General features: G+C 41.0%; 1 protein-coding gene across 3 annotated transcripts; it reads left to right on the top strand.

Moving 5' to 3' along the window:
* Positions 1-36,266: 36,266 nt before the first annotated feature.
* Positions 36,267-71,883, top strand: LOC131221227 (protein THALLO). Of its 3 annotated transcripts, XM_058216422.1 has the most exons (18): positions 36,267-36,387; positions 36,539-36,767; positions 36,904-36,951; positions 37,126-37,178; positions 49,451-49,526; positions 50,341-50,489; positions 51,107-51,262; positions 51,342-51,481; positions 61,432-61,519; positions 66,281-66,460; positions 66,625-66,798; positions 66,875-66,958; positions 67,055-67,197; positions 67,343-67,484; positions 68,617-68,882; positions 69,048-69,111; positions 69,200-69,268; positions 71,290-71,883. In XM_058216422.1, exons 2-18 carry the CDS (start codon positions 36,650-36,652, stop codon positions 71,419-71,421), a joined length of 2,082 nt encoding a protein of 693 aa, XP_058072405.1. In that variant the 5' UTR covers positions 36,267-36,387; positions 36,539-36,649; the 3' UTR covers positions 71,422-71,883. The 3 variants fall into 3 exon arrangements, with proteins under 3 accessions (XP_058072405.1, XP_058072404.1, XP_058072403.1); XM_058216421.1 differs by lacking the exons at positions 36,267-36,387; positions 36,539-36,767; positions 36,904-36,951 and having other exon boundaries at positions 37,092-37,172; XM_058216420.1 differs by lacking the exons at positions 36,267-36,387; positions 36,539-36,767; positions 36,904-36,951 and having other exon boundaries at positions 37,092-37,178; positions 66,881-66,958.
* Positions 71,884-72,089: the final 206 nt, after the last annotated feature.

Here is a 72,089-nt window from a genome sequence, read left to right as displayed (position 1 = left end):
TCCTTAGCTTTATTTAATTGATTTTGTTTCTGCTATTCCAATCTAATTTGATAAGAGGACTTGTTATTCCCTTTCTTTGGAATCAAAATCAATTAAGGCAAGCCCTATTTGGTTTAATTTAAAATCTATTAGAATTAAAACCATTGTAATTGAGTACTGGACATTGAACTTGGACATTCAATCATCTACTCGACTTAGTTCACCGGGCTTCTACAACGAAGGAGATAATCGGGTATTTTACATTCAATTGTAAATTCCCTTCGTTTTGGTTTCTTTCAAGATTTGCCGAAAAATCTTGTTGTATTGGTTATCCGAGGAGAGCCAGGAAAACTCGGAGTGGGGTTTTTTAATTGTGTAAGCCCACAGACAAAGACACAATTGTAAAGGTTTTGGGTGAACCTGGAAAAACCTATTTTGTTAGTGAACGCTAATATCCCCTATGTGAGGATATTAGGAGTGGAGTAGCATTCTGTGTGGCTGTTGTTTAACAGTTGGTGAACACACAGGCGAACCACTATAATCCCTTATGTTGTGGTTGAATGATTTATATTTCTGATCCTTAATTATTCTTTTGTGGGATGTATGTATGGTGGTGAATGTTGTAATCATTTAATTCAAGCATTGTAAGAATTTTGTAATAGTTTAGAATTTATTTTCTGCTATTCCTTTATCAGCTTTATATTCAATTTCCTTTAAAAGTTGTTCCAGCAAGGTTGCCCTGCCATTTTTATGGTGTATGGCTGTCCCTAGAACAATACATTTGTGATTACAATTTATTTCAATTCAGTTTGTATTTATTTCTGTATTCCTCTTTAGTTTGAGATTTGATACAAAGATCTTTCTAGAAATAAAGTTGTCCTACCATAAACTCTGGTTTTTGGTGTAAGGTTATCCTTAGAACAATATTTGTATCAACCTCTCAAGATCTGAATTTTGAGGTTATTTTACTTTCTTACATTGTGATTTATTTTGGCTATCATATTCTTTTTAATTCCACTGTTATAAGTTTTATATTTGGCATTGTCCTATTCACCCCCCCTCTAAGACATATAGCTAGGCCTTTTCAAGTGGTATCAAAGCCTAATAGCTCTTTTTTATTCTTGGATTTAATTCCTGAGCTAACGATTTAAGCTATTTAAGATGTCAAATTTTGATAGCCTTTCAGTCACAAGGCCTCCACCCTTTGATGGCTTCAAGTATGCCTATTGGAAAGCCAGAATGAGGATCTTCCTCAAATCAATGGATGAAAATGTGTGACAAGCCACAGTGACTGAATGGAAACCTCCTATCATGGAAGTTACTGGGGTTGATGGTTCAAAATCTATGAAAGCCACACCATATTACCAATGGACCACTCTTCAGAAAAGTGAGAGTAGTGCAAATGCTAAAGAACTAAATGCAATTACTTGCGCACTATCACCGGATGAGTTCAAAAGAATCATTTCCTGTGATACTGCAAAGCAAGCTTGGGATATATCAGAAATGACACACGAGGGTACTACAATTGTCAAAAAATCTAAAGTCTAACTCCTCACAACCAGATTTGAAGAAATTCATATGGAGGAAAATGAAATGTTTATGGACTTTTACACTAGATTGAATGACATTGTAAACTCAATGTGGGGTCTTGGCGATAAAATCCCAGAAAGTAAAGTGTGTGCAAAAATATTACGCTCACTTCCTGAACGGTTCAATTCTAAAGTAACCGCGATCCAGGAACTTTGTGATACGGATAATATGAGGGTAGAAGAACTAGTTGGTTCACTACAAACCTACGAGTTAAACTTTAAAGCTCCTAAAGGTAAATCTATCGCACTAAAATCTTCTAAATGTAATTCAGAAGAAAATTCTGATTCAGAAGATGATATGGCTCTTTTAGCTAAGAAATTTTACAAGATTTTCAAAAGTAAGAAAAGGGTTGATTTTCAAAAATCAAATGATAAAAAGAAGTTTAGACCCAAATCTCAAAAATCTTTGAAAGATAGTCAATGTTACAACTATCAAGAATATGAACACTTAGCAAATAGATGTCCTAAAAGGGACAAACCCAAGAAGAAGGGTATGTTGGCTACATGGGATGAATCATCTGATTCTAAAGGTTCTTCTGAATCAGAAGATTCTGAAACTGAGTCGGGCAATGAGGTTAAAGCTTTTATGACTCTAGCCAATTTCATATTTTCAGATAATGACTCAACAAGTGAAGAAAATCTAAGTAGTGAATGTGAAAATGAAGATGATCTTCAAGACGCTTACAATGCCCTATATAAGGAAAGTTGTAAAATTGCTGTCAAATTTAAACTTCAAAAAGAAAAGTTTTCTAAACTCAAAAAATGTTTTGAATCACTTGTCTTAGAAAAATCACAAATTTCAGATTGTTTTGAAAAATCAAAATGCGATTTGGAATTTAAAAACTCCCTAATTATTGATTTAAAATTTGAAATTGAGAAACTTAAAACTGAAGTATCTTCTCTTCTGAGTCTAAAGGACACATGGAAATATGCCCAAGGTGATCCAAAGTTAGAGAAACTTTTATCCGGATCAAGAAAATGTGGCGATCTATCCGGGTTGGGCTATGATAAAAATCTACCTCCTAAACAAAAGTATACTCCTCCTATGTTTGTTAATGGAGAGTCCTTAAACTCAAAAGGGAAAAGTACTTATCAAGATTTTTCTAGAAATTTAAAAACTTTTCAAAAACCTAGAAGCAGCCATGTCAACTTTAATCAGAAACGAAATCCACTAGCTGAAAAGACAGTTGATTTACTCAAGGAGTTCTTAAAATCTAACTCTATAGGTCATTCCTACAAATATACACAAAAGAAGACCAACTATGTTCCTAAACCCAAAACAGTTATGTAATGGGTTCCTAAAGTTACCTGCTTGGTTGCTCACACTGCCTTCAAAGCAACAAGTCATTCAAAGTGGTACCTACACAGTGGATGCTCCAGGCATATGACAGGTGACAAAGCTTTATTCACGGATCTAAAAGATATGACTGATGGTTCAGTCACATTTGGTGATGGTAGCAACTGCAAGATTATAGGCCAAGGTACGGTTCAACTTTTTAATCTTCCTGTGTTTAAAAATGTTTTATATGTTGAAGGCTTAAAACATAACTTGCTTAGTATATCTCAAATATGTGATAATAACCATAATGTTCGATTTTCTAATCAAAGCTGTGAGATACTAAATAATAAGGGTTCTGTAATATTAACTGGACGTAGAACGTCTGAACATTGATATATTATTAGCGAATCCAGCTCATCTAATCAAACATGTTACATGGTCCATACAGAAGAGACTGATTTATGGCACAAACGTCTTGGACATGTACATTATCGAAATTTATATAGATTGAGCAAACGAGAACTTATAAGAGGTTTACCCAAACTTCAGAAATTAGATAAAATATGTGGTGAGTGCCAGATAGGCAAACAAACAAAGAACTCACACAAAAAGGTGAATTCAAATACCATATCAAGACCACTCGAACTTCTCCACATTGATCTGATAGGACCTACCAAAACAGAAAGTCGTGGTGGGAAAAAGTATATCCTGGTAATAGTTGATGACTTTACCAGATTCACTTGGGTAGTCTTCTTAAGGGATAAATCTAAAACCTTTGAAGAAGTAAGAAAAGTTTTCAAAAGGATTCAAACTGAAAAATCTTCTCAAATCAGTAAAATTCGTAGTGATCATGGATCTGAATTTGAGAATAGCAATTTTGAGAAGTTCTGTACCGACCAAGGAATATTACATGAATTCTCTGCTCCCAAAACTCCACAACAAAATGGAATTGTAGAAAGAAAGAATAGGGTGCTTCAAGAAATGGCTAATGTCATGTTGAATAGCATGAAGCTCTCTAAAAATATTTGGGCTGAAGCAGTCAACACAGCTTGCTATATTATTAACCGAGTCTACACTAGCAAAGATAATAATAAAACGGCTTACGAATTGTGGTTCAATAAAAAGCCTACCATTAAATACTTTCGATTTTTTGGCAGCAAGTGCTATATTTTACGTGATCGCGATAATTTGGGAAAATTGGATACGGAGAGTGATGAAGGTATTTTTCTAGGATATTCCTTAAACAGTCGAGCTTATAGGGTTCTGAACAAAAGGACTGGTGTGATTCAAGAATCCATTAATGTTGTCATTGATAATCACTTAAACACACCAATTTCTAATTCAGATAATGATGAAGTACTAATCATTGATAAACCCGATACTTCATCGAATCAGACTGATTCTGAGTTGAGGACTGTTAAAGATCATCCAACCACACAAATTCTTGAAAACCCTCTCACCGGTGTTCGCACCCGTAGACAACTTGAGGATATATGTAATTATGTATGTTTTACATCCCAAATAGAACCATCTAACGTAAAAGAAGCTCTTGCTGATGAGAACTGGATTGTTGCGATGCAAGAAGAACTCAACCAATTCGTAAGAAATGATGTTTGGTATCTCGTACCAAGACGTAAAGATAAACACATCATTGGAACAAAATGAATTTTTAAAAATAAGTCTGACAAGTGTGGAAATATAATTAGAAACAAGGCTAGACTAGTGGTACAAGGTTATACTCAAATTAAAGGGATTGATTTCGATGAAACTTTTGCACCAATAGCACGTCTTGAATCTATCAGACTATTTATATCCATTGCATGTTTTAGAAAGATAAAGATCTATCAGATGGATGTGAAAAGTGCTTTTCTAAATGGCGATTTACATGAAGAAGTCCATGTTGAACAGCCAATAGATTTTGAAGATTCTAAAAATACTGATTATGTATATCGGCTTAAAACGACACTTTATGGATTAAAACAAGCTCCTAGGGCATGGTATGAGAAACTAACGAAATTTCTTTTAAGTCATAATTTTCAAATGGGATCTGTTGATAAAACTCTGTTTGTTAAAAAATATAATGATCATATCTTAATGGTGCAAATTTATGTTGATGATATCATTTATGGATCAACTTGTACTGACTTGACTACTGAGTTTGCAGATTTGATGAAATCATAGTTCGAAATGAGCATGGTTGAGGAATTGACTTATTTCCTTGGATTGCAAGTAAAACAACAACCTGAAGGAATATTCATTTCTCAATCTAAGTATGCTTTGAATCTAATCAAGAGATTTGGATTTGAGAATGGCAAGAATTTCGATACTCCTATGAGTACTACCCTGAAACTCTCAAAAGACTCTAATGATAAAAATGTTGACTCAAAACTTTATCGGAGTATGATTGGAAGTTTGTTATATTTAACTGCTAGTAGACCTGATATTTCTCTAAGTGTTTGTATTTGCGCAAGATATCAATCTGATCCAAAAGAATCTTACTTGATTGCTGTCAAGCGAATTATTAGATATGTCGCAAGTACTGTAAATCTCAGTCTCTGGTATCCTCATGAGACCAATGTCCAATTAGCTGGGTACTTGGATGCTGACTGGGTTGGTAATCTAGATGATAGAAAATGAACCAGTGGTGGTTGTTTTTACAGTGAAAATTGTCTAGTTTCCTGGTTTAGTAAGAAACAAAATTCTATATCACTTTCAACAGCTGAAGCTGAGTATGTACACAGCTTGTTTGGATGCAACGAATGCTAAGTGATTATGGAATTAAACAGGATTCTATGTTATTACATTGTGATAATTCCAGTGCGATAAATATTTCAAAAAATCCTATTCAGCATTCTCGTACTAAGCACATTGACATTAGATTTCATTATATAAGGGAATTAGTAGAAGAAAAAGTTATATCTCTAGAATATATTCCTACTGAAGATCAACGAGCTGACATTTTCACAAAACCTCTTGATAAAAGCAGGTTCAAAAAGATGAAATTTGATCTTGGCATGTGCATTTTAAAATGATTATTTATGCCTACTTGTATTATAGTGTATATATTTGCTAGATTGAATTCCAATTTTTGTATAATTTGCAAGAAATATGAATTTTTGGGCATTCTTCGACCTGTCGTGAGTATACTCGACCTGTCGACTTACGACCGGTCGTAGATATCCACGACCAGTCGTAGAACTCGAGAATCACTTAAATTTGGGGATTTTTGCTTTCTTCCTCATTTTGCTTTTCTTCTCTAAAGAGTCGTGCTTCGACTTGTCGAACCCATCTTTCATGTTCTTCAAGGTTAGTGTTCCAAATCACTTTTTTCTTGCAGATTTGTGTCTAGATTGTTTTCTTTTCAAGCTTTAAGCTTTCTATTTTGGATTTCATTGAGATTTGGGGTTTGGATTTTGAAAAATCTATTTTGAGTAAACTCACTTCTCAATCCTTTGCAACTTCTTAATTCCTTGAGATCCTTGTTGCAAATGGCTTCTAGAGGTAGAAAAACTACTTCCCGTGGTCCTTCTTCATCCTCCAGATCGACCGTTATCTCTAAGCGTCATCTTCTTGTTCCCAATGATGATCCATCATATGTTAGGGACATTAGATTACGTAATGTTATTGTTGAACATCCTGTTGATGTTAATCATATTGCACCTTTTGACATCCTTCCTATGCTTGAAGCTGTAGGTTGGGTTAACTTATTACATTGGGGTGGGCCTGCATACCGGTCCATTGCCCAATCCATGTTTACATGTATTAGTGCTTTCTCACAGGATAATTTAACTTTTAAAACATCTTCTAGAGAAGGGTCTTTTGACGTTGATCGTCATTTAATTTCAGCCCTTATGGACATTCCTGTGAATGATGAGGGTATTCCTATCCATAACTAAACTTATAAACCCTCAATGTCTGAAAAATGCATGCTCACTAGAGATTTGTGCAACATGGATGTTCAATGGACTCAAAAAGGGAATGCGCTTCCCGCAAGGTATTTGTTACCCAAGTATAGAATTCTCCACAAAATCTTTGTGTCCAATCTGTATCATCGTTCGGGTAATAAATCTGACTTAACTTCGTTTATGGTTCATGTTATCCATGCTATTTCCACTGTTACTCAGATTTGTTTACCATCCTTAATCTGTCATTTCATTCTTCAGTTTAGACTCCATCCTGATCATAGTGACATTCCTTTTGCCTATTTAATGACTGTATTGGCTACACATATGTTAGTCGATATGCCGGTTGATGAGGCACCTATCCATCATCTGATTTTCAACAATACTAATATCAATAAGATGAAGCTGGATCTACTTCCTGAACAAGGTGGTGGTGGTGGTGGTGGTCATGAAGAAACTGGTGATGACATTAATATGGATGACATTTTTGAAGAACTGGATTCTGACTCAACAAATGATCCAGATTTTGAACCATCTGATATTGATGCTCATCTGAGTGCATTAGAGGATAAAGTTGAGAATATAAATGTAAATATGGAAAACATGTCTGTTGCTCATGATTTACAATTTAAGTACATGCGCAAATATCTTAGGCGATTGAACAAAGGCATGCACCAACTTGATCCCTCTATTCCTGCTCCGTCATCTGGTTCTGGTTCTGACTAGTTTATATGAGACTTCTGGTCTGTAATAACTTTATAACTTAGCACTTGGCTGACTGATTTTGAGTTGGATACTATCTATGTTTTAGCTGGATATTTATTCTATGTGAAGCTATGCTGAGTATCTCTATCACTGTTTTGCAATACTCTCATAACTCCTCATGTTTACTCTCATATATCCCTTTATTTAGTTCTCCTTTATTGTTGTTTCCTTTGTCATATTGTGACAAAAAGGGGGAGAATGGTTTGTTCTTAACGATGCGATTGTGAGAGGAGTAGCATTGGTTATGTTACTCAGGGGGAGTATGTTTGAACTAGTTGAATGAAACTGGTTGAATGTTGAATGTTGAATATTGAATATTGATTTGCAGTTGTTTTACTTTATGTTTAGTTCATAACTCTTTAACCAGTTGTTTTACTTTATGTTTATCTTGGTTATGTGTTTTGTCACTAATTTGACAAAGGGGGAGATTGTAAGTGTTATAGTTTATATCCCTATCTGTTGTCAAATTTGTGGTGCCAAAATCACAGTTATATATTACTTGCATAAGTGAAGCTCTCTCAAGGATCAACATTTATAAACAAGCTAAAGCTCCACAACAAGCAAAGCTCACAAGTACAAGGATCAATCTTGAATGCAAGAACTGCTCACAAGACAAGACTCAAGCTGCAAGACTTCAAAATGAATACAAGGAAGTTTGTAAAGAACTCAAGACTCTTTCAAGAATTAAGCTACATCAAGATTTCAACTACATCAAGTCTTCAAGGCTCATACTTCAAGGTCACTAGTTCTTAATGTTTCAATGTCCTTACTTCATGGTTGAGGTTTGACTGACCATAGGTTGACCTTAGAAGTAGGTCATTTTGGATACATAAATCGAATGTTTATTTTACATAAGTTTGGTTTGTTCTTCGACTAGTCCTAGGCCTTCTTCGACTAGTCCTAGAGTTGCTTCGACCAATCTAAGAAATTCCTCGATCAGTCGTGAGTTTGTTACAAATTTCGAATAAAATCTGTTAGGCTTCAACTAGTCCAGGAATCTGTTCGACCAGTCGAAGGAATCGTGTCGACTGCATCTTCGACCAGTCGAAAAACTTCGACTCAAAATTCAGCGAGGTTTTTCAGGTTCTTCGACCAGTCGAAGGAGACCTTCAACCAGTCGAAGGTGACCTACGACCAGTCGAAGGAGACCTTCGACCAATCGTAGAACGGTCAAAAATTATCACGCCTGATTTTTTAAATATCTGTTATTGCTTCGACTAGTCGAAGAGCTCCCTAGACCAGTCGAAGATGCGATCTGCTCACCTATAAATAGTGCACGAATCTCAGAAGAAATCAATCGAATTAATTAATCCATTCAAGCCAATCTTCGTCGAACTTCTGAGAGATAATTCTGTGCTCCATCTAAGCTAAGTGTGCTTATTTAATATTCTCTTTCCTTAGCTTTATTTAATTGATTTTGTTTCTGCTATTCCAATCTAATTTGATAAGAGGAATTGTTATTCCCTTTCTTTGGAATCAAAATCAATTAAGGCAAGCCCTATTTGGTTTAATTTAAAATCTATTAGAATTAAAACCATTGTAATTGAGTACTGGACATTGAACTTGGACATTCAATCATCTACTCTGATTTGGTTCTACCGAGCTGCTACAACGAAGGAGATAATCAGGTATTTTACATTCAATTGTAAATTCCCTTCTGTTTTGGTTTCTTTCAAGATTTGCCAGAAAAATCTTGTTGTATTGGTTATCTGAGGAGAGCCAGGAAAACTCAGAAGTGGGGTTTTTTAATTGTGTAAGCCCACAGACAAAGACACAATTGTAAAGGTTTTGGGTGAACCTGGAAAAACCTATTTTGTTAGTGAACGCTAATATCCCCTATGTGAGGATATTAGGAGTGGAGTAGCATTCTGTGTGGCTGTTGTTTAACAGTTGGTGAACACACAGGCGAACCACTATAATCCCTTATGTTGTGGTTGAATGATTTATATTTCTGATCCTTAATTATTCTTTTGTGGGATGTATGTATGGTGGTGAATGTTGTAATCATTTAATTCAAGCATTGTGAGAATTTTGTAATAGTTTAGAATTTATTTTCTGCTATTCCTTTATCAGCTTGATATTCAATTTCCTTTAAAAGTTGTTCCAGCAAGGTTGCCCTGCCATTTTTATGATGTATAGCTGTCCCTAGAACAATACATTTGTGATTACAATTTATTTCAATTCAGTTTGTATTTATTTCTGTATTCCTCTTGGGTTTGAGATTTGATATAAAGATCTTTCTAGAAATAAGGTTGTCCTACCATAAACTCTGGTTTTTGGTGTAAGGCTGTCCTTAGAATAACATTTGTATCAACCTCTCAAGATCTGAATTTTGAGGTTATTTTACTTTCTTGCATTGTGATTTATTTTGGCTATCATATTCTTTTTAATTCCACTGTTATAAGTTTTATATTTGGCTTTGTCCTATTCACCCCCCCTCTAGGACATATAGTTAGGCCTTTTCAGAGGGTGTCCCTGTCCTTTTTTAAGGTAGGACTAATACCTGCGGATGCACGCAATCACACAAACCACGTGCATCGGGTAATTCCGGAAAGGAGGATCGAACTCGTGTCTATGGGCAGCAAACCTACCAATGTGTGGGCATTTTCACACTAGGCTCGAGTGGGGTGGCATGTGGAATGTAGGGGCACACTCGGGGTGGGTGGCCCGCGGAACACAGATTTGGGGCCTATGTGAGGTGGAACCTATTGAGATTTATGTTGCGGAATCACACAGATTTAGATCTAGGATAGCAATCCAAGAGCACCAAGCAAACACAAGAGAACACAACGATTTTACGTAGAAAACCCTTGCGAGAAAAAACCATGGCATAAAGCAACAGAAATCCACTATGAAAATAGAAATTACAAAGAGAGGGGACTTACCAGATTCGAACAACCTCGAATCTCACCCTTGCTACAACCTTTGATAACCCTAAAACCCTTTTAGAAACCCTTGGAATACCTTTAAGAAGCCTTAGCATCCGTTAGAATGGCCCTAGGGACCCCTATTTATAGTTTAGGAAACTACACTTATGCACCGACTTTGGAAAAGTCTTGAAACCGCCTCAAATTTACGCAGTCCGTGCATAAACCGCACATTGTCTGTTCAACCCTCGACTAGTCGAGCCTGGGCTTTGACTGGTCAAGCCTGTCTCTTAACTAGTTGAGCATCTCAAAATTTCCAAATACACCGTTGCTGACTTCGAGTCGAGCCAGTCCCTCAACTGGTCGAGCAGCATGGTAAACAAGATTTAAGACAACTGTTTTACAGCAATCTCCACCATGTCTTCAATTTTTAACCGTGTATCTTCTTGATCTCTTCTCTTATCTCTACATCACATCATAGCTTTTCACGCACACTCCGTCCTCCTTTTACTCCATCACCAAGCCTAGAGAAGTTGTACAGAACTTGAACTTCTCTACAGGAACGATCTAGGTGAGCATGTCTGTCGGATCTGAATCCACATGCCCAACTACCTTTGCTTCTGTCTTCTCAAAAGAAAAGATGTAGTCTTTTATACCATCTCATTACCACCCATTATTGCTTGCCGGGGTATTTGCTCACAACACCTGTAAGACCCGTATCCTAGCCTGTACCGTTCCGTAGGCCTCCACGGTCCTCCCGGTCTAATTTTAGTGACCTGCGATCTGTTATCAGCGTTTGCATGTAATCTCGAGTCATGTCCCGTATATCAGAGTCGACTCAACTCGAAACTTGTACCCTTGTGACCGTGCCATTGCCACGATTCAGATGTTGTATGTCGGGCATCGAGGCGATACCCGGGCCAGAAGATGTGGGCCCGCGTTCATTCCCAAGAAACGTCGTTCGTTGCGAATTCTGAGAAAATCTTTACAATATGTCTCATCAATCAATCAATTAAGTACATACCCTATCTCAAGTACATCACCCATACCCCATGCCACCTCATCCCCCTCATAAGTCAACTCTCTCTCTCCCACCCATACCTCCTTTACATAAATTTCAACCCAACCCATGCCTTCCCATTCCCATCCCTTACAACAACCATTCCATCCATCCATTTTCTCCATCATTGCCTCTCTCTCTCTCATTTCAAACTCATTCTCCCAAGCAACCATGGGAGGTGGACATCCAAGCTCTCCATGAGAAAGAGCAAGGTGTTGCCCACCTTCCTACCATCCAATCCCACCCTCCATGATCAATCTCAACCGTTGAAATCCATCCATTAGAGCTCTAGCATGCATTGACGAAAAAGGGAAGAGGAGATCTAATGGTGGGTGATTTTATTTGTTGATTTTGATGATTTGAGGGCCCACATATGGTGGGACCCACCTTGATGTATGCATTGTATAGGGAGGGCCCATAGTGGTAGAGTCCCTCCCCTTCTCACCGGTCTCTCTCTCTCTCTCTCTCTCTCTCTCTCTCATGATGGGCGTGGCCCACTAGATCCACACCGGTCGTGGACCCACTGTGATGTATGTATTTTATCCATGTTATCCACCCACATGGACCCCACCTAGCGTATGTCCCTCATCCAGGTCGTTCGTCCATTCGACGGACATCCAGCGTCCCTGTATTGAGTGAAAATGCAAATATCAGCTTGATCGATATGTGGGGCCCACCTTAAAGATGTGCAGTACCTACCGTGTGGGACCCACTGCTATAAAAAGCAGATTGGTCGGTGTACCTGCTGTATTGATGCCTACAAATTACGTGGGCCCACCTTGATGTATTGACGCCACCACGTTATGTGGGCCACACCATGCTGTATTTGTTCCATCCACACTATCCAGATGATCTGGACGGTGGTGGAGTGATTGGACGATGCACTGCTGCCACCGTGATGGATGTGGATAATCCACACCATCCGTCCAGATTAGGAAGACCACTGGTCTGAACGCTGGACCAATATATAATATAGTGTGTGTGTGTGTATATATATATATATATTATACTATATATTGGGAGGTGGGCCCCATGTGGGACCCACCAGGTGTATTTGTTATATCTATATATGTATATATTATATATGTGGGCCACACCACGTGGCAGCCCACCCTGATGTTTTGTTCCCAGCCGTCCATCTGGACGGGCTGTGGGGACCCCATCATGCTTTAGGGGTGCCATCCACACCGTCCATCATGACCCTGATGGATGTGTTCCATCCAAACCGTCCATCCATTTGACATGCTCATCATGGTGGGCCACGCTCGTGGACCCCACCTTACATATATGCATTTTTAACCAGGCCGTCCGTCCATCTCTGGACGTTGGACGCTGGATACATTTCATGAAATATATATATATATATATATATATATATATATATATTATAAAATAATATAATATATATTATAATGTTATATTATGGTGGGCCCCACGTGGGACCCACCTGATGTAAAAACGGACTGGCTGGTCTACCGCACACCAACTATATAGTTGCTGTGTACAGCATGTGGGTTTAATCCACACGCCTATCTGTGCGGCCCACCTAAATGATGTATTGTATATCTTCATCGTCCAATCTCTGGACGATGGGGAGAGGATCGGTTGTTTTACCTCACTCCATTTATATAACTGTTGTATTAACTGGGCTCGCCTAAACTGTCCAGGCCCACCTTGATGTATGTATTTTAGTCATGCCATCCGGTTCATTGGATGTGCGACCCACAATGATGTATATGTTGTAATTCCATGCCGTCTAGCCACGTGGATGTGAGACCACCTTAATGAATGTGTTTTACTCCCCGTTGTCCACTCGATGGAGCCCATCTTCCATGCATTTGGGGCCCAGATATGAGGCTCATTGTGATATGTGTGTGTGTGTGTGTGTGTGTATATATATATATATATATATATATATATATATATATATATATATATATATATATATATATATATATATATATATATATATGGCCCATTAGTGAGGCCCCGATATGAAGTTTGTGTGGCCTGTATGTGCGGCCCATTGTAATGTATCTGAAACCCATGTAATGCGGCCCATTATGATATATTTCAGGCCCAAATATGGGGCCCATTGTGATGTGTACAAGGCCCATTGATGTGGCCCACTTGATGTGTATGAGGCCCATTAGTGCGGCCCATTGATGCAGCCCACTTGATGTGTATAAGGCCCATGTGCAGGGCCCATTATGACGTATATTGAGGCCCATGGGTTGTAGCCCATTGTGATGTGTACAAGGCCCATGTATTGCCGCCCATATGATGTATGTGTGGCCCAATGAGATGTATTTTTCGGCCCATATATTGCGGCCCATTTGACATATATATGGCTCATGTATCACGACCCATTGTGATGTACATGAGGTCCATGAGTGAGGCCCAATGCGATGAATGTGCGAACCGATGTAATGTGTGATTTCACTATAATGTATGTAATGATGTTTATATGGGCCACTGCTTGGGAGCAATGTTGGTTAAATGTCCACATTGATGGACAATGATGGTTAAATGTCCACATTGTGATCTTGCCTTAGGCCGCTTGTCGAGGTTGATTCCGATTGCCGAGGCCGATTCCAATTATCGAGGCCGATTCCGATTATTGAAGCTTATTATCTAGGCCGATTCTAATTATTGAGGTCGATTCTAATTGTCGAGGCCAATTCCAATTGTCGAGGCCAATTTCGATTGTCGAGGCCAATTTCGATTGTCGAGGTCGATTCTGATTGTCGAGGCCGATTCTGATTGTCGAGGTCGATTCCGATTGTCGAGATCGATTCCAATTGTTGAGGCTGATTCTGATTGTCGAGGCCAGTTGTCAAGGCCCATTTCGATTGTCGAGGACAATTCTGATTGTCGAGGTTGATCCCGATTGTCAAGGCCGATTGTTGAGACCGATTCCGATTGTCGAGGCCGATTCTGATTGTTGAGGCCGGTTGTCGAGGTTGATTCTGATTGTCGAGGCTGATCCCGATTGTCAAGGCCAATTGTCGAGGCCGATTCTGATTGTTGAAGCCGATTGTCGAGGCCGATTCCGATTGTTTAGGCTGGTCGTCGAGGCCAATTTCGATTGTCGAGACCGATTCCAATTGTTAAGGCCGATTGTTGAGGATGATTCCAATTGTCGGGGCCGATTGTCGAGACTCATATGATGTATATGCGGTCCGTAGTTGAGGCCCATTGTGATGTGTATTCGGCCTGTGTTTAAGGCCCAATGTGATGTATATGCGGTCCGTGTTTGAGGCCCATTGTGATGTGTATTCGGCCCATATTTAATGCCTAATATGATGAATATAAGGTCTATGTGATGAGGCCCATTGTGATGCATTTGAGGGCCAGGCGATGGAGCCCATTGTGATGTATATTAAGCATATGTGAGAGGCCCATCGTGATGTGTATTAAGCTCTTGAGTGAGGCCCATGGTGTTGTATATTAGGCCCTTGTGTGAGGTCATGGGTCCACTATATGTTAGCTCTATGTGGGCCACTCCTTGGGGGCAATGTTGGTTAAATGTCTACATTGTTGAGGTCAATTGTCGATGTCGATGTCGATTATCGAGGCCGATTATCGGTGCCGGTTATTGATACCGATTATGAGTATGTGACAGTATAGCATCATGATACATGCTCATACGCATCATCTGCATGTTTGTTATGAGATGTGATCAACCATTGCATATGTCATAGTATAGATGGTTTATGAGACTCTCTGATAGGTGGAGTTATTCCACATGAGCGCACGATATGCATAGGATTGATGCATGACTGGATTGTATAACTCATACATCTTGAATTATGTGTTGTGATTACTATATGCCCTAGCGACATCAGGGCCGTAGCCTCCACAGGCATGTCGTGGATGGCCAGATGGGACACCGAAAATCTATTATTAGCATCGGACCGCCATAGATGGCCCTGGGTGAAAATCCCTAAACCCTCTTGGTACCAGAGGACGTCCCAACGTCGAGACCGAGTGGAAATATATGAGCGCATGAAGGCTGTATACCAGTAGGCCACGTCTCCTACTGTGTCGTGGTCAGTTGGGAGGGGATGTGGCCTTACTCGCTTGAGGGAGTAGGCATAGCTAGGTTGAATCTGACCAGCTTGAGGAATGAGTCCGCTATCAACGAGCCGGGCCCGATATTGGCAAGTGGATAGTGAGGTCTCTTCCACTTACCCAGTTGTGCACTTAATGGGGCGGCAGCTAGCGTAGAGTGTACTAGACCTCGGTGATGATCCCAGAGGTGTACAGTACTGATTTGTGTAACAGAAGTTGCATATGCAACATTATATTCATTCATTCATTCATTCACTATCTACTCAGGCTGGTGGAATGCAACTAATTATTATGTGTACTTTCGCAATGGCCAGGATTTTGGTTGGGGCGTGCAACTAACCTGAGATCAGGAGCTTACCACATTGAGTCTATCTATCCAAATTTAGATATGGGACTGGTTTGGATAGAAGTCTTTTGTGATAGGCCCTATAGCCTGCGATACTACGTATTATCACCCGACTTCACACTGTAGCTTGGTCATTTCATTCGCATCACATATTGCATATTGCATAACATCCTCGGCATATGGCATTTTGGGTTGCTATGTTTCTACATTTATATGACCTTGATGAGGCTGTTGTAGCTCTTCCGAATTGCATATTATATTGCATCCTCGATATCTGATATCTGGTTCATTATGTTTTCGCATTAAATAGCCGATTTACATTACTTTCTCAGTATATGACATTGGCTTACTACGTCTTTTTATCGCATATCGTGGATGAGATTGATGATAATTTATGGACTTGTCAGTATTTTTGCTTACTCTGATATTGTATGGTTCGTGGACTTACCAGTATTCTGTTTGCTCTGATATTACATTCTGAGCACGCATATACTGCTTACACACTTTCACCACCCTCTAAGCTTTTTATAAGCTTATGCACGATAGATGCGTGCAAGTGACAATAGGTTGTAGCCGAGCTGGAACAGGAGCGTGCGACCGAGTTTTGTGAAAATTTTATTATATGCATGTATGTCCCTTTTAGCATTGTACTCAAATGATTATAGTAGTGGATATGTGATGATGATGTTGCCTTTGTGATTTGGGTAAACTTGTGGTTATGCTTATTACGAGTAAATGCACATTGAAAAATCCTCCTTCTAGGATCCCAAGATCGGAATCTGGCGTATGGATGCTGAGAGCCGAGAATGGGGTATTACGGAGGCTGTCGGCACTGGATTTGGCGATAATTTTGTGAGCTCGGTTTCCGAGTTTGGGGCGTGACAACACTGTTAGCATGTGAAATAACCAGTCTAACATAGACCATGACATGCACTGCCAACTGCATTCGAATAAGGCTCATGAGACATATCCTGCTTTTCCTCATCTATTTTAGGACATGTCCCGAGGAAAACTTGAGGAGAGGCGCATAGGAAATGCTCTCCGGCTTTGCCTGGTCCGTCACATCCTTGATCAATACCTACAAAAGGTATTCTGCTTGTGATTACCAAAACCTGCTCCTCTTCCAGTTTCAATGCCGAGAACTATCTTTGCAGCCCCTCCGATCCTTCATCCTAAATGTCCCACTTAACCGAGTTTTCAGTACATTAATTTCAGACATGTCATAATTGATGATCTATATGTCATCAGCATACAATTTCTAACTCACCATGAAGGAATTAAACTACTGCCTAGGCAACAGGTCATACCACGACCTCCTGCAAAAAATTTTCTTAGCCCCTTTAACTTCGAATCAATCTGGTTGCTTCATGTAGATCTCCTCTTCCAATTTCCCTTACAGAAGTGTAGACTCCATATCCATCCTTTCCAGCTCAGGATTGCATTAGCCAACCAGTGCCAATCACAAATCTAACAGACACCTGCTATACCATCGGTGCGAGTATCTCTAAGAAGCCGATCCATTCTCTTTGAGCATAACCATTCGCTACCAACCTCGCTCTGTATCTATGTTATATCCTATTGAAGATCCATGTGCATCCTACTGCTTCCCGGCCTACTGGAAGTTCCACTAGCTCTCATGTGTCGATCCGGTACAACGAGTCCATCACATCGGCTATAGTTACCTTCCACTTCTCAACACTAGGCTTACTTAGAGCCATCTGAATAGAAGATGGATTCCCTGCGATATTGGAGTCGTCCATGTACCTCGTCGATATCCTGCGATTATGTCGTGTGATTCTTCTCACAGGTGACTACTCCACCTACTCTGTATCCCTGTCCACATCTCAGCCTTCATGCCCTGCCCGCTCATGTGGCCATGCCCAACATGCCACACACGTGCAGAGGTGGAATTCGCTACAGCCACTGCAGCTCCACCTTTTGAAGTGCTCCCGATCAACCTGTAAACATTATCGAGTCGTTGCGCTTTCATGATCACCTGTACCCCCTTAGATATCTTAAGGGCACCATCAATACCTGTGTACTTGCAGCCCATTACCTCAAGTATACCAAGAGAAATCAGATTCTTTTTCATGTAAGGAACGCGCCTCACCCCAGTCAGGGTACACTCTGTCTCATTAAACATCTTGATACATACCGTACCAACAATCACAACATTATAGGCACTATCATTGCCCAGAAATGTCTGTCCACCATAACACTCCCTGTAGCTGGTGAACCAACTCCGATGAGGAGTCATGTGAAAGGATGCCCCTGTGTCTAGAATCTACTAGACCCTACAATCATCATATGGCCGTCTGATCGTAGACACAAACAAAACATCACCATCACATCCACTCGATCCATCTGACGTGGCAATATTGGCCTCCTTATATGAAGCCTCAGGTTCTTCTCTCTTAGATTTAAGATTTGTACAATCCTTCTTCATATGTCCTTCTGTCCCACAGTTCCAGTACTTTACCTTTCCTTTACCCATGCCATTGGATTTGGATCTAGAACCTGAAGAACTTGTTCCTTTGTTAGAATTCCTACCCCTTGTAAGTGACACATTAGAAGATATCCCCATGTCGACGTTAAGCTTTCTCATAGCCTTCCCTTGAAGGGCTGAGATAACGGTGTTGACACTCAAGGTTTTATTCATTGTGCACATTATGTCCTTGAATGACTCATATGACGTTAGAAGAGAATTCAGCAACATACATGCTTGTTCTTCATCTTTCATCACTTCCTCCATATCTAGCAATTTGCAAACCAATTTATTAAAGTTACTGATGTGAGCCTCCATATCTCCACCCTCTGCCATCTTGAAGTTATACCATTGACGTTGTAAGCGATTTTCAGAGGATTTTTTCGCATAAACATCCTCTAACTTTGTCCATAACTTAGCTGTAGTTTTCTCCCTCATGACATGGTAGAGAACCTCATCTATGAGGCATAAATGAATTGATAATAAGTCTTTCTTATCAGGAATATTCCAATCATCATCAGTCATAGTAGACTTTCGCTCCTCAAGAGCACCATCTTCGCCTTGCTTGATTAAGGAATTGATCATCTTGATCTTCCATAACTCAAAATTATTTTTCCCTGAATACTTCTCAATATCATACCTAGTGCTTACCCTTATAGATAATCTTTTAGATTCAGATCTGTGCCCCAACGATTTCTCTGATACTACTTGTCGGGATTTGTGTTGTGGAATCACACATATATGGATCTAGGATAACAATCTAAGAGCGTTAAGCAAACACAAGAGAACACAAAGATTTAATGTGGAAAACCATCGCGAGAAAAAACTACGACACAAAGCAATAGAAATCCACTATGAAAATAGAAATTACAAAGAGAAGACTTACCCGATTTGAACGACCTTAAATCTTACCCTTGTTACACTCTTTGATAACCCTAAAACTCTTTTAGAAACCTTTAAAATACCTTTAGGAAGCCTTAACATTTGTTAGAATGGCCCTAAGGACCCCTATTTATAGTTTAAGAAACTCTACTTACGCATCGACTTTGGAAAAGTCAGGAAACTGCCTCAAATTTACACAGTCTACGCATAAACCGTGCACCGTCTACGTAACCTTCGACTGGTCGAGCCTGTACCTTGACTGGTCGAGCATCACGAAATTTCCAAATACATCATTGCTGGACTTCGAGTTGAGCGGGCTTCAACCGGTCAAAGGGACCTTCGACCAGTCGAGCCAGTCCCTCGACTGGTCGAGCAGCGCGGTGAACAAGATTTAAGACATTTGTTTTACAATAGAACCAATGGATTTGGGGCCCACGAGGAGAGTTCGGCTAAGTACCTAACCCATGGATTTGGGCTTGGGCTATGAGATACAGATATTAATTTTTCATGCTCTATTAGTTCAAGCTTTTAGAGCAAGTGGTTAATTGTCTTGCATTAAATTGGTATCAGAGTGGGAGGTCTCGTGTTCGAGACTCCTCACCGAGGGTGATTAATGCAAGGGCATTTTCACACCGGGCACACTAGCCATTGACACTCTAGATACATCTAACATGGTCTAGTTCCCTACTTTGCCATTATGACAAATATCACCAACATTTTTTTAATCATGTTATTTCACAAAAAAATAAATAAATAAATAAAAATCATTGAATGATATTATCATAATAATGTTGGGAGATTTTCAAAATCTTAGCATTTTTATAATTCTTCATGTTTTTATTGTCTAGTTACAACAATTTTAACACAAAGTTTTAAAAGTGAAAATAGTAATTTATACCTGTATATGTAAATCCTTGTTAAAAAAACCACTAAGACATTGCTCATTTGACCAATGAGTTGATACTTGAACAAGTCAACCAAGTGACTTAGATGAGTGTCATAAATTTTAATTAGGTTTAACATATCTTTAGACTTTGCCAATGTTGTCATTAACTCAAACCTTATTCATAGGGCGTGAAACCATTACATGGACCAACTAAGAAAGGTGACAATTACCTAGCTGAGAAAAGGAATGGACCATTGGAATTTGGAATGATTGAGTGGGCCCTGAGGGTGCGGAATTGGTTGTTCAAGCAAGTGAAGTGTGCCTCTAGAAAACGGACGTCAATGGGTTTTTTTTTGTTGAGTTTCCATGGTCAAAACATTACATAAGGTATACATGCATCAGGTTTGAAGTATTCACCTGGTGGGCACTACTGTGAAGTATCCATAACTCAAAAAGTCACAATGATTGGATGATCCTAACTATTTGATTGAAGGCCTGCAAACTATTACTACGGAAAAAGAGAAAAGAAAAAAAAGGAAAGAAAAGAAATCACATGTAAGAGGGAAATAAAAGTTACTTGATTAAAATGCTTAGAATATCTAATAAATATATTTTTTTACCATGGAATTCTAAATACCAATGGCCAGCCTAACTCTGGGAAACAATTTTAGTTCCGGAATAGTTTCCATGTCCATTAAAGATGTGGCCTTTATTTTTATTTTTTTTCTTCTTCTTCCCTTTTTTTTTTTCTCTCTCTCTCTTGCAAGAGAAGAGGTCGCCAACTTGGTAGCCTCTTAGCTATAGAAGATCCTCTTTATACATGGGAGGCAATTATAAACTTAAATGGTGTGTTTGGAATGGTGGAAGTGGATTATTGCATCCTACCCCTCGTCTCCAGTCAGGAATGGGCAGATCTGTTTGGGGGCCCACTATGATGTATCTGTTTATCCATGCAGTCTGTGCCTTTCTCACATCATTTTAAGGTATGAGCTCAAAAATAGGCAAATCCAACGCTCAAGTGGACCACATCAGCATTTAATGTATCTTGAATTTAGTGCTTTGTGTGCATTTTATGCAACCCAAGCTTACTATTTGGTGTGGTCCAAATTAAGTGTTGGATCTACCTCATTTTAGGGCTTATACCTTAAAGTGATTTGAGAAATGAAACAAAGGACGTGGATAAATAGATACATCATGGTGTGCCCCCACACAGATCTACCTAGAGACGGCCAGGGTAGGGCGTAATCCGCCTCATAGAAAAGTGGAATCCGCGGGTATCCTACAAAACAAATAATAATTATCCATTGACAATTTCCTTACTATAGAAATTTGGATTCTAAAAATGGAGTTTTTATTAAATGTGGAAAAGTCATTGAAATTCATGCAATGCCCAATTTCCATAGATTGGTTGCCGAAGAGATTGTTCAAATAACACAAACGTTGTTGACATGTTTATTTGTCATCCAACCCGTTTGTAAGATTATATAAACATTGATGAATGGAAAACAAAAATATAAGGGCATGTTTGGGCAGTGGGATTAGAAGGGATTAGGTGGGATGGGATTCATCTGGTAGTGTGCCAATTCCACTCGATGTTTGGGAAGAATGGAAAACCCTAGAGTAAGAATTTATTGGAATTACATTGTGTCACGCCCCAAACTCAGAAACCGGGCTCACAAAATTCCCGATCGCCGAATCTGGCGCCGACAGCCTCCGTAGAACCCCATTCTCGGCTCCCAGCGCCCATTCACCAGGTTCCGATCCTGGGATGCCACAAGGAGGATTTTGTACATCAGTTTGATTCGTAATAAGCATAGCCAAAGGCATAACCCACAAACAACAACCAAAAACTCCATCACATTTCCACTATAATCAAAAACTTTACAAGTACAATGAGCATAAGGGAAATACAATGAAGATAGACCAAAACTCCAAAAGAAGATCAGCCACGCGTCCAAGCCTCAGCGCTGCTGCGATCCAACGTCACCTGCACGCAACGGCCGTGCATAAGCTTATAGAAAGCTTAGAGGGTGGTGAAAGTGTATGCTCAAGGTGATAATGTAGCTATGCAGTATCAGAGTAATGCGGAACATGCTGATGAATGCTAAGAATCCCATTAGCCGTGCCAAGGCCATGCGGTGCAAGGAATGATGTCGGCCATACCAAGGCCATGCAAGGTGAAATGCAAGTCAAGCATACAAATCCTCATCTAAGTCCACATGTCAATACGGCTCAAACCGAATATCACCGGGTCTAGTACACTCCAAGTCGATTGCCGCCCCATCGCGCGCAATAAGGTGAGTGGAAAAGACCTCACTATCCGCCTGCCAATATCGGGCTCGGCTCGTCAATAGCGGACCCATTCCTCGAGCTGGTCAGACTCAGCCTAGCATTGCCCCCTACTCTCGGGCGGGTAAGGCCACACCCCCTTCCAACCGACCACGACACAGTGGAAAGCGCAACCGTCTGGTAATCGGCACCCAGCGCTCATGCACCCACTCGGTAGACGTTGGAGCAACCTCCTGGTACCATAAGGGTTTAGGGACTTTCACCAGGGATATCTATCGCACCCCATGTAGAACAAGATTTCCAGTATCCAATCCCGCCAACCACGATACGCCTGTGGAGGCTACTACCCTGATGTCGCTAGGGCGTACGAACTATACCACACAATGCGAATGCATGAATCACACTATTCGGTCATGCAGCAATTCTGCGCGTATCGTGCGCTCATGTAGGCAACACCGTGCGGGAGCCCCTAAACAATCTGCCCGAAGGCTATGCTATGATCAGTCATTTCTCATATCAAGCATACGTATGATGCATATGATCATGAATCATGGAATTAAATATGTTATATGGGGTGGATGATGTTCATAATGAAGATGGGCCTAGACGGCCTACACATAACACGCACGAGCCTAACAATGGGCCTTAGGGAATGTCATAATGCGGACATTTAACCACACTATACTTGCAATGTGGACGTCAAACCACCATTGCTCCCAAGGCATAGCCCTGACGTAAACATCATTACATAAATCATGTTGGGATCGTACATTGCAATGGACCTTAGGCACGTCCCATTGGGCCTTAAATACGTCAAATGGGCCATATCATATGGGCCTTGTATTCATCAAGTGGGCCACATCATTGGACCGCACCAATGGGCCTTATGTGCATTGCAATGGACTATAAATTGTGGGCTTTAGAATGTATCAAATGGGCCTAATCTTATGGGCCTTATGTGTATCAAATGGGCCACACTAATGGGCCCCAAATGCACATCAAATGGGCCTCAACTCATAGGCCCCAATATGTCTTAATGGGCCTTAAACCATGGGCCCATAATACATCAAATGGCCTCGACCCATGGGCCTTGCATATACATCAAAGTGGGCCTCAATCATGGGCCATAAGTAATTGAAATGGGCCTCCCACCATCAATTATATATATAATATAATATATATACATATATATATATATGTAACATATAATATTATATATAATATAATATTGTATATATACATATAACATATAACATTATATATAATATAATATTATATATATATATATATATATATATATATATATATATATATATATATATATATATATACACACCAACACACACGCACCCACACACACGCACACGAGCACCCACCCACACAGTGGGCTCCACGTTCAGTGGGCTCCACATCCACTGTCCAGCGGACGGTGAAACACATACATCATTGTGGACTCTATGTGGGGCCCACCATAATGTTTATATTCCATCCAAACCATTGGTAAGGTCAAGCAGACCTAGATGAAGGGTGACAACAAATTTTCACCCTGATCCAAAACTTCTGTGGACCCAAAAAGGATTTCAAAGGTAAATGTTCAATTCCACTGTTTCACACGATGTGGGCCACCTGAGTCTTGGAGCAGGCTGATTTTTGAGATGGGCCCACTTCAGAGAGTGGGCCACCTGATGAACGGATTAGATGACATATAAACATCAACGTGGGGCCCACGGCTGCAGCCGTGGGTGGCGGCTCTGACACAGCAGCAGCAGCTGCTGTGTTCATTTTATTTTATTTTTTCTTTTGATTTTTGAAAATCCACAGATTTTACAGGTGGGGTCCACATCCAGTGAATCCACACCGTCCAGTGTCCTTCTGTGGCTCACTACGAGCAAAACAAGTCCAATATTGGACATATTCCAGTGTACAACCCATCAGGGGAGGTTTCAATGGTGAAAACCACCTTTTGGTATGGCATGGCCCGTCCGAAGGTTTGATTGATCACATCTTTTGGCTCAACGCCTAAAACAAACTTAGGAAAGGAATGGACGGCATGGATTTAATATATACATCAAAGTGGGACCCATATGAGTGGACCATTCCAAGCTTGGGAAAAAGCTCATTTGTGTTTCTTTTCCAGCAAACGTCCAGCGTCCCTGGACGCTGGACTTGGCACAAATGTTGGAGGTGGGCCCTGCTTAGGTGGGCCACCAAGTCATAGGTACTACACATATAAGATGGGCCCCACTTATAAATGGTTTGGATAGTATACCTACCTCATGGTGGGGTCCATTCAAGTGGGCCACACAAACTCATTATCATTACAAAAAAAAAAAAAAAAAGAAAATAAAATAAAAGAGAGAGGGATAGAGAGATAGAGGGTGAGATCCGCGTGATGGAGGGGCCCCGGCACTATGGGCCCTCCCTTGCACTAAATCATACATCAAGTGGGTCTCATTACATGTGGGCCCATTAAAGTTAGATCCAACGGTGGAGATCCCTTCTCCACTAAATTAGATGGTCTAGATGACCCTAAATATGCAAGAAAGTAAACATCATGATGGGGTCCATGGAGAATGGCCCCATCATGGAATGATCATGATGATCCAAGTGGGCCATCGGCCACATCTTAGGGTCCAAAGTGAGATCCAAACCATTGATCGGTTGGCCTCACTTGGTCCATCTTAAAAATATGAAAATCTACCCTATCAAGGCACCCACCACTTGATCTTCTTGCTCCCTTGGCTTCCTTAGCTCCTTGTGCTACTCTTTGATGGAGGGAGATGAAAAATGGATGGTTGAGATGAGAGATGAAGGGGTAGGAAAGGTGGGCCACACAAGTAGCTTGGGAGAAATGGGAGAGGGTCTCATACGTATGGGTTTTTTGCTTTGAAAAAAAAATGAAGGAATGAAAAAAAATAAAGGAGAGAGGGAGAGATAAGAGAGAGGGAGAGTAGCTTAGGTAGGTAATAATGACTTGTAAGAGAGGGTGGCTAGCATTAAATGCTTGTAAGAAGGGATAAGGGGTAGGTAGGGTGGCTATAGCTAGGGTAGGGTGATGTCATCGTTCTCATAATTTTCTAGAGATTAGTGCCACATGGAATAGGTGGGCCCCGCAATACGCTCCACGGCCATTATAATGCATAGTCCCCAACTTATGATCTAAGCGTCGGTTTGACGCATAAGACGCGCGTTGGAACCGCGAGTGACGGAGCGGTCGCTATGATACAACTTTCGATCAAGCCGTCATCGGTGCGCGAAACTGGCCTAAGATCGTGTGCAAACACCGGATATGGTACGAGTTGCCGAAATTTGACCAGAAGGACCACAGAAGCTATGGACCGGTATGGTCTAGGATACGAGCCTTACAGCTCTCCCCTCCTAATAAAAATTTCATCCTCGAAATTTACATAATCATCGCAACTAGACATAACTCATAAGAAAGAGGAAACATAGTATCATCATATAAAATTAGAGACAAGATACAATATATAATCAATCATCAAATAGATGGGGATAGCGCTCTCGAATCTCTGCCTCGCGCTCCCAAGATGCCTCATCAACAGAATGGTGACCCCATTGCACCTTCACCAAGGAAATGACCTTGGTTCGAAGGACCTGCTCCTTTCAATCAAGGAGACGAATTAGTTGCTCAATGTAAGAAGCATCCTCACGAACCTCCAACTGCTGCTAATCAATAACTGGAATGGTGTCTGACCCACACTTCCTCAACAAAGAGACATAAAAATTGTTGTGGACACCAGACAACTAAGATGGTAAGTCAAGTCGATGGGCCACGGCTCCTACGTGTCAAGTGATCTCAAAAGGTCCTATAAATCTCGGGGCAAGCTTGCCCTTCGCTCCAAATCGAACTACGCCCTTCATGGGCGAGACCTTGAGATATACTCTGTCCCCTACTGCAAACTCCAAGGGACGACGCCGAAGATAAGTAAAACTCTTCTGTCGGCTCTGAGATGTGTGCATCCTCTACCTGATGATATTAATAGACTCTGACATCTGCTGCACAAGCTTGGGACCTAGGAGACGCCACTCTCCAACCTCAGCTCAACAACTTAGTGATCTGCACAGTCTGGCATATAATGCCTCAAAAGGAGTCATGTCAATGGTCGCCTGATAGTTGTTGTTGTATGCGAACTCAGCCAATCGCATATGCTCATCCCAGCTACCCCCGAATTTAATCACGCAAGTCCAAAGCATATCCTCAAGGATCTGGTTGACCCTCTTAGTCTGGCCATCAGTCTGTGGATGATATGTGGTGCTGAGCTGTAAAACAGACCCCATCACTCTTTGAAAGCTCCCCCAAAACTGAGACGTGAACCTTGCGTCTCGGTGAGAAACGATCGAGATTGGAACGCCGTGCAGTCTCATAATCTCTTCGATGAATAACCTTACAAGCTGGTCCAAAGACCAAGTCGCACGTATCGCAATAAAATGTGCCGACTTCGCCAATGATCAACGACAACCCGGATGGCGTCATGACCGCTACCGAGTCCTCGGCAAGCCCATAATGAAATCGCCGACACGTGCTCCCACTTCCACATCGGGACACTCAACTGCTGCAATAGACAGGGGGTCTCCGATGATCGGCCTTGACACGCCGGCACGTGTCACACTCGGCCACAAAGCCGGCGATCTGCGCTTCATCCCCGCCAAAAATATTGTCGCCTCATGTCACGGTACATCTTCGTCGAGCCAGGGTGGATAGAAAACCGCGATCGATGTGCCTCGATCATAAGATCTCTACGTAGCTCAGAATATCCGGACACATAATCGGCCTCGGCGAAGTCCACCATCTGTACCAATTTGCCAATCTGCCTGCTCAGATGGCGCATCTGCTCGGTAATCCTGTAACGACTCGTCACTACCGAGCCTCAATCACCCTTGCGACAAGAGAGGGTTGAATCGGCAGGCTCGATAACTGCACAATAGAAGACTGCAAGCCAAACTCAAAGTCGTACTCGCTATATCCTCGAGCATCCGCCACTCCCGAATCATCATATGCGCCACCGGGCCTCGTGGCTGATGGCTGAAGGCATCCGCCACCACGTTCGCCTTACCCGGGTGGTGCGGAGATCGAAATCGTAGTCCTTCAGAAGCTCCATCCAGCGCCTCTGCCTCATGTTCAACTCGGACGTGAGAAGAGGTACTTCAAGCTCTTATGGTCGAAAAGAGCTCGAACCTAACCCCATAGAGATAGTGTCTCCACACCTTCGATGCGAAGACCACTGCAGCCGACTCTAAATCATGCGTGGGGTAGTTCACTCATGAACCTTGAGGTGACGAGACGCAAATGCTATAGGTGCTGCATCAAGAGAGCACCTAAACCAATATGCGAGGCATCGGTAAATACAATAAATCCGTCACTCCCAGAGGGAAGAGTGAGGACAGGAGCGGACGTCAGACGGTCCTTTAACTCCATAAATGCTCGCTCGCAGGCGTCGCTCCAAATAAACTCTGCGCCCTTCCGAGTCAACCTGGTCAACGGGGCTGCAATACGAGAGAAGCCCTCAATAAAACGCCGGTAGTAGCCCGCTAAACCAAGGAAACTACGGATCTCGGACGCAGTCGTGGATTGGCCCAACGCACCGCCTCAACCTTCGAGGGGTCCACTGCAACACCTCCCTCGTCACCACGTGGCCGAGGAACTTCACCTCCTCGCTAAAACTCGCACTTCTCCGGCTTTGCATACATGGTGTGCGCGGAGGGTCTGCAACGTAACCTCTAAATGCTGCTCATGCTCCTCACGAGTCCTCGAATAGATCAGAATGTCGTCGATGAAGACTACAACAAACTGATCGAGATACGGACGGAAGACCTCGTTCATCAACTGCATGAACACTGCTGGCGCATTGGTCAGTCCAAAGGACATGACCTGAAACTCGAAATGACCATAACGCGTCCTGAATGCTGTCTTCGGAATGTCCTCCTCTCGGACCCGAATCTGATGATAACCGGAACGCAAGTCAATCTTCGAAAAGAACTGTGCACCTTGTAGCTGATCAAACAAATCATCAATCCTCGGGAGCGGGTACTTGTTCTTGATCGTGACCTTGTTGAGCTCGCGGTAATCTACGCAGAGCCTCAACGAGCCATCCTTCTTCTTCACGAAGAGTACCGGCGCTCCCCACGGCGAACTGCTCGGACGGATAAAGCCTAACTCACGCAACTCGTCCAACTGCTTCTGTAGTTCCCGCAACTCCAACGGTGCCATACGATATGGGGCCTTTGAAATAGGCGCAGTACCGGGCACGAGATCAATCTGAAACTCGGTGAGTCGACGAGGCGGTAATCCCGGAATCTCCTGAAACACATCGGGAAAATCGCAAACCACAGGCAACTGGTCGACGCTCACCGCTAAAGGCTCCTCTATGGCACAAGACATCAAACAAGACAACGGCTCTCCTCTGGGCTCAGCAATGAACTGGAACTGCGGCAAGCCAGGTATACAAAACATGACTGTCCTCGCGGAGCAATCTAATATGGCGTGATACTCGGCAAGCCAATCCATGCCCAGGATGACATCGAACTCGGACATAGGCAAAGCAAACAGATCGGCAGGCAAAAATATATCCCCAACTAAAACGGGGCAAGACAAGCAAAATCGGCCCAACACTGCAGTCTTCCCCAAGGGAGTCGATACTGTCAACCCCTCACGAGCAGACTCCAATGGCAAACCAGTCGATCGGCAAAAACTCTCGGCCACAAAAGAATGCGATGCACCAGAATCAAACAACACACGTGCAATACATGCAGATACAGGAAGTATACCCTCAACGACTCCTCCGGATGACTGAGGATCCTGCTGAGCCGCATAGAATCGAGCCTGAGCCGGCTGAGGAGGTGCCTGTCCTCTCTGAGCGTGCTGCTGCTGCTGCTGTCGCTGAGGCGGTCGAAACTGCTGCCTCTGCTGCTGCGGCCTCGGAGGCTGGTGCTGATGCTGCTGCTGAGGTGGTCTCGCTGGTGGAGGCTGCTGTCGCTGCTGCTGTGGGGGCCTCTGCTGCTGCTGTGGGGGTCTCTGCTGCTGCTGCGGTGGTGGAGGCTGCTGTGGACCTCTCTGCTGCTGCTGCTGGGGACGAGGACACTCCCACATACGGTGTCCTGTCGCACCGCACCTAAAACAAGTGCCGGTGAACTGTCTCGAAGGTGGTGCTGGAGGTGTTGGGGGTGCTGCTGGAGCTCGGAAGGCTGGGCGACCTGTGCGCCTCTTCTGAGGTCGACCCTGCTGGGTATCACTGGAAGAAGCCTGCCTCTTCCGGTCTCTCCTCTGACCGCGATCAGACTGAGAACCGTCCCACTCAGCCTCAAAAATCTGGGCCTTTCGCACCACTTCCTCAAAGGTAGGGAGCTCATGCCCAATAACACGGCCTCGAAGACCGTAACGCAAGCCGGCCTCGAATCGGCGGGCTCTCCGCTCCTCATCATCCACTAAGTAAGGTGCAAATCTGGACAATGCTACAAAACGAGCAGCATACTGAGCTACTGTCATATCGCCCTGCACCAAGGCCTCAAACTCCAACGCTCGCTGACGTCGGATGTGATCGGGAAAATACTGTCGGTCAAACCGATCCACAAAATCCTCCCAAGTCCATACAAAGTCAGCACCGGCTGCTCGGGAGACTGACGCCCACCAGTGCTCAGCCTCACCATGGAGAAGAAATACGGCTAATCGGACTCGCCGCTCAGTCGCGCATCCCATCGTCTCAAATATCTTCTCTACATCGGCGCGCCATCTCTCAGCCACGGTCGGGTCTGGCTCACCCTGGAAATGCGGGGGATCGAGGCGTCGGAACTCTCGAAGGAGGGCACTCGAGCGCTCCTGCTCGCTGTCTTGGTGAAACGATCGGGGTCTCGCTCGCTCGAAGTGCGGCCGTCACGGCTGCGGCATCTGCAGGCGAAGAAGCACTCACAGATACGGTTGGCTCCGCTACCGGTCTCTGGTGGAGGAGCTGCACCCATAGCCTGGGCAGCATGAATTCCTGGTAGAGGAGCGGCATCCTCAGCCTGGGCAGCAGGAATCTCGGGTGGTGCGGCAGAATCGTAGGTGGTAGTGCGAGAGCCGCAGGTGGACTGAAGTATCAGATGGTGGTGCGGGAGTCAATCGGGTCACTCTCCTGCGCGCCATGTCCTACAGGAAAGAGCGAAGGTGCCTATCAACTTTGAAAACTCTCGAAGGCACGCTCGTTAAGGGTCGGTAATAAAGGATCGCTAGGCTACCCGAACTTAGGACTTAAATCATTCATAGCAGATATGTAATGTTATTTTTGGTTATTCCCGAGTTATGCTCTGATACCAACTTCTGTCACGCCCCAAACTCGGAAACCGGGCTCACAAAATTCCCGATCGCCGAATCTGGCGCCGACAGCCTCCGTAGAACCCCATTCTCGGCTCCCAGCGCCCATTCACCAGGTTCCGATCCTGGGATGCCACAAGGAGGATTTTGTACATCAGTTTGATTCGTAATAAGCATAGCCAAAGGCATAACCCACAAACAACAACCAAAAACTCCATCAAATTTCCACTATAATAAAAAACTTTACAAGTACAATGAGCATAAGGGAAATGCAATGAAGATAGACCAAAACTCCAAAAGAAGATCAGCCCTGCAATCCAACGTCACCTGCACGCAACGGCCGTGCATAAGCTTATAGAAAGCTTAGAGGGTGGTGAAAGTGTATGCTCAAGGTGATAATGTAGCGATGCAGTATCAGAGTAATGCGGAACATGCTGATGAATGCTAAGAATCCCATTAGCCGTGCTAAGGCCATGCGGTGCAAGGAATGATGTCGGCCATACCAAGGCCATGCAAGGCGAAATGCAAGTCAAGCATACAAATCCTCATCTAAGTCCACATGTCAATACGGCTCAAATCTGGAATATCACCGGGGTCTAGTACACTCCAAGCCAGATTGCCGCCCCATCGCGCGCAATAAGGTGAGTGGAAAAGACCTCACTATCCGCCTGCCAATATCGGGCTCGGCTCGTCAATAGCGGACCCGTTCCTCGAGCTGGTCAGACTCAGCCTAGCATTGCCCCCTACTCTCGGGCGGGTAAGGCCACACCCCCTTCCAACCGACCACGACACAGTGGAAAGCGCAACCGTCTGGTAATCGGCACCCAGCGCTCATGCACCCACTCGGTCTAGACGTTGGAGCAACCTCCTGGTACCATAAGGGTTTAGGGACTTTCACCCAGGAATATCTATCGCACCCCATGTAGAAAGATTTAGGTATCCAATCACGCCAACCACGATACGTCGTGGAGGCTACACCGATGTCGCTGGGCGTGACTATACCACACAATGCGAATGCATGAATCACACTATTCAGTCATGCGCAATTCTGCGCGTATCGTGCGCTCATGTAGGGCAACACCCTACGGGAGCCCCTAAACAATCCGCCCAAGGCTATGCTATGATCAGTCATTTCTCATATCAAGCATACGTATGATGCATATGATCATGAATCATGGAATTAAATATGTTATATGGGGTGGATGATGTTCATAATGAAGATGGGCCTAGACGGCCTACACATAACACGCACGAGCCTAACAATGGGCCTTAGGGAATGTCATAATGCGGACATTTAACCACACTATACTTGCAATGTGGACGTCAAACCACCATTGCTCCCAAGGCATAGCCCGACGTAAACATCATTACATAAATCATGTTGGGATCGTACATTGCAATGGACCTTAGGCACGTCCCATTGGGCCTTAAATACGTCAAATGGGCCATATCATATGGGCCTTGTATTCATCAAGTGGGCCACATCATTGGACCGCACCAATGGGCCTTATGTGCATTGCAATGGACTATAAACTGTGGGCTTTAGAATGTATCAAATGGGCCTAATCTTATGGGCCTTATGTGTATCAAATGGGCCACACCAATGGGCCCCAAATGCACATCAAATGGGCCTCAACTCATAGGCCCCAATATGTCTTAATGGGCCTTAAACCATGGGCCCATAATACATCAAATGGCCTCGACCCATGGGCCTTGCATATACATCAAAGTGGGCCTCAATCATGGGCCATAAGTAATTGAAATGGGCCTCCCACCATCAATTATATATATAATATAATATATATACATATATATATATGTAACATATAATATTATATATAATATAATATTGTATATATACATATAAAATATTATATTATATATAATATTATATATATATATATATATATATATATATATATATATAAATATATATATATATATATATATATATATATAACACACCCCCACACACTCACACCATAGTGGAATTTCACCACCTATGCAGTGGGCTCCACGTTCAGTGGGCTCCACATCCACTGTCCAGCGGACGGTGAAACACATACATCATTGTGGACTCTATGTGGGGCCCACCATAATGTTTATATTCCATCCAAACCACTGGTAAGGTCAAGCAGACTTAGATGAAGGGGGACAAAAATTTTCACCCTGATCCAAAACTTCTGTGGACCCAAAAAGGGTTTCAAAGGTAAATGTTCAATTCCACTGTTTCACACGATGTGGGCCACCTGAGTCTTGGAGCAGGCTGATTTTTGAGATGGGCCCACTTCAGAGAGTGGGCCACCTGATGAACGGATTAGATGACATATAAACATCAACGTGGGGCCCACGGCTGCAGCCGTGGGTGGCTGCTGCGGCTCTGACACAGCAGCAGCAGCTGCTGTGTTCATTTTATTTTATTTTTTCTTTTGATTTTTGAAAATCCACAGATTTTACAGGTGGGGTCCACATCCAGTGAATCCACACCGTCCAGTGTCCTTCTGTGGCTCACTACGAGCAAAACAAGTCCAATATTGGACATATTCCAGTGTACAACCCATCAGGGGAGGTTTCAATGGTGAAAACCACCTTTTGGTATGGCATGGCCCGTCCGAAGGTCTGATTGATCACATCTTTTGGCTCAACGCCTAAAACAAACTTAGGAAAGGAATGGACGGCATGGATTTAATATATACATCAAAGTGGGACCCATATGAGTGGACCATTCCAAGCTTGGGAAAAAGCTCATTTGTGTTTCTTTTCGAGCAAACGTCCAGCGTCCCTAGACGCTGGACTTGGCACAAATGTTGGAGGTGGGCCCTGCTTAGGTGGGCCACCAAGTCATAGGTACTACACATATAAGATGGGCCCCACTTATAAATGGTTTGGATAGTATACCTACCTCATGGTGGGGTCCATTCAAGTGGGCCACACAAACTCATTATCATTACAAAAAAAAAAAAAAAAAGAAAATAAAATAAAAGAGAGAGGGATAGAGAGATAGAGGGTGAGATCCGCGTGATGGAGGGGCCCCGGCACTATGGGCCCTCCCTTGCACTAAATCATACATCAAGTGGGTCTCATTACATGTGGGCCCATTAAAGTTAGATCCAACGGTGGAGATCCCTTCTCCACTAAATTAGATGGTCTAGATGACCCTAAATATGCAAGAAAGTAAACATCATGATGGGGTCCATGGAGAATGGCCCCATCATGGAATGATCATGATGATCCAAGTGGGCCATCGGCCACATCTTAGGGTCCAAAGTGAGATCCAAACCATTGATCGGTTGGCCTCACTTGGTCCATCTTAAAAATATGAAAATCTACCCTATCAAGGCACCCACCACTTGATCTTCTTGCTCCCTTGGCTTCCTTAGCTCCTTGTGCTACTCTTTGATGGAGGGAGATGAAAAATGGATGGTTGAGATGAGAGATGAAGGGGTAGGAAAGGTGGGCCACACAAGTAGCTTGGGAGAAATGGGAGAGGGTCTCATACGTATGGGTTTTTTGCTTTGAAAAAAAAATGAAGGAATGAAAAAAAATAAAGGAGAGAGGGAGAGATAAGAGAGAGGGAGAGTAGCTTAGGTAGGTAATAATGACTTGTAAGAGAGGGTGGCTAGCATTAAATGCTTGTAAGAAGGGATAGGGGTAGGTAGGGTGGCTATAGCTAGGGTAGGGTGGCTATAGCTAGGGTAGGGTGATGTCATCGTTCTCATAATTTTCTAGAGATTAGTGCCACATGGAATAGGTGGGCCCCGCAATACGCGGTCCACGGCCATTATAATGCATAGTCCCCAACTTATGATCTAAGCGTCGGTTTGACGCACAAGACGCGGCGTTGGAACCGCAGCGACGGAGCGGTCACTATGATACAACTTTCAGATCAAGCCGTCATCGGTGCGCGGAACCTAGCCTAGGATCGTGTGCAAACACCGGATATGGTACGAAGGTTGACGGAATTTGACCGGAAGGACCGCGAAAGCCAACGGAACAGTAAGGATTAGGACACGGGTCTTACACATTGGGTCCCGTGTCAATTTCACTCAATCTTAGCAAGTTGTGTAGGTCCACCCATGATGTGTGGGCTATATCCACACCGTCCACCCATTTTTCGAGATTAGTTTAGAGCATGGGCTAAAAAATCAAGTAAATCTAAAGCTCAAGTGGACCCCACTATAGAAAGCAACAGGGATTGAATACTTACCGTTGAAAACTTCTTTGGGGCCACATAAATTTTGGATCAACCTCATTTTTAGGCCCGTGCCATAAAATGAAGTTACAAAACAAATGAACAGTTTAGATATAACACATGTGTTATTCTCAGTAATTTCTAATGATGGTGGGTATATCCATTTAATGTACCACCGTATTACCAACAAAACATGGCATTAATCTTATCCCACGGCGGCAACAGGGAACAATTCCTGCCATGGGTAATAATTATGTTTTTTAATTCCTTCCCATCTAATCCCTTCTAATCCCCACTGCCCAAACACAGGATTCATTTGGTTGTGCCAATTCTACTCCATGTTTGGGAAGAATGGAAAAGCTTGGAATTAGATCAGATGGAATTGCATTTGGTCGTGTGCCAATTTCACTTAATGTTAGCAAGTTGTGTAGGTCCCACCATGATGTGTGGGCTATATCCACACCGTCCACCCATTTTTTGTGATTATTTTAGAGCATGGGCCAAAAAATCAAGTAAATCTAAAGCTCAAGCGGACCCCACCATAGAAAGCAACGGGGATTGAATACTTACTGTTGAAAACTTCTTTGGGGCCACATAAGTTTTGAATGTACCTCATTTTTAGGCCCATGTCATAAAATGAGGTTACAAAACAAATGAACGGTTTAGATACAACATGTGTGTTATTCTCCGTAATTTTAAATGATGGTGGGTATATCCATTCAATGTACCACCTACCACTGTAATACCAACAAAACATGACCGTAATCTTATCCCACGGCGACAACGGGAATAATCCCTGCCATGGGTAATAATTATGTTTTTTGAATCCCATTCCACCTAATCCCTTCTAATCCTACCGCCCAAACACGCCCTAAGCATGATCCAAAACTTCCGTAGCCCGAGAAATTTTCAATGGTAGAAGTTCAAGTCAACTGTTTCATGTGGTGTGGTCCATTTGAAAATTGTATATGCTTCATTTTTGGGCTCAAGCCCTAAAATTATATCGGAATATGGATGGACGGAGCGGATTAAATACATGAATCATGGTGGACCTCACGGCGTTTACTCAGCACGCTACGCGTAGTGAGTTACTCACTGGGCAAACCGCTTCCGTTGGATGAAAAATAAATATTTCAGTGGACCCGTGATGTTTTTAATAGTTGGAATTTAGTTAAGATTATTTCTTGTGGTGTTGCCCACTTGAGATTTGGATCAGCTTCATTTTTTAGATTATATGCTAAAATGAGCTTTCAATACGGATGGACGGTGTGGATGTAAAGAAAGTACATTACTGTGGGCCCCGCAGTTAGGCATCAAAACCGCCCCTGCCAAACAGCCCCGTTCCGCACTCACGCAAAAGTAAAAAACGAAGGAGAGGAAAAAATAAAAAAGAAAAACGAGTGAGGGTTAGGGCTTACCTTGCCAGAGCAGAGAGAGGGAAGGAGACGCTGAGAGAGGGAGAAGGAGACGTTGGGTCAGAGCAGGTAGGTGCACTTTCAATGCAGCTGCGTTTCCACCACCCTCTCCCAAATTCGAAATGGATAGCCGTTGCCTGTAACAAAGTAACCTGTGACTTGAAAAACACCTAATTCCTCTGTTACATTTCTTGCAATCTTACCTGATAAAAAGTTACAGGTTGAGACTTTGTTACCTGTAACATCTCTCCCCCAAACACAAACTATAAGAAAGTCACCTGTAACTTTCTTACATTTTACACAAGTTACAGGCATCCAAACGGCCCCGGAGATGGGTAGAGCAGGAAAAAGGCAGAAGAAGAAAGACTCCAGAATCCCTAAGAAGAGCAGTGGCATCAGAGATGAATCCTTTTCAGTCAAAGAAGACATGGATGACGAAATCGATGCCTGTAATCTTCTTCTCTTACTCCACATCACTACTTTTCAATTTCCAGGTTATGAAATTCATAACCCAAAGTCAATTCTCTTACTTTGCATTGAAAACCATTAGCATATTTTAACTTTATGTGCATTGTTTTTCCATAGTTCATAAACAGAGGGATGTGGTCCCACTTGATGTCGACGGAGATCTTGGCAAGTCATTGATTTTCTTTTCTTTTTTCTATGAACCAAACACCTACTGCCATCCGCTTGGTCACGGGCAGTTTGTAGGGATTCCCACCTGCAGTCAATGGGCGGTGGGAGGTGTTTGGTGTATAATCTTTTGTTGGGTTTTGTTATATTGATACATGATTGTTTTGTTTACAGATGCTGCATCAGATGATGATATGGAGCAGCCAGTTTTTGATTTTGAGGTTGGTGTTTGTGCATTTTCTTATGGGTGTGTTTGGATGGTCTATTTAGTTGAATTGCAATTTTTAGTTAAAGAGTGGAATGTAGGAAAAACCCAAGTTGTGATTTTCTTTTTTCATTTACCATTCGTATTGAGGGCCCAGCTCCAAATTGCATTTGTGTTACGACTATCAAGGGGACTTGAAAGGATCACTAGGAATCATCATTAACGTTTGTTGTTTCCCCTTTGATTAACTTGCATGTTCACAATTCAATTCGCTTCTATATCCATAGACAGCCTATAATCTGATGTCCAGTTCATTGATAAACTCCACTTTTTTTTCCCCCCCCGGGAGGGGGGTGAGGTACTAAGTATTATTATAATTAAGGAATTGTTACACTCTTGGATTGAACAAATCTAAATGGTATTCAAATTGCTGAAACTGTACATGTGGCACAATGGTGTGATGATCTTGACCACTCATAAGGTGCCCTTCTTGTTATCTATTGGCCAGTCCTAAAATCTGGATGATCTATTGTTCTAGCTGTCTGTTTGATGTCTTGTAGATGGATAAGGAAAAGAAGATGAGCAACAGTCCATGCTAAATGGGGAGAAGTCTACCAAGCAGATAAATTGCTTGATTGGCTTCTACGGGGCCTGCCCAATGAACAATTTGAATCACTGGACCATTGTGTGCCTACGTGTACCATGTGGATGGGTGGAGTACCTGTACACTAATCATCCACTGTGGGGACCTTCAAATGAACAACTCTGCACCACCAGGCATTTGTGCTACATGTATGCAGAGCTGGACATTGAGTTGAGTCGGACTGACCTGACCCTAAATCCTAAACCCTAAACCCTATACTAGATAAACCCTAAACCCTAAACCCTAAACCCTAAGACATGAGACACTAGTTTCAAAACCCTAAGGGTGTGTTTGGCCAGGCGGATTGGAAAGGATTGAATGGTATTAGGGTGGATGGCATCACTTTCAAGGTAATAATGGCTGGGTCAATGGATTGGTGCAAGATCCATGGGATTGCTATATCCTGGATTAGATCACCAAGTCTGTTTGACACACCCGTCCAATCCCGGGATTACACCTTCCAATCCCTTCCAATCCGTCGAACCAAATACGTCCATGGCAAAATTGAATGGGATTAGGGTGGATTGGATGGATTTTAAGGTAATGATGGTGATGTCAGTGGATTGCTGGCAATCCCATGGAATTACTATATCTCGGGATAAGAATCCCGAGTCTGTTTGGCACGCCTGGCCAATCCCAGGATTTACCTTCCAATCCCTTCCAATCTGCCCGGCCAAACAGGCCCTAAGAAGACAACAATCAGAAAACCCAATTCAGAAATGTTACTGTAGCTACATTACTGTAGTTGCGTTACTGTAGCAGGGTTATTGTAGCACAGGTACTGTAGAACGACTGAAGTATTGACAAACAAAATGACAATATTATGCTTTTTTAGTAAAATACAAACATAAGTATGCTAAAAGTAAGACAAGTAAACAAAAATTAAATCCTACTGCGACTATAATGGATGGCGGAGACATGAGAGAGATGGGAGTTAATGTGGGCGTAGATAAACAAAACGAGGAAAAGGAGTAACAAAAATAATATAAGCATATTATAGAATGCACTGACAGAAAGATTAATTGCTACAAACTCACACAATTAAGACTACTTATCAGCTCAACTCTTAGAAAGATATTCAGGAAGACTCTTTTTTCTCTCTATTACATTCTTACTGGAATCTTGCAACTCTTTAAGGGGAAAGATGTTAAGAATTGAGAGCATATGGATGGCTGGATGGGAAATGGCTTTTGGAGGGAGTTGAGGAGGAAGGCGAGACAAGAAGTCTGCAAGGATGTTATGGCTACTACTCTTCATTACCAAGTAGCCTTCCGGGTGCAGAATCATTCTACCTATTTGCCACTTCTAGGGCTCGCATCTCACCAAGATGCCCCGTTAATCTCTGTTGATCAGAACCAGATCCCCAAGTGTACGTTTGTCCCAAGACAACTTACACATGAGCAGTTGAGGGAGATCCTTCTGTCTAGTTGGATCACCAACTATGAACAGCAAGTTGAAGCCTCCCAGGTGATTACCAATGACGCCACCACTTTTGTGTGCAAAAAGGACAAGACGGTGGAAATCAGGTTCGAGACTAGTTCTCAAGCCACACCGGTCTTCACTACGCCTTTTCCTAAAATCAACTGCCTCTCTGAAGCCCTTCTAGTTACCGGCTGAATGATTGATGGCCAATACGTTGTTAAGCCTCCTCCTATAGGCCCAGATCCGAGTGGTGTACTTTACACTGCATGGCATTGACGAAACAATCTCCACATCTCATGGGATGTGTGCGAGTGCGACAAGTGTATCTATCCTCCTGAGGACGAACCCAAACCGTCCAAGTCTTTCCAGGCCAAGCTCAAACGCAGATATGAAGTAGGAGATCTAGAAGTTGGACTCCTTGGTGAACCCTTTGGAAAATTTGACTACTATGTCCTCTATCCCAAAAAGAAACCACTTCTAAGCACTCCCTCACCGTGTAAACCAGCACTACCAAGTCATCCACCTCCAAAGCCAAAGCCTTCACCACCTCAACCAAAACCTCGTCTCATGCCCTACTACCAAAAAGCTTTGTCCCACTTCCAATGTTCCCAATCTGTCCCAATTCCAAAGGATCCATTACCAATACTGTCGACCCCTATGGTCTGTGCATATGAGCCAATGGAAGATTTGAAATTTTCAGAAACAGACGACTTCGACTACCCTGCAGAACGAACCCGATACGTCTGGAAAATCAAAGACCCTCCTGGTCTTAATACAGATGGTTCTTCGTGTCGTGTCTTCGCTGCTGAAGCAGCGCTGAATTGGCCGGCAGAAAATGCCGCTCAGCAGAATCGTGCTCTCCACAAGATTCTTCACAATCAGAAGCAACTTGCTAAAAGCATTTAGCAAGAGACCCTGGTCGTCACTCTCCTTGAAGCTCGTATTACTGCTGTTGAAAAGGAATTGTACGAACTAGCAACTGCAGTTCATGATTCCTCTCTTATCGTGATGAAAGAGAAAGAAAGGAAGTTCCTCAAGGATCAACTTTGTTCTATCAAGCCGCCACAGCCTCCGCCTTCACCATCATATTTTCCAGGAGACCATCCTTTGTTTCCCACTTTGAGGCAGCATTCGTTACCTCCTCCGCCTACCATGGATCCCAGCTCCAAGTGTCCCATGGGCGACCCCTCCTACTTTACCAAGCTATGCTCCGCAAATAGCTCCTCCCAAGGCGCCCAGACCATCCATATCTGCCTCACAATCTTTTCGACCTACCTCATCACCACCAGAACCTGCTTCATACCCTTCAGTGCCTTCTTCTTCTAAAGGCAAGCAACGCCTTGACGAAGATTACCCCTTCACTTCAGAACTCATGGCCTCTTCAGTGCCATCCTCAGAATTCATGACCTCTGAACCTCCAAATCCAATTGCCTCCTTTCTCAAAGCACAGGCATTATTGGCCTCTTCACCAGTCTCGTCAGAACTTTTGGAAGATGTCGAATTAGATCTGGATATCCTAGATCTGTTCACGCAACAAACGCAAGGCGCTCCTGGTGTAGCACCTCAGCCTCCTGCTCAACCTCCTGAACATCAGGTTGATGAGGCCGCAAGTAACATCGACGAAGACAGGGCTCCCCCTCAGCAAGTGCCAAGAATGGTCATTCTTGAGAATGATGACAAAAAGCTCCTCACCCTTGATGATATTCCTCCACATGAATGACAGACACGCTTGATGGATATTTATGCATGGATGAAAGCAGAAATGCAAAATCTAGGTGCCACGGCTTGATGAACATGTGAAAAAGTTGTAGCCAGATTCAGTGGAACTTTGCGAGAATGGTGGAACGTTCTCGGTGAATATCGCCAGTTGCAATTACTGTGAGAAGAATCCATTGACACCTTCATTGGTTTCTTATATCTCGAATTTATTGGTGAAGCAACATCTTACACCAACACAACCGGAGAAGAGTACCTCTAGATGAAAGTATGCTTGTTCGAAAAAGCCGACTTGGATAGACACTATGCAAAGATGATAAAGAGATTTTATGTCATTGGTGGCAAGGATGACATTAATCTCAAACAAGTCTATCTAAACTCTATTCCCGATCCACTTGGCGATGAAACCACTAAGCTTCTCAAACAGAGAAATTTAAATCTGTAGACAGTTACATTGGTTCAGATACATCAGGCGTCGCTCCTTGCAGTTCAGAAGTTGTGCAACTAGCACAAGTTTCTGAAACGTGCTGAAAAGATGAACACCCATCTTGGAATGGCTTGCGAGAAGCCATATCTTTCTATCAAGTGCAAAGATAAGAAATATTGTGACTTTTCCTCTAAAAAGAAACGCCATTTCATAAAGAAGTGCTATCCCAAAGATGATTCGTCCCCACGATGCAAATTAAAAAAGAAGCAGCGCAAATGGAGATTTCTCAAGAGGAAACCCTTCCGTCGCAACACCTCAAATCGGTGTTATCTCTGCAACAAAAAAGGACATTTCTCCAAACAGTGTCCAAAGTGTCAACGACCCAAGTATGCCAAAATGATTGAGTAAGCGTTTGCTCTTCTTCCTCAGAAGGATGATGATCTTGAGTCACTCTTTTCACTCTGTGAAGACTATGATCCATCCGCTGTTGTAGCCATCACATATGATTTTGAAGAAGACGACACAAGTCAATTTGATTATTCTTCTGAATCAGATGACGACCCACAAGTAGTTCATGGCGTCGATCACATTTTTGAAGCTGTTACTCTTCCCTCCATTACTGCAGTTAGTCCAACTCCGCTCATTCGAGTTGAACTCATCTGCTAACCATCCTCACCTCTGATTCCGGTTATTGCCCTCGCAGATGCCGGTGTAGCAATCTCAATCCTCAATCCTTCCATCCTCTAAAAAGTTCGTGGCATCCCCACTCAGTTTTTCAGAGCCGCTAATGGAAAGGTCTTCCATGTCGACAAAATTACCCATCCTTTGTCCATCAAGATTTTCCCTGACCTTACCATTAATCATTCCTTTCTTGGCTCCTCCTTGTCTGGAAAAGACCTAATCCTTGGTTTTGATATCCTCCACAAAATCAAAGGTATTCGGTGGTTACCAAGTGGCCTTGAATACAAGTCTTCCTTTTTGCCTTGGTCCCACGTTCCAAACCTTCATTTGGCATAGCCTATTGCAGACATCAAAGTTCTCCTTGTTGATCAGTGTTGTGCTAGTTCTCACTCCGACTTTGCCAAAAAGCATCCTGCTCCCCTTTGGACTCACCCTGAGTTTTATGTGAAACTCTCGTTCAAACAACAAGTGTCAGTCACTCCTACAAAAGCAAGCCATCCAGGAATGAATCTTGACCATTTGAAACTTGCACAGGATGAGCTTTCAGGCCTCCTTTTAGAAGGTCTCATAGATCCCACAGACTCTCCATGGGCTTGCGAAGCTTTCTACGTAAACAAGCATTCTGAACAAGTGCATGGCAAACTTTGCCTTGTCATCAACTACAAACCATTAAACAGATATCTTCAAGATGACAAGTTTCCATTGCCTTATCGTGCCTCGTTATTTCAACAGTTGGCAGATGCAAATCTGTTTTCCAAATTTGATTTAAAGGCAGGTTTTTGGCAACTGGGTATCAACCCAGAAGACAGATACAAAACAACATTTACTGTCCCAAATGCACACTACAAATGGATAGTCACGCCCTTTGGTTTGAAAACTGCTCCGTCTCTTTTCCAAAAAGCGATGGTTCGGATCTTTAAACCCATCCTACACCATTTCTTGGTGTACATTGATGATCTCTTGTTATACTCTCTAGATGAGAAGACTCGTAGTGATCTTCTCCAGCAGTTTCATGCAATTTGTGTAGAAAACGGCATCATGCTGAGGGAAAAATGCAGTTGGCCCAGACCAACATTGATTTTCTAGACATGGAAATCAGAGATGGCCGTTACTCTCCTCAGCCTCACATTGCCGAACATCTTCTCCAGTTCCCAGATGTTTTAACAACGACGAAGCAGATCCAATAGTTCGTCGGCATTGTGAACTACGTGTCGGACTTCATTCCACATGTGAGCACGTATCGGAATGTCTTCACCTCATTGCTGAAGAAAGATGCTCCTTCATGGAATGATTCTCATACAGATGTAGTCTGAGCTCTCAAGAAGCTCATTCCAGTTCTTCTTGGACTGCAGATTCCGAGCGCGACAGCTACTCGTATCATTCAGACAGATGCCAGTGATACTCAATGTGGTGCTGTTCTCCTTCAGGACATCAATGGAACTAGACAAATTTGCGGGTAACGAAGTTGTCAATTCAAGCCTTCTGAACAACACTACCACTCTACCTACAAAGAAATTCTGGCAGTTAAGCATGGCATTTCAAAGTTCCAGTTCCATCTGATTGGTCACCATTTTTTGGTAGAGATGGACATGTCCGCATTTTCGCGTATGCTTGAGTTCAAGCAGAAGATGATCCCTCAGCCTCAGTTGTTACGATTGCACAATTGGTTTTCCCAGTGGAGTTTCACCGTCCATAAAATCAAAGGAAAGGATAACATCCTTGCAGATTTCTTGTCTCGCCTTCCTCCTTAACTCCCTCCAAAAGCCAATTCCCATCCAGCCATCCATATGCTCTCAATTCCTAACATCTTTCCCCTTGAAAGAATTGCAGACCTCCCCCCAGAAATTAAATCCATAATCCGCACCATGTACATTGCTAATGGACCTTCCCACAATCGCAAAACCTTCCTAGAAATCCATCTGTTTAGAAATGCTCCTGTTTTCCGTCATATACCATATCCTCATTATCCATTTCTGACTCCCATTTCCTTCCGAGATCTGTACTACTTGCCCAATGAAGCCTTTTGCTTTCTGTACTATCTCATTGAAAAATAGACTGTAATGTTCATTTTTGAACTAGCAAAGCTTCATGCATACTTCAGTCGTATCCAGTGGGAACGTGCTACCGATTTCGGTCAGTTGAATACCACCAACAGGAACTTGATCACTTTTCTCGAGAAGTTCCATCCTCTTGAAGTTTGGCATTCACAGCTCTTTGATCACCACGGTGAATTTGTTGAAATCACTTTCAGAAATCCCAAAGATCTTGTCCCAGCAATAGACAATGTCTATTACTATGTCCCCTATGGGATTGATCGTGCAATCATCCGTGGATACAGAAGTTTTAATTTGGCACACCAATGGCAGCCCTATAATGGCACATTCCATCTGTTCAAACGAACCATGTGTGAATTGAACAATGTTCAGGTTGCAGACATTCCCCACTCTATTTGGTTGCATCCGATCACTACCGCCAACAGTGATCTATGTCTGGACCACACATTTGTTGAATGTAATATGAAAATACTCATGGCTCCCTCCAATAAAAGTGACAGCTCTTCTGACAGTGATACTTCAAGAAGCTTCAAGAGATTTCAAAAGCATAGCCTTGGAATGTCATTTTCATGTCACCATCACAAAGGTTGCTATCGCCAGATATCATTTTCTCACAACCCATCTCTTGCAGGAGAGCCACCCGTCCACATCCAGAAGCATCCGTCCACACTTATCCACATCCAAAAGCTTAGGTGTCCTCCTTCAACATGCCTCTCCCAGGCCACAGCAGTTCCACTACCAATAGGTGTCCCTCATCACTGTTACAAGGGACTAACGTGTCCCGCAAGTCCTTTAACGTCCCGAGCAAAAGCAGTAAAACAAAGGACATGTGTCCCACGCCTTCCTGCAATGCATCAAGAATCAGCACATTGTAGTACTTTGAAATTTTGTTTGACGTCCGACAACGTCTATAAATAGCAATGTATTTCTCAGTTATAAGTAAGAGTTGCAAGATTCCAGTAAGATTGTAATAGAGAGAAAAAAGTCTTCCTAAATATCTTTCTAAGAGTTGAGCTGATAAGTAGTCTTAATTGTGTGAGTTTGTAGCAGTTAGTCTTTCTGTCAGTGTATTCCATAATATGCTTATATTATTTTTGTTACTCCTTTTCCTCGTTCTGTTTATCTATGCCCACATCAACCCCTATCTCTCTCATGCCTCCGCCATCCATTATAGCTGCAATAAGATTTAGTTTTTGTTTTCTTGTCTTACTTTTAGCATACTTATGTTTGTGTCTTACTAAAAAAGCATAATATTGTCATTTTGTTTGTCAATACTTCAGTCGTGCTACAGTAACCTTGCTACAACAACTCTGCTACAGTACCTGTGCTATAGTAACCCTGCTACAGTAACACGTTTACAGTATGCAGCTACAGTAACATTTCTAAATTGGGTTTTCCGATTGTTGTCTCCTTAGGGTTTTGAAACTAGTGTCTCATGTCTTAGGGTTTAGGGTTTATCAAGGGTTTATCTTAGGGTTTAGGGTTTAGATAAAGTAAATAAACATTGTCAAACTCAAAAGTATGTTGATAATCTTAGATAAAGTTCCGCATACAAATTAATAAACCATTTATTCATTCAAGATCCTCTGTATGATGAATGCCTTTGCGGCGTGTAACTTGAGTAACCTTGTCCATAATAGTAACCCCTTCTTCCACCTTTGTCGCCAGAATCGTCATTTGGCTCTCTTTTTACGGCTTAAACCGCGGGAGAACTCTGGGCTGAGTCCAAGCTAGAGGTGTCTAAAAGATGGTTGTTTACCTCTTCTGAATCGGATGGTAGAGATGCCTTTCCATCTTCCTCATTCATAGATTTAACGAGTTTTTCCAACCTCTTTTTATAATCTGATTTGTACGGGATTCCCAACCGTCTATAGAATACAGTGAAACTTTTAATAACATTTGATGATATATCACCTGGCTTATATCCCACACTTGTGCCTGCTTTGGCATTGCCTACTTCAGCATCATGTTGTCTCGGAGGGGGTTGATGTTGTCTGGTCTTAGATGCCAATTTCAAGCATTGTTTTACAACTTTATAATTTTGTTCTTATTGTTCCATTAATAGTCTGTCTTCTTCTTCTCTACTAAGTGTGGAGGCTCTTTCTCTCCTTGACCCTTCATTTATAATAGGCTTACTTCTATATTTTTTTTGGTTGGTTGTATTGGCTATAGGGGAAGGAGTGGAAGCCTTTGTATTTGAGTCGATAATAGCTTGAAATAAATCCTGAGCTTTTGGAGAAGCTTTGCTATATAGGGCAGCCTCTTCCCTGATGAGCCAAATGTAATTTTAACCAATTTATTTTGTTTACAAGTTGTTTTCCACATAACTTGCATTGCAACTTTATCTTTCCGTCCTAGGAGTAGATTTAGGCTTCATAATCCCAAATATCTGCTGATGGATAATCTTCCGATAACAATCTATCAATATAAATTTTGAAAGAAAGAATATTTAGTTAGGCCGATGCAACATAAATAATCAAGGAATGAAGATAAACAAATGCAACCAGTCAACCATATGAGATTTAAGCAACAGGAAGTTATTTAAAAGCATAAACGAAACGAGGGAAAATATAAAAAAGAAACATTAAAATACATAAGCTGATAAGTGATAAGCATAAAAAATATACATCCACCCATCAAATGTCACAATTCAAGTCCACAGATAATAACCATCAAATTGTCGTAAAGCAAATATAAGGAAAATAGAAGGCACTGTCTTATCCTGCTTCATGCAATTGTTGTAGGTACTGTCTTATCCTACTTCTCACTTTTATCTTCCTCGAACTTCTCATCAACAGAGTTACCTTTTCCCCATATCGAATGCTACCAATCCTATGTACAAATGAGTACTTCAACTGATTCCGGTGTAAGTGAGCTTTGATATTTGCTCATGACCCTACTCCCCGTGCTAAAAGAAGATTTTGACGCAACGGTTGAAATTGGAATTGACAATGTCTCATGCCATCAACGAGAGCACATGGTACTTTGATTCACGAGCTTTCAACTTTCATTAGTCTAAAACATCAAATTTTTCGCCTTTGTACTTTGCAAGTGGTTCTTGAGATAGTGGTCGAGTTCTATTTGGGTTGTCTATGTTTGGGTCTCAACTTGTGCTATAAAACACATCAAATCATCAATCATGTTTCGTTGTGCAGCAACACTAGAACTAGAACCCAGTTGAGGAGTCTAATTCGCGGTATTGTCTTTTACGGCCCTAAAGTTTTGATATAGAATTTGTACAGATCTTTGACTGCATCACAAATCTTATCGACCTCAGTGGCGCTCTTCTATATAACTTTTTAAAAATGAATATAACTATGAACATCTTATATTGAGGATCAAGAACGACTGCAACAGCCATTACCAAACCGCACTAAGACTAATACTTATCAAACTTTAACTGCATACTCGTAGTCATTATTTGTAGAAAGTTTGGTCCACTACAACTTTTGTACAAAACGTCTTTTACTCTTCAAAATTCTGGCAGGAATATATTTGTTGTTGGATACTTGCTTCCTGAAAAGATCTTTGTTATGTCGTAAAAAATTGAAAGGAACTTGTGAATTGCTTAAGCTCTTGTCCAATCATCATCAGAATGCAACCACTGATACGCACTATTACGCTCCATATAGTGAGTCTACTTAGTCCGGATCGACTCACCCACTCGGTTTGAGTTCGGATTGGGTGAAGTCTACTCAGTCCGGATCGACTCACCCACTCGGTTTGGGTTGGGTCGGGTCTGAAAGAGTCAGATGAGTCGAGTCTGTTGAGTCAACTCATCCTTTGCCCAGCTCTACATGTATGGTTCTGATGGATGGAGTGCTAGCTCAATTTTGTTCCACTTGAGCATGCTCTATATAATGGTTCTCATGGATTTGGACATGACTAATTATGCATTTAAGCAGTATGGAATCTAAGGACTTTAGTTTAGGGGTGGCAATCGGCCGGGAAAGGGATGAGCAGGGTTGGCACTAGCCTGGACTTGGCCCTATTGGGGCTGGCTATTGCCAGCCCTGTAAGATCAACTGGGGCGAAAAAAATTAGACCAATCCACTCATTAAGTTGGCCACAAATGTGCATTGATTCAGACCATCGGCTGTGTATTGATTTCAATAATGCAGCTTGCGTAATTAGTGGACCACCTTGGTTTTATCACCATGTGATCCTGGCCTAGGCCTGGCCTGCGCATCGGGCCTGGATTTCAAGCTGGGGCGTGGTCCTTTGGCCTAGTTTAGGGGATCAAGTCCTAGACGTATAGGACTGGGTCACCTGGCACATTGCCACCCAAGCGTAATTTGTTTCTTTCATCATGCATTCGAACCTCCTAAAATGAAAGGTTGGTTTAGTTCCACAAAATGAGGGTATGCATCCAAAGTTAGGTTAGTTTAGTTCAAGAAAATGAGTGTATGCATTCAAACCTCCTAAAATGAAAGGTGATTAATTGGTTTAGTTCAAGAAGACGAGGGTATGAGGAGTAGTTGGCATCATTTCTTTCTTTGTTTCTTTTTCTTTTTTACAATTTTCATCCATTCGATCTAGAAAAAAGTTGGAAGTAAATTTTTTTTTTTTTTGCTGTTTCTTGCAATGCCAATTCTTTTGGCAAGGCGACCCAAATTTTATTTGAAAAAGTGAGAGCTACAAAGGTTTCTTGCAATCATAGTTTATGCATGGTGATAACTAGCACAGTATTGTCATAATCATCTATGCCTTATCCCAATTAATGGAGTTAATCTAAGTACAATACAATACGTGGCAAATTTTAGAATACCATAAAGGATAACATGCCAACATCAAATAACCTCACTCTTGTCCTTACTCTTTATTGGAGCTCAACACTTTGTTTCATGTGATATAAGGGCCTATTTGGGAGGCATTCTTTGGAAATATTGTCGTTTTAAGATGCTATCTCTTGAAAAATGACATCCTTTCGGGTGTGGGTTACATATAATCCTTCTAGTTTTTGATCTTATATACATTGATGTGTGCATGTCCGATATGGCTTGTGTTATATGACAACTTTTTTGAATCTCTTTTGTGAGTCTTTAAAGGAACATTTGGCTGTTGCATGGGAAATAATGCACAAATACATGTGGAGTTAGTTGAAATATTGATATTTACATCAATAAATTGATCACTACTCTCTTTCTCTCTCTCAGTTGCTAGAATTTGAAATCCCATCCATGCCTTCTGACTAGGTTCAAGTCTTACTTAGTTGAATTATATCTTTCATTTCTGTCCTAAGTTTGTCTATCTTTTACCATAACTTAATTTGTTAGTCTAGCCATGCATTAGTGTTGTCTTATTTGCCTTTCAAAAAAATTAGTGTTGCCTTATTTTAATGTTGCATTCAGGATGACGGCGACGACATTGACGACGGCGATGACGACGATGACGATGAGACCCAGCTTAAAGGCCTTGCTGCAAAAAGTGAGGAAAATGTCTTATAGAACTAGTTATTTTGTTGCACTTCGCTTTCTCATCTAACTTGTAATTGATGCTACCTATTAAAAACCTGAAGGCGTTCAATGATTTTATTTGTCTATTTGTTTCTCATACTTTTTTGGTACAACAGGAGTATTGATTTATATAAGGCATGTGTAAATTGCAAATTCCGGCAACTAAAAAAGTTATATGCCCAAATAACTGAAAATTCCGAATCCACGGTGTGTAGAAAAGTCTAACAATGCTTAAGAGTCTCACCACAAACAAGTTGCAAGTTAGAATCAATAATTTAGATCTGGAGTCTATAGTCGTATGAAGCGTGAAGTAAAATGTCAACAAATTCAGGTGTAGCAGCGAGGAAATTGTGTCAAAATGTTTTCAAGTATAAACAAGTAGTAAGCAAGAGTGGGAGCATGAGTTGACACGTGATTTGAAGCAGGAGTGGCACCTGGTTAGAAGGATCGTGCATCTATTGCAATTGTGCCAAATTTGAGTTGTGTGGTGTAGAACTAGTTTAACCATCTTATCGAATTCAATCTTCAAGGTGGAGTAGCACCACCAATGTTGAAGAATCTTTCTTCTAAAACAATCCCATTATAGGCAGTGTTTGTAGTATCGGTATTGTTACATGTATCACTGGCTGGGGATATGGAAACAATCCCATTTCATGCGCTCTTTTAAGACAGCTGTGCTTTGCTCACCAGAGTCAGTGTTTTTTCTTAGTTTTTTGGAGTGGATGGAGAGCTCAATCGAAACATCATTCACTTCATACCATTATTTAATTGCATAACTTGTGCAGTTGCGAGGCAACAAAAGTTCTTACGGCAAAAGATTGGTGGAGTTGAGGATGAAATGCATGATGATGCTGAAGAGGAAGAAGAGAGAAGAAAGGCTGTCTGGGGCAGAAGGAAAAATTTGTATTATAATGCTGACAATGTTGACTATGAGGTGAGGACTTTGATTCCATTCTGTTTTGAGACAACTGAATCTTGTTTTCTTCTTACACATGGATGCTGGATAAGATACAAGGACTGTTGGACAATTCCAATAGGACTTGCATGTGTGAGATGGAGAAGGGGCCTTCCTACACGTGCCAGTGTAGCATGCATGAGAGATATCCAGACCATTCATCAGGCAGGACCTACAATGATTGTGACCAGACCCCAATATAGGAACATCTTACTCATCAGGTGGACGACAATTGTATGTTGAATGTGGACTGGTGGTAATTTTCTAGCCATCCATGTTCCTTGTATGAATATGGACAATCTGATGATTGGAGTGGCTTAATTCTTGAAGCTGGGAATGTATATGATGGTCCCCACCTGATGTAATCTCTCATTTGCACCACATTGGAAGTTGTGCGACAAGGCCTCTTCTCTGTCATACTCGAGCAAGTCGCAGTAGCAGCAGGGTTCAACAACTGGGTTTGTGTTTATTGATTCATTAATAAATTAAAATTGTCACTCACACTTTTTCTATTTTGATGAATAAACACATGCATGCTTGCTGTGCCTTTATCAAGCTTCTCACTTTTTTATGATTAATTTTACTTTAAATAAAAGCTACAATCAAGTGATGAGGACCTCCCTGCTGAAGAGGAGGCGGAGGTGTTGAGATTGCAGAGAGAAAAGGCTAAATCTCTTCGTATGGAAGACTTTGGCCTTGAAGATGAAGATGAAGATGAGAGTGATTCAGATGGGCCGGTGAAAACCTTACAGGTGAGGATTCAAACACCAGTCACTCCCTTATGGTCTCTGTTTAGCTTTTCCCCTTAGCATGAGACTCTTTCCCATGCAGGATGCTTTTGTTGAAAAGAGAACCACTGAAAAATTTCATGCAGATGAAGTAACTGACGATGGCACAGTCACAGCTTATGAGGAAATCAAGAAGGACCTTAATGCCTTGACAAAAGAGGAGCAAATGGATGTTGTATATAGGTGAGTCTCTTCCCTGTGCATTTGTTAATATTTTGGAAGTAAACCAATCCATGTAAGAGACAGCAGATATGTCATTTTTCATTTTACTAATTCTATACTATTGATTCTCTTTTTGTATCGAAATTTACAAATGCAACTTGAAAAATACCGAAAAGAAACGAACAGCTAGAAGTATGATTCTGTTGTTGATGCACCCCAAGAATGGACTCCAACCCATACAGATAAGCATGTGGTCCTATGAATTGTTAAGCCCACCCCACAGGTGATCTGATCAGATTGGTGGACCTCACAGATGATGTGATCAGATTGGTGGGCCCATAAGACCATGGGTATTTGGTCAAACTGGACATGTGATTACTGTGCAAACGCGTGTACTTTTCAATGCATGCATTTCTCACTAGAGCTGGGCATGGGACTACTCGACTCGCCTAACTTGAATCGTTTGACTCGTTCAGACCCAACTTGACTTGAACCGAATGGGTGAGTCGATCCGAACCGAGTAGGCTTCGCCCAATCCGAATTCAAATCGAGTCGAGTTCGAGTTACCCAGCAACTTGACCCAAAACTCAATCCGATCAGACTCGACTAGATCCGAAACTGACTCGACTTGGATTCGGGTATATATAAAATAAGAAAGCCTAATTTTTAAGTATATCTAACCCTATACGCCGCACCTGACTCCGACCCGATCCCAAACCCTCTCTCTCCTTCCCTCATCCTCCTCTTCCAAGCCTGGCGACCACCCACCACCGTCACCACCCTCCTCCTCTCTCTCTCCTCTCCACTCCCTCCCTCCCTCCCTCCCTCCTCTTCCAAGCTTGGCAGCCACCCACCACCACCACCACCCTCCTCTCTCTCTCTCTCTCTCTCTCTCTCTCTCTCTCCTCTCCACTGCCTCCCTCCCTCCTCTTCCAAGCCCAGCAACCACCCAGCACCATCACCACCCTCCTCTCTCTCCTCTCCACTCCACTCCCTCCCTCATCTCTCGATCCGAATCGGTGCCAACTCGAACCGACTTGGTACTTTTGATCGGGTCGGACTCGGTCCGGATTAGTCCAAGCCAGACTCGGATTCGGATCGGTTCAAGCATGCTGGACTCGGTACCGAGTCGAGTCGAGTTGAGTTCGGGTCGGGCCTATTTCAAAACCGGAACGAGTCAGATCAGCCCCAACTCGGTCCGACTCGACTCGATGCCCAGCTTTGTTTCTCACTCATGTAAACTGACCGCATTCATGCATTCTCTCTCTCTCCAACACAAAGATGTGCACACATGGATTAGCATACTTAGCAAGTTCATTTTTTTTTTTCAAAGTCTGTAGCAAAGTTGGCTCAGGACTCGGGCTCGACTTGGTCCACCCACAAAGCTTCGACTCAAGTGGGTGAACACGGTGACTCAGCCGAGTCATGCTTTGTCTAATTAAAGAATTTTATAGTTACAGAAATTATAGATAAATATTGTGAAGATACTTGGTTATAAAATTCACAGGGTAGATCCCAACTGTTGGATCTTACATGTTCATGTATCTTCCACTGCAGTTTGTGCAACTAAACATAATTGCTAGATTATTCAAACTGAGTGCATGGTGGTGGGAATGCGTCAGCAATCAGACCAAGTGGGCTCATGCTATGGGTCTCATGCTTTTGACTGTTGAGTGGAACTGTGGGATTTGAGCATAGGGAAATAATTTTTTCAGAACTCAGTCACTCAAAAATTTGAGCAAATTTGGCCTCTACCAAGTCTACACCAGTTTTTACTCGGTGGGGATTCAAAAGTGGGTTGAACCAGGCGAGTCGCTAGTCAGGTCGGTGAGTCGGTCAACCTTGGTCTGTTATAAGTTTCCGTTTTTATTAAGAAACTCGTCTAGCAAGAAAACATCTATAGAATTCTAAAATAGGAAAGAGTTGTATGCCTATATATACAGGTCATATATATGTTTCTAGAAACATCTTATGATGAGTAGAAGTTTCAGAATTTCTGCTCAGTGGTTGAGATTTTATAATATTTATTCTTCTACAGTTTTCTAGTGGTGTGATGCCCTGGAAGGCTGTTGATTTGTTGAAGTTGTATTCACCCGTCCCTTTTATCTACTCCTATTCTTTTGCATATAAGTAAGGCATTTGGTAGGATATTTTGTGCAATTTTATTCTACTCTTCCCAATATGTTGCTTCTTTAGATAATTCCTAGTTTTCTAGAGAAATCTGCCCATTGCACATGTTTTGGTACTCAATGCAAGTTCCTGTCTTAGGTATTTGTTTATTTTTGGGTTTATTCTAAGTACAATTGCTTCTACATTGATGCATGACAGAATGATCTAACCTAATATGATGCCATGAAATTAAAAGATAGATTAACTAGAACAATGGAACGACACAATAAAGCTAATTTACCATAAATTTTGAAATTTCAAATTCATGACATGTTCAAATGCAAGCCTATGACAGTCCCGCAATGCGAATCTAATAAATTACTGATTAACCAGGATCTATGGGAGATAGAACCCCCATCCAACGTAGGGTTAAATCTGAATTCAATGGAAATCATGTGTCTTGTATGAGTTTTGACATGTTAGGGCAGTTTAAAAGCTAGAGAATGTGGGAAATGGGTTTGGGGTATCTAGGCTTAGAGGGATTAAGGTTGAAGCATTAGGGTTGAGGTTTTGGGAGGTTTCGGGTAGGGATTTCAGATTTCGGGTTAAGGGTTTTAGTACTTAGGGTTTCTAGAATTAGGAATTTGGGTTTTAGGCTATGGGAATTAGGGATTTATGATTTGGACAAGGGATTTTCAGATTTTGGAGATTTGAGTTTGGAAAAATGGGGGATTTTGGAATTTGGGAATTTTAGGGTTAGGATTTGGTGAGATTAGTTTATGGGTTTTCGAAGAGGGAAGCAAAGGGAAGGGAAGAGTGTTTGTAACGAAACAAGGTGGCCAATGTACAAGGCTATCTGTATGGACAACTGTACGTGCATGCGTTTGTATGTTCATACGGACAACAAAGGATGGCTGATTGTAATTAGTTTGGGCTTGGGATGGGTCGATTTAGGTTTTGAATGGTAACAAAGAAGGGAAAAAAAGGAAGAGATGAAGAAAGAAGAAAAGAAGAAGATGATACCTTGTTGAGAAGAGGGAGAAGTAGAAAAGATAACTAGGGAATCTGATGCAGGACACATGATTTAATGCTAGCATGTAACTTGGAGATTATGAAAGAGTCCATAAAGTTATTCAATTAACAAAAGATGTTAACTCATCATGTAATTAAGAGTAAATAATACGAAAGAAAATCCGACTTAACCTAAATCATATGCTCGCATGCTAAGAAATTACATAAATCAATTAAAACTAGGTTCAATAGAAGGATAGAACTTCCAATTTAGCATAGGCACATTCCGCACTCAAGGGATTGACTTGTAAGTTATATGATTAGGGTTAGGAAGGGGAAAATATGAAATTTGAAAAATTATGATTCATGAGAATTGGGGATTTTAGAATTAGTGTTTTTTAGAATTTGAGGAAAAGATGAAATTAGGGATAAATTGGGTGAATTAGTTAAGGGGATTGATGGATTTAGGTATTGGTAGAGGAGAATTAAGGTTTTGGATGAAGGGAAGAAGAGAACAAGTTTTTGGAAAAATATCTCTTTTTGGATAGAAAGGAAGAGAGAAGGAAGATGATAGATGAAAGCCTTGCACCTCCGTTGAATGGAGAATGAAATCACACCACACCTAAGCTCCAAATAACATGGAATATTCTTCAAATCAAATGAAGAAGATAAAATACAACGCTTCCCCCCCTCCATTCTCTTTTATAGTCTCAGAAAAGACATTTTACAAAAAAGCACTCTCAACATGTGCTTATTTTTGGGCTGATTATTTGCAGATTAGGGGGTTTAAATCAATGATTATAATTTACTATTTTTTGAAGATATGGGGGCTTGATTTTAAAGATATGAAGGAGATAATTGATATGATTGAAGATGTGGGCTGACTTTATATATATAATTACTTTCTAAGTTTGCTTTTTTATCATTAGGCTTTTACCATATTAAGGAAGATTAGATTAGCTTATAATAAATTGTGATTGATTTGAAATCAATCTTATAGTTGGAGGGATTTTAGTTAAAGATTCATTTATGATCTATAAAAGGGGATAGTGGTGTAGGAGTTAGTCATTCAAATATTTTTCTAAGTATGGTTTTTCTTCAAGTTTTGTAAGAGAAAATGTAGATATCAATAAAAGTTCGCTCCCTCTTTACTCCATTGTTCTTGTGAGTATTTTTTTTTATTTTTTTATTCATTTATTTATTATTATTATTATTATTTTTTAATTCTTTGCAATTTGGGTATCGAGATCTTATTGACTTGATAACTGGGTTGCATCACCTTGCCTTTTTTGCGATATTGGTTCTCTGTTTTAACAATGAGTTGGTCTTCATTTTCCTCTGAAATTTGAAACGAGTCAGTAACTAACAAGACATTTTTAGAAATAAGCTCTATTCCAAATGGAAGGTAATCTAGCAAATGAGCTCAAACACCATTGCAAGGATATAGTAGGAAAAATATTTATGGTGTTGCTAGGCTGCCAAAGATCGTTATGATCATATCAATTAACACAAAAAAAATGTCTTTTTGTTATGTACTTACTACATGTTCACATCTTATGCAGAAGGAGGTACTTCCACTTGGGGTTCTGATTCCAAGGCACTTGTGTTCCATATATGGCCTGCTTGTTGTTTGTTGTTTGGCTGCTCAGGCTCTCCCTCAGACTCTTCTTTTGGCAGCTAATATTGTCAACCCCTCCCTTGACATGTAGACATATGCTTGTCATTTGTCCACTGGGAATGTTAGTTTTATGGCTTTAGATATATAAATACTTTCTAATTTTGCTTTTTTATCATTCGGCTTTCACCATATTAAGGAAGATTAGATTAGCTTATATTAAATTGTGATTGATTTGAAATGAAACTCATAGTGGGGGGGATTTTAAATAAAGATTCATTTATGATCTATAAAAGGGGATAGTGGTGGAGTTAGTCATTCAAATATTTTTCTAAGTATGGTTTTTCTTCAAGTTTTGTAAGAGAAAATGTAGATATCAATAAAAGTTCTCTCCCTCTTTTACTCCATTGTTCTTGTGAGTTTTTTTTATTTTATTTATTATTTTTTTAATTCTTTACAATTTGGGTATCGAGATCTTATTGACTTGATAACTGGATTGCATCACCTTGCCTTTTTTGCGATATTGGTTCTCTGTTTTAACAATAAGTTGGTCTTCATTTTCTTCTGAAATTTGAAACGAGTCAGTAACTAGTAAGACATTTTTAGAAATAAGCTCTATTCCAAATGGAAGGCAATCTAGCAAATGAGCTCAAACACCATTGTGAGGATATAGTAGGAAAAATATTTCTGGTGTTGCTAGGCTGTCAAAGATCATTATGATCATATCAATTAACACAGAAAAATGTCTTTTTGTTATGTACTTACTACATGTTCACATCTTATGCAGAAGGAAGCACTTCCACTTGGGGTTCTGATTCCTAGGCACTTGTGTTCCATATGTGTCCTGCTTGGTGTTTGTTGTTTGGCCGCTCAGGCTCTCCCTCAGACTCTTCTTTTGGCAGATAACATTGTCAACCCCTCCCCTGACACATAGACATACGCTTGTCATCTGTCCACTGGGAATATTAGTTTTATGGCTGTTGCTGAATACCTAGTCACCTACTTCACCCATGCTAGGGTATTTTCAGTATGTACGAGTAAGTATATTTCGGGAATCCAGTTGAACCAAGTCAAGTTTTAAGGTTTCTCCATTGCAAACTTGCTGTTTGCATTCCACGCTTGATCATTTTAAGGGCTTCCAGGGACGAGTCTGCTGTTCCTTTGGGCCTGGCCTGCAGTGCATCATGCTTGGGTCTAGACTCGTAAACTTGGTGGTCAGGGTCTGGTCTAATGCTTGCGTCCATGATGAATCAGGTTTCCCTCAAGTTTTGAGGCTCCTTTGCCTGTTGGTCTGAGCCAGGTGTGCCATGATAGCCAAAATTGCATTAATATGTTTATCTAGGTTGAATCTGGATCATGTGTTGCTAAGAGGCTGTTTGGGGGTGCGGGATTTGTAAAATCTACAGATAACAAATCTCCTCCATTTGTTTTTCATTGGGAATTTCCCAAATCCACACCCCCACAAATACGTGGATTTGGTACGAATCCAAATCCTCAGAAAAGGCAAGGACTTGGCAAATCCACATGGTGAGACTCTAAAAAGCAATTGAAGTTATTCCCCTGCAATAAATGCTTTCGTAACCACTCAAAAAATAAATGCTCTCCAAATCCATGGATTTCTAGCTTGGTTCTCCAACCGTGGACTTTGGATTTGCCAAATCCAAATCCAGTGCAAACCCATGAATCTGACAAGTTCATGGATTTACCAAATTCATATTTTCATCTCCCTATTACCAAACAGGGCTAGTAAATACTTACTACCTGATCACAAGGTGTTCCGTTGCGGTATCGGTGGGCGTAACGGTGCCCACTGTTACCGATACGAATATGGCCCGTATCGGCCGATACAGGGTGTGTAACAATGCAAATTTATTTATTTTTTTGGTAAAAAAATTATGGAAAAATATCCATTAAATTCAAAATATTCTAAATATTCCAAATATGCATTCGTTTATAATTTGGAACATGTTTATGATGGTGTAACGGTCCACTCTTTGGTGAGAAGTTGTATCGGATTGCCTGATGAATTTATGAACCTGACAACCTGGTATTGGCTATAGATCTTTTCTATTTCATTATATAACTATATAATATCAATATGAATTAATTAGAATGAATCTAATACCAAAATATCTCATATTTGTAGGTATTGGTGTATTACATACCTTGTGACTTGTGTGCATTTTATTTCAACATACAATCTAGGGACTTTTATGTCCAATTATGTAATTCATATATCTAACAAATTAATATAATTTTTCCCAATAAATCTTAAGAAAAAATTTGAAATTATATTCAAGTAAATAGTCTTGTCGATTTAGAGCTGATTTGGTGGACCATTTGATGCCCCAAATCAACGTTATATTCATGCAATCTATTGGCACTTATCTCACTAATGGATTGGTGGATATTTATTGAACAGTGAAGAATGAAAAAATATCAAATGATCCTATTTTAGAAAAACAAGCGTTTGCAAATTAAAAGTGAAAATCATTTAAATAATTTAATTTTGGAATTGTGACATGGCAACAATAGTGCCATAATTTAATTTATTAATTTTGAGTTAATGTATGCCTCACGGACAATTTTTATGGCCATGTACATAGGGCCTACCACAATGTATGTATTGTATATCAAAGACATCCATCCTTTTTATCAAATCATTTTAAGGCATGGTCCAAAAATGAGGTACTTCCATATCTAAGGTAGACCATTAGTGGGTGAGGCCTTGAAATTGGGGTCCACCTTGATGTATTTGTATATCCGTGCCGTCAATCTATTTTGCCAGCTCATTTTAAAGCATGATCCAAAAAAACAGGAAGATTTAAACCTTAGGTGGACCGCTAGTGAATGCGCCCTCAACATAGGACCCACCTTGATGCATTTGTTGTATATCCATGCTGTCCGTCCTTTTTGCCAACTCATTTTGGGGCATGGTCCAAAAAATGAGGCAAATCCAATTCTTTGGTGGACCACACAGTAGGGATCGAATTTTCACAATTAAAACTTCTATTATTATTATTATTATTATTATTATTATTATTATTATTATATATTTTAATTTTTAAGCTGCGACTTGTGTTTTCCTTGATCTAGGTCCATGCAACCTTATCAACAGTTTTGATGGTAAATAAACATTACAGTGGGCCATAATAAGTTTTTAACAATGGGCATTCAATCCTATTGTGCGGTCCACTTGAGATATGGATCTGTATCATTTTAGGGACCATACCTTGAAATGATCAGGAAAAACTGATGGGTGGCATGGATATATAATACAACACGTAAATCAAGGTGGGCCACATGCACTAAAACAATGCAAGTGCATGGTGGGCCTTCAATCCTACTGTGCGGTCCACTTGAGATCTGGATCTGCTTCATTTTAGGGACCATACCTTGAAATGATCAGGAAAAACTGATGGGTGGCGTGGATACATAAATCAAGGTGGGTCACATGCACTAAAATAGTGTAAGTGCACTAAGCGGCGTGTGTCGCAGACCACTTTAAAAAAAAGGTGCGTGGCTGTTTTACAGCCACGCCACCCGTTCATTTTTTCGAGACCAAGAGAGGGAGAGAGAAATGAGAGGGAAAAAGAAAAAATGAGAGGGAAAGAAAGGGAAAAAGAGAGAGAAGGAGAAAACGAGAGGGGGAGCCGCACCAGAGGGGAAAGAAGAAGTAGGAGTAGTTGCAGCGGCGCCGCGGGGAGCTGCAACAAGAAGAAGAAGAAGAAGTTGCAGCGGCGTTCATGTTAGTGTTTTTTTTTTTTTTTTTTTTCTATTTTCTTTAGGGTTACTGCCCGTAACAACTGTTACGGGCCCGTAATGGCGATTATGCCTTGTAACAGCCGTTACGGCCCCCATAACGGCCGTTTTGGTTCCGTTTTTTGGACCTCCCCAATTCACCCCCCGTATCGCGTAATGGTAACTCCCCGATTTGGGACACCCTGACTAGAATGGAGATGGGGCCCATATAATTCCTCCTTTTATTAACAGGAAATGATTAGGGGCGTTAAGGGCAGGTTTGGTTTGGGTCAGGGTTAGCACAAATCCAATCCAAATCAAGGTCAGACCAAATTACCTAGTTCCAAGCCCAATCCAGAAGAAATTAATTAGGCCTGCCTGAGCATGTCTATGCCTGCCAAATATACCCTATTCAGGTAAAATGCTGGAATAATGATCTGGACCATCGATCTGGTTGCCCCCACCATGAATTGTGATAGCTTGAACATCCCAACAAATGGACAATACTAATTGGCAGCCCAGCAGTTAAAAACTAAGTCCAGTTGCACGTGGAGAAAAGCATCCCAAGCGTGCAAGTGTTTTGCATAACCTAGTCATACAGTTTGGATGAGGAACTAGATTCTCTTTGCACCAGTCTTGCACTAATCTTCCATTTAGAATGCTGCTTATTTTCTGGAAACTCACAATTCCTAAACTTTTAATTTTTTTGGTTATAGATAGTTTATTTTCTACTTGTCATTAGGCATCGTTTATTTTCTACTTGTCATTAGGCATGCTATTTCCTTGCCACCCACTTATATGCAACCAACAGCCTTCATTCAATGTGTTCATGCCACCCACTTGATGAGCTGTTCTGCCTGCTTGTAAGACATTTGTACTAGAGGGGATGCCTGATGAACCTCCAAGGTCTTGCACACATGTGCTGTGTTGGCATGTGTGTGTCATCATGTTTGGTGGTTGAAGATGGGGCATCTACACATAGCATTCCTCTTTTGTCACTACTCTTACTAATGTACTCCCCTGATGCTTCTGGTAACAAAGACTTATTTACCAAAAAAATTAGCAGAGTTTTACCAGTCTCTGTGCTTTGGGAATCAATCGCATATTTGGGATCATTTATACTGCCAGAAAACCAAAATAAGTTAAACAACCTGTGTCCACTATGAATATGATCCAAAATTGAAACATTAAGAAAAATCTGGTCTCTAATAAGTTAATCGTAACTTGGAAATTACAGGAAAACTGTTCAAGAAAAAGAAAAAAAAAAGGAAACTTAGAAATTACAGGAAAGCCTGTTTGCTCGTTTTTATAGTTTTATGAACATATATCCTTGGACTAGTAATCATGTCCGATCTTTTCTGTGTAGACTTGAGTATAGCCATTCTGCAGCATACTTCGAAATCAAGAAGATGGTAGATACTAGTTGATAGTTGCTGATCTTTAAGTTCCATGTAATTTGTAATTTTCTATCTTTAATACAAATAATATCTTACAGTTCAGCTCCAGAGCTAGTTGGTCTGCTATCAGAGTTGAGTGATGCTCTCAACGAACTTGAAAATAAAGTGAACCCGCTTCAAAGCAAGGTGATTCTCTCCCCTGTGTGGACAAATACATTTTACAGATTTTAGCCTTGAAGGATTTGCCTATGCGTGTGATTATTTATTTGTTATCTCTCTTTCAAGTGAAACATTCTTTTCTATCTTCCGTCGTGTTTTTTTTTTTTTCCCTATTTAATTTATATCAGTTTATTTATTTATATTTTTATTTTTAAACGTAGCAATCCAATACATTATCTATACATATTTCCAATACAATGCTAAACTCACTTAAATATCCACAGATATGAGGAAGTAATTAAAGAAATCGAGCAAATAATCTTCATTATGAAGGGAGATAAGGCTCCCGGTCCAAATGGGTTCCCCATATCTTCGTTTTAAAGTTGCTTTGAGATTTTGTAAAGGGACATTTTGGAAGTATTAAAATTCCACAAGCATGCAGTGCTCTGTAAATCTACAGAACCTCTTTTATTGTGTTAATCCCAATGGACGGAGTTTGACCATTGACCGATCAACTTAGTTAATGATGAGGAGTGTCATGAGTACATAATTTCCAAAATTGGATTCTTAGTGTGCATTTACATGAGGTATGGTGCTTAATGGCCCTTATATCGCAAATGAACCAGTTGGTGAGTATATCAAGAAGGGTCTCAAGGGTTTTTTTGTTGTTGTTGTTGTTGAAGATGCTGGCAACAACTTACGATTGCATCAATTAGGAGTTCTTGTTGGATGTGCTTCGTAGAATGGGGTTTGGAAACAAATGGATAAGATGGGTCAGAATGTCCATTGAATTGCCATGCTTCTTGATGGAACTCCCAGGGGGTTCGTTCATGGTGCTAGAGGAATTCATCAGGTGACCCTCGATCACTGTTGTTGTCAAGGTATTCAATAACAACAATAGTGGCTGTAACAACCACTTTGTTACGATACAAGCTGCCTGTAGCGATTGGGAAAAAAACTGTAATGGATCATTATGGGGCTGTAACGGCTGTCATGGCCTCATAATGTGTTATGTTTAGAGCTATACACGAACCGAGTTAGCTCGGTTAACTCACTTGACTCGACTCGAAAAAGCTCTATTTGACTCGGTTCGAAACTGAGCAAGGGCAAGAATGGAGATGAAGAACGTATTGAGCAAGGGCAAGGCACATATGTAGTAACCAGCGTTCGAAGTATCGGTATCGCTACAAGTTTCGTTGGCCAGGGATACGGAAACAATATCGATATCATTGATAATATCCCTGATAACCATACATGCAGGAAAACATGGGAAAATGGTAGAATTTCCAGTGAAACTTCAGGAGACGCTAAAATACACATATTTACATATTTAGAAATAAAAAAATTGCAAAAAGAATGTATACATAATAAGTTTCCATTTAATGGAGGCTTAAAAGCATGTGTCTTCATAAGAAACAGTCTAACCATGCCATGGATCCCATCTAACCATCTAAACATCCATCGATATTGCAGAATATCAACAACTCACAATATTTTGTCTAGAAATCATCAACAACTGGGAAGGAAATGAAAGATTGTGGTCTTGATATCGAGCATGTTGCGATAACGATAATTTTGAGATATTATCAATATTAGCAATGACAATTTGAAAATTGCATACAACAATGTGCTCATAAAAAATTGAAATAGATTATTTATTTATTTTAAATAAACACACTTTCTGTGATATCTCTACATTGGTGATATTATTGAAATAACGCCAATACACTTGTGATGCAATTGTCAGTACACAGTCGAAAATATTGGTGATATTGATACATTGGCAACACAAGCAACGCCTGAAATTTACACAATTGAAAATATCGGCGAGATCGATACGTTGGCGATACTTAGCAAGACAATACTGATGTCTGGAATTTCTAATACTACCAGTGTCATCGGTATGGCTACTAGTGTTAGTGGTATTGCTAAGCTAGAGATGACGATAATATTGGAGATATTTTGATAATATCAGAGATAATTCAAACAATGGTAGTAACAACAAGCATGAGGGAGGGAGGTTTGGGACAAGTTATGGGTTCCCGGACAGGGTCTAGGGACTGTCGAGGAGCGGGATGGCGACGAAATGGGCGTGAAATATCCCATAGATTGTGTTATTGAGCAAGAGAGGATGGAGTACAGACAGGCCATGCATAAGTCGTTGGCATCAGGTTGGGATGGGAAGCAAAGGAGATGACTTGAGGAAGCTAGGCCTACATTTGGGGGCTCTAGACATGAGGTTGGTGGGAACAGTAGGGGGTGAGGCCAGAAGTAGGTGTGGTGGTGGTTCTATTTCAAGCGGATTTGGCCTGCAACGCACTTAGAGTGCTCATGTTTCAGATGCACTCGTTGCAGGTAGGAAGGATTTATGGAGCAAATGTGGATTTAGGGAGATCACGAGGAGTGCTATAGCCAGGTGGTTCATTTCCTATTAATTTTCAAAATTCTTTTGTTCTAGAAAAGTTCAGCCGATACAGGCCATTATTGCCCTTACAGGTCCGATAACACCAATCTGCCCAGTGTAGTATCATTTTTGGCCCGGTCAATATGCCCACTGTTTCTGTTATTTGCAGCCTTGATTTAGAGGCCAATTGTATCAATGATTTGGCCTGGAAGATTGGTTGGGAAGGTCTCTTATCTTCTGATGAAGCATCATGGACTTCATGTTTCTGGGCAGAGATCTTTGTCAGGTTGTTGGGACAATGTGATTGAAATTTTCAACAGAAGGTGAGCTGCATGGAAGGGTAAATTGCTATCATTAGGGAGCAGAATCACTCTTATGAAGCCTGTCCAATTAAGCATGCCAATATTTATACTGTTGATTCTTAGGTGCCCTGTGATAGTTGGGGCTAGAATCGAATATATTCAGAAGTGATTTCTATGGAATGACAAAGATGGCCACATAGGTTTCATTTGGTTGCTTGGGGGAATATTTGTAGGCAAATCTCAGTTGGGGACCTGGGGCTTAGGGACCAGACTCAATATATCTCTGCTGTCTAAATGTTGGTGGAGTGTTCGGGATGGGAATCCCTCATAACTGAGATCCATGCTTATGGTGAAGTAGAGGGTGGCCTCCATCTAACTGTTGGGACATTGATCTGGCTATGCACAAGGAGGGCTCCTCCATTTGGAGGGCAATTTCAGGGTTGACTGACTTCTGTTTTTACCTAACCAGATTCGTGGGTGTTTTCCATTTTTGTGAGGATTAATGGTGCGGGGAGGTTTTGCTGCTGTCTGAAAATTTTGCAAGATTATACAAGTTGGTGGTCAAAAAAGGAGCTAGCATCAAAAGTTGTTACCATCATGTAGGTGGGAAAATAGTGTGGATGCCTTCCGCAGAAATCTGATGGACAAGGAGATCACTGATCTGTCAAATATGTTGCTTCACCTGGAGAGTTTATTACTGTCTATCTGCCAAGCTCTGGGACTGATGGACACATTTGGACCGTTGAATCTGACGGTAAGTTTCGGTTAGGTCCCTATCCATTAACCAAGCTGGCAGGGTTAAGGCTACGGGGGTTAAGGCTGTATTATAAGGTTTGAACAGCAAAGACTCCATTGAATGTCGGAGAGTTTGTGTTGACAGCATGTATCAATAAAATATTAACCATCAATCATTTAAAAAGTCAGGCAATGGCAATTTCAAACTATCGGCAGATGTGTTGTACTAACGCAGAGTCGGTCAACCACCCATTCATTCATGGTCCAACTGGCAGGGAAATATGGCTTGCGGTGACTGGTAAGTTTGGAATCGGTTTGTTGTTTCTGAATAGTGTGTGATTTGGTTCAAGGTTGGATGACTGAGGTGAGGGCTGAATGTGGGTGTCTTTTATGGAAAGTTTCATGGTCAATGTGGCTAGAATGAAATGGGAGGGGTATTCACAGTCACAGGCAAGATTCGCTCTTGGCAGACATCTTAAAAAATATCTTCGGACTTTTGATGATCTGGGTCAAGGCTGGCAGCAGTCTCTGAGGTATCTCTTAGATCATCATAGATGTAAGCTCGGATGAGATCTTAATGATGGGGGCAAAGCAGTTGATTGTTGCTTGTTGGTCTACTCCCCCAGGCTGTGTGAAAATTAACACCGATGGGTATTGTCTTGGGAACCCAGGGCTTGCGGACATTGGGGGCATTACATGTGATTGCAATGGGACAGCAATGAACTAAATGGAATTTCATGGGCTAAATGGATTTAAAGATTCCAATTTGGGGAGACAGCAGCCCTAATTCAAGCAGTCAGATTGGTGTTGATTTTCAAATGTCCCTGGTGATTGTTGAAGGAGATTCTCAGAACATTATTACATGTCCCAAGTCTAAGTTATTTCCATGTAGGGTCGCAGACCTTTGGATGACCTTTTCTCTAAGGTTCCAACTTCCAAAGAGAGGCAAGTGGAAAGGTGGATGATTATGCAAAGAGAGGTTCTACTAGTATAGCTCTTCAAATTGAAGATAGGCACGGAATTCATGTCTGCAGTGGCATCTCGACCTTTCCTGGTGTTTTTGTTTCCCCATTAAATTATTTTATTTATTTATTTTTAAAGAGCTTTTCTTTGCCTCTGCAGTATTATTGGAGAGTTTTTAATAAAATTTAATTCATTCATCATAAAAAGACCCACCGATGTGGACAATGCATGTGTATTGTCTAATACTTACCAATATGTATTGGTTGTGGAGACAGCCGATACATGAATGGCTACTAGTGTTTTAAACATCGCTCAAGTCTAGTTTGATACCATGCATGTGATGGATCTTTTGCCCTGATTAATATCATCTCATGGTTTTTGTAGGTGAACGAGAACAAAAATGTAACTAAAGGAGGGATGCACTATGTTGAGGTGAAACGGCTTCTCTTGTTGGTTTATTGCCAAGCTATTAGCTTTTATCTTCTTCTGAAGACAGAGGGACATTCGGTTCGAGATCACCCGGTCATAGCTCGCCTTGTAGAGATCAAGGGCATGTTGGACAAGGTTCTCTATTCTTGATAGATTTAACTTCATTTGTCCATTGGTTATCCATTGGACCAATTCTTGTATTACATTCCTTTGTCATTCTTATCAACTTGGAATAGGTAACTGTATAATGGCTGACAGTCCTAAAGTGCAACATTCTGTTATATTATTTCCAATGACAGGTGAAACAGATTGATGGAACTCTTCCTTCCCAGATTGATGAAATTTTGAACCATGAACATGGAATTGTATTGGAAGCTGAACCAGCCAAAGAAAATGCTGCATTGGAATTGGAACTGCGCCCGACCAGTCCTAAGCTCCCTTTTGTCTCAGTTAAAAAACATGAAGGAGCACCGGTATGGACATCTTTTACTCAAGCATGGTCTGTGAATAATGGTTGTAACTTGATTCTTTCTGACACTTGCAATAAAGATGCAGGCTAGTGAAATAGCTGAGTTGGTAAAGGTTAGCCTGTCAAAGGATTGTGAGAGCAAAGATTCAAAAAATAAACGCCAGGTCATTAATTAAAGCTGGGACCTCTCAGTTCTTGAAACAGCTGTCAAAGTTAAGAAATGAACTACTTGACTAATATGGAATCTGCAAATATTACAGAATGATCAAGTAGGCTTACAGAGCATGGAAATGCTGAAAGTAAGAGAAAGACTTGAAGAAAAACTGAAGCAGAAGGGATTATACGGTTCTGTTGGTAAAAAAAATGATAGAATACGAACTCATCCCCTGCAATTGACGAGTCGGTATGAATCTGTTTTTGGCTGTAGTTTTGGTATTCTTTAGATGTGCCCTTTGTTTAGTAGCTGAAGGAATGAAATGCTTTCAGCCCAATTCTTTGTTGTCTGACATTTGGATGCTTTTGACTCTCACGACCTGTAAATTGGACAGACCTCTCGAAACATTAGATGATTTTGATGATGAGGTTATAGACAAGGCAGCGTCACACCAAGCCTCAAATAAAGGGGATTCCAGTTCACTGCATCTGAATAAACTCTCTCAACTTGTTTCAGTTAAAGTGAAGAAACCTAAGGTATGGAACTAAATATGAAATTGCCAGAAGTATTTTATATTTCCTTTACATTCTTTTTTAACAGGACATTTCGAGGTATATATTGTTCATCAGAAGTTATGAAGTTCTAGAATGTAGAAGTCGACATGGATTAATCAATTGTCTGCATTTATGATTTTCTTGTATTCACTTACATGTATTTGCAGAGCCTATGACTTTTTTTTTATGTATTATGACACACATGAATTGTACACGTGATAATTTACTTTTTTCCCTATTAAATTCTCCTAACAAAAGCCTTTAGGAGCTCTAAACCTCTAGCAAGTGAATTGAGACTGCCCTTTTCCTGAGGATACTCCTAGTCTTAGTCATCGAATGAAATTGTGTTTACAATCAATTGCATTGTTTTTTCTGGTGTACATCCTGAATGAAATTATTTCTAGATGGATATGAATATAATAATTGAAGTTCTCCAAATGAACATGTAGACAAGTTAGGACAGTTGCAACTTGCAACTGTGCAGTTAAAAGCTTTCTGCATCTCTAGGCCCAGACAGCTGATGCGGCAATTCAAATCACTTTTTTTTTTTTGAAAGATAGGCAATTCAAATCAATTCTTTAGGTTTACTGCATCATTTTCTTCTGGAATTTTAAAAGCTTGGATTCAAACACACACACACACACACACACAAAACATACATGAACACAGCCGCGCGTGGATTCAAACACACACATGCATACAGATACATTCACCCTGCAAATTTAGTGGGATAATCTTTTTTATATTTGTTTTATTATTTTTTGTGATAATGGAAAATTTTAAACCATAATGGTTCATTTTAGGAATTACACTTAAAACCATTTTTTTGGTGGAGACATTCTAAGGCCACCCCCATGGAGATGTGGCTTTTGGAAATAGAAGTGAAAACACAAGGGGCAATCAATGGCCTTTTGCCTTCTTCACCTGATATCTATATTCTGCTCATTTCATGCGAGACATGAAATGAGCAGGCTGCAGTTTTGGGTGGAAATCAATTCTGCCCATACACTTTTTGCAGAACTCGTGTCTTTGTGGTTAGACAACTGAGCCTTTTCTTTCTGCTTGAGTCATTTAACCACCAACATTTCATAACATGAATTTTTATATGTTTAAGTTAGTTTCTGGTGACGATGACTTGCCCGCAAGGGATGATATTGGAGAACGGCGAAGAAAATATGAGCTCCAAGTTTTGGCGAAAGCCGGAGCTGCGGCTATGGATGATATCGGAGATGAAGATGGAGTTCTTGTGAGCGCTGAAGCTGATGAGTTGATGGACATAGATGAGGATGTTGAATCAAAGAAATCAGAGGATGACTTTTATAAACAAGTGAAGCAGCAGAGGGCTGCGAAACTTGCTGCCAAAGCAGAGATTTATTTGAAGTATGTTCTCCACACTAGGAGGCAGAATGTGTGCCTTGACATTGTCGTTGTTGAAAATTTGTTTTCTGATTGGTAGAATTTTTTTAACCCTTAGACTAGTTCATCCAACTGCCACAATGATTCTTACTTTCATCTTGGTTGATTTTGATACCTTTCTCAATGCAGAACTCCTGCAGTCCCATCATTGCCTGAATCAGTAGTTGATGGTAAACGGCAGATTACTTATCAGGTCAGTTCATTATCCACCCATTGGCTGAATATTCCTTTTTCCTGCTGGATTTAAAACTCTCACGCATTTTGCTTTTTCTTGTCTCCAGATGGACAAGAATAGAGGGTTAACCCGTGCTCGAAAGAAGCTTACCAAGATTCCAAGGAAGAAATACAAGGTAAGTTGAGATGTTCAACGTGTCAAAGACAACATCAAGGTTTTGTGGCCACCATTATAGTGACCATCTCACAGCTCATGGTTTTAAAACTGTTATGATTTTTTAGTGGGCTATAATGCATCATATTGCCATTTAATTTATTTTACGCATTTAGGAATAGTTTGCACACTCGGCTGGTCAACTTGACACGGTTACTTGCCTGGTTATTGTGTCAGGAAAACCTTAGCCTATCCTGGTTCAGGATTGCTGGGTTTTGCTTGTAAGTAATAGTTAACAAGAAGACTCTCCTTGGTTTCCTGAGCCAGCTTTGTCAAAATGGAAGGAAAAGATTATTTTTTAAATATTCTATGATAGGTACTACCATTGATGTGGTTACAGAAAAAAAAAAGAAAAAAAAAAAAAAAATCCCCGATTCGAAGATAAAATTCAACTTGATGGGTCCCACAATGGATGAGGAATCTACAAAATCTTCCATCATCATCATTATATATATATATATATATATATATATATATATATATATAATTATAATTATTTTCTCAACCCATTTGGTTGGTCCCCCTAGTTCTATGTCGACTTAACAAAGTGTTGTTGTTGTTGTTATTATTATAATTATTATTATGATTAATATTATTATTTATTTTTGTTACTGCTGACATTGTTGTTAATCTATAACACGAACCAATGTTTTCAAAATCGTTATTGTATTGCAAACATAATAGTGGTTGAATCGTATCAAATCACAAATCGTAAGATTTTTTATTTTTTTTTATTTTTATTTTTTATAAACGATTTCTTAAAAATATGAAAAATATAAATAAATTAAAAATTAAAAACTTTAACACTATTGTGACTTGGTATTACTATAAAATTAAATGATTCTTATTTTTCCTTTTTAAAAAAAAAAAATTTTAATTCTTTTAAGAAAATTTCCTTAAAAAACGTACAAGGATCCTTTAATAATTTTTGTTCTTGTTACCTTTTCTTGAGTGTAGAATGGCATTGGGAAAGCAGCATCTGATTCCATAGACCGAGCGACATTCGATTCTGTAGACTGAAGAAAAAAGATATTTTGATATCTAACCATCATTCCACAATACATATAAGTCAACATGGTTGTAATCATCTATAAAAACATTCCAAATAAGTTATACATCAATTTGGTGTCTCAACCAATTAACAAGTAAAAAAAAAAAAAAACTCTACGATTTAACGTTGAAGAGAATATATATAATTTAGTCTCTTATAAAGAACAAAATAAAATAATTTACTTCTAAACATTTCTTGTTTTTTTAAAGGTTTTTTCTAAACATTTAAAAACATAAAATGAAAGCCAAGCGAAGCTTAAAATAGAAGGAAACAAGTATAATTTGAATCGTAAATTGGGATTTGAATTGTAAATTATAGGATTCAAATCATAAAATTATAGGTGGGATTCAAAGGTGGGATTCAAATCGTTTTGCTTAAGATTCGACTAAAATCGTAAATCGTAGGATTTTGACAACACCAATACAAGCTATTAAAATTTATTTATTTTTTGACCTGGTCAACCCACCAAAGTTCCTGGTTGGTTTGATCTAGTTGATTGAGTCCCCATTAGATTTTTGGTTTGAACTTAGATTTAGGCACGGGTGTGCCCTAAGAGAGATTGTTGCACACGCCCCCTTCTAGAACATGCTTCTGGGCTCAGCAAACCTCTATTTTCTTCTTCTTTCTAAAGATGCAAACTTTTACATGAATATACAGGCTGTTATTATAAAGAAGGTCAGTTTGGGTATGTCAGTGTATGGCTGTTATTAGGTGTATTATACATAAGGTGATGAATGGGCTGATGAAGTCATAAGCAGGCCTAAGGCTTTAGATGGGCCTAAAAAGAAAATGAAGATACAGGCACAACTCCATTCCTTTTGTTTGTTGGGGCTGAATGCCTGACTGCAGGCTAACTCCAGTAATCCAACTTTATAATTATGATGAGACCAATTATCTGCTCATTTGACCCATTTTTCTTGTTGGTGATGCAGTTGAAGCATCAAAAGGCAGTGGTGCGTCGGAAAGGGCAAGTACGCGACATCAGGAAGCCGAGTGGCCCATATGGTGGGGAGGCATCTGGAATCAACACTGGTATTAGTCGAAGCATCAGGTTCGAGAGCTGAAAGCAATGCAGCCTTGCTTAGCTGGTGCAAACGATTTTGGCCCTCAAATGCTGAACTTTGTAATGAGAAATTCAGTAATGTTGATCCAGAAGCTTTGAGAGTGGCAGTTGGGACGTCTTTGGAATTATGCTATTGAAGTATGCAAGTGCTGCCCATTTCTAATCATTCAGACATGTCTTTGGAATTCTGCTATTGAAGCATGCAAGCGCAATCTGTTCATTTCAAATCGTTGTAATAGTATTGGGTTAATTTCTTTCAAGCTGCGAGCAATCGAATTTCAAGCCTGTTTACTTACAGAAGTACTGCAATTTTTTGTTATTTCACATTAGTGATGAATTGATATATAGCCCTGCAAAGAGTCGAAATGGCACTTCAACCCTGTCTTGAGAGCCCCAGGTAGCTCTGTTAGTTGTCTTGTTAAGATTCATGATGGAATGTCATTTTGAAGCACTGTTAGTCTGACTGAAAGTCTCAGTGTGTAGAAAAAAAAGGGATCAATAAGTAAACATTACAATACATATGTAATCAGGACTTGGCTTCCTATAAATGGGATTGAAGATGGGAGCACAGACAGCCCATAATGGATGGTTGGTCACCCAAAATTGGAATATTCATGCTTTGCTGAGCTTCCATGGGCTTTTGAAAGTAACCTAACATTTTAAGTTGCC

The sequence above is a fragment of the Magnolia sinica genome, chromosome 12, assembly GCF_029962835.1.
Source record: "Magnolia sinica isolate HGM2019 chromosome 12, MsV1, whole genome shotgun sequence".
NCBI classification, from domain to species: Eukaryota; Viridiplantae; Streptophyta; class Magnoliopsida; order Magnoliales; family Magnoliaceae; genus Magnolia; species Magnolia sinica.
Note: the sequence above shows the minus strand (reverse complement) of the source record. Positions and strands in the feature narration are given on the sequence as shown.

Bases quoted from the DNA above. Each gene is read 5' to 3' on its own strand.
- LOC131221227 (XM_058216422.1), top strand. From the start codon at position 36,650: ATGGGTAGAGCAGGAAAAAGGCAGAAGAAGAAAGACTCCAGAATCCCT. The intron at 66,461-66,624 runs GTTCTCTATTCT...TTCCAATGACAG, and splicing joins TCAAGGGCATGTTGGACAAG to GTGAAACAGATTGATGGAAC. The intron at 69,112-69,199 runs GTCAGTTCATTA...TCTTGTCTCCAG, and splicing joins AACGGCAGATTACTTATCAG to ATGGACAAGAATAGAGGGTT.